This window comes from Acanthopagrus latus, chromosome 16 (genome assembly GCF_904848185.1).
Source record: "Acanthopagrus latus isolate v.2019 chromosome 16, fAcaLat1.1, whole genome shotgun sequence".
Lineage (NCBI taxonomy): Eukaryota > Metazoa > Chordata > Actinopteri > Spariformes > Sparidae > Acanthopagrus > Acanthopagrus latus.
Window position 1 is genome coordinate 15,037,759 of NC_051054.1, and position 71,260 is coordinate 15,109,018.

The 71,260-nt window shown below is 42.9% G+C and overlaps 4 protein-coding genes across 8 annotated transcripts; 2 read left to right on the forward strand and 2 right to left on the reverse strand.

Moving 5' to 3' along the window:
- Positions 1-6,146: 6,146 nt before the first annotated feature.
- On the forward strand, positions 6,147-40,309 carry LOC119004381 (KATNB1-like protein 1). Of its 5 annotated transcripts, none has more exons than XM_037071235.1 (10): positions 6,147-6,283; positions 37,955-38,067; positions 38,164-38,186; positions 38,278-38,554; positions 38,646-38,761; positions 38,860-38,910; positions 38,995-39,084; positions 39,174-39,278; positions 39,781-39,874; positions 39,969-40,309. In XM_037071235.1, the coding sequence occupies exons 2-10, from the start codon at positions 37,960-37,962 to the stop codon at positions 39,999-40,001; spliced, it is 897 nt and encodes a 298-aa protein (XP_036927130.1). In that variant the 5' UTR covers positions 6,147-6,283; positions 37,955-37,959; the 3' UTR covers positions 40,002-40,309. The 5 variants fall into 5 exon arrangements, with proteins under 5 accessions (XP_036927130.1, XP_036927131.1, XP_036927128.1 ...); XM_037071236.1 differs by lacking the exon at positions 6,147-6,283 and adding an exon at positions 36,693-37,309 and having other exon boundaries at positions 38,310-38,554; XM_037071233.1 differs by lacking the exon at positions 6,147-6,283 and adding an exon at positions 36,696-37,309.
- On the reverse strand, positions 23,068-37,656 carry acp7 (acid phosphatase 7, tartrate resistant (putative)). The gene is made up of 15 exons (XM_037071231.1): positions 37,572-37,656; positions 36,626-36,694; positions 36,338-36,468; positions 35,451-35,651; positions 35,186-35,368; positions 33,916-33,941; positions 32,883-32,980; positions 27,017-27,079; positions 26,117-26,231; positions 25,815-25,928; positions 24,740-24,806; positions 24,247-24,314; positions 24,077-24,148; positions 23,567-23,704; positions 23,068-23,463 (listed from the first exon to the last, which is right to left on the reverse strand). Exons 3-15 carry the CDS (start codon positions 36,444-36,446, stop codon positions 23,398-23,400), a joined length of 1,320 nt encoding a protein of 439 aa, XP_036927126.1. The 5' UTR covers positions 36,447-36,468; positions 36,626-36,694; positions 37,572-37,656; the 3' UTR covers positions 23,068-23,397.
- A 145-nt stretch (positions 40,310-40,454) lies between the features above and the next one.
- zgc:194887 (uncharacterized protein LOC571819 homolog) lies at positions 40,455-43,474 on the forward strand. The gene is made up of 3 exons (XM_037071238.1): positions 40,455-40,702; positions 40,848-40,999; positions 41,856-43,474. The coding sequence occupies exons 2-3, from the start codon at positions 40,855-40,857 to the stop codon at positions 42,548-42,550; spliced, it is 840 nt and encodes a 279-aa protein (XP_036927133.1). The 5' UTR covers positions 40,455-40,702; positions 40,848-40,854; the 3' UTR covers positions 42,551-43,474.
- Positions 43,475-44,551: 1,077 nt separating this feature from the next.
- On the reverse strand, positions 44,552-47,410 carry chrm5a (cholinergic receptor, muscarinic 5a). Its single transcript, XM_037071230.1, has one exon. It carries the CDS (start codon positions 46,354-46,356, stop codon positions 44,776-44,778), a length of 1,581 nt encoding a protein of 526 aa, XP_036927125.1. The 5' UTR covers positions 46,357-47,410; the 3' UTR covers positions 44,552-44,775.
- Positions 47,411-71,260: the final 23,850 nt, after the last annotated feature.

Below are 71,260 nucleotides of genomic sequence, written 5' to 3' on the forward strand. Positions count from 1 at the left end.
ACTTCTGAAACTGGTCTAATTAGACGTCTCGAGTTACCATTATATAAGAATTACTATGGACTCGGGGTATTTTTATTGTTATGAGCTGGTAAAGAGCGACTGATGATGACTGCATTGCTAAAAATCAAAAATAGCCGTGGCAGGAAACAATAAATACCTATTTTTAAAACACTTTCACTTGAACATTAATTTTCTCCTGTGTGGAATTATAACCCCCAATTTTACACCGTTTGCTAGTCCGCATAAAACAAATGAGATAATGCAGTAATTAGCCAGTTTTAGTGGTGTTGCCCTTGGACAGAATCATGCTTGTTGTTTCCCCGTCTGGTCCTTGTGAGAAGCTAAGCTAAACCAGGAATATGTTAAAGGTGCCATCATGCTTCTATACAGTTTTATATACATGATACGTTACCCCCTATTGATCTGGAGGATACATTCAACAGGTGGCCAATTCTTACATATCACACCTTTATGTGAAAACATCTATTTCCAGATATGATATATTTTTTTGATAGCTTGCATGAATCAGAAGCATATTTTCTGTATTTATTATACTGTGTGTCTTTGCTCTCTGCGTGTTAAAGTGCAATTTCCCCCTTAATGCTTTGGTAGTCTGTGAGAGAAGATGTTTTAATTACCATTAGTAAAAAATGACAAACTTCAGATCAAAATGATGCAAAGCAGACCTGTATAACGGCAACAAGCACACTGAAGGGGCCGCTGTAATCTCTTTGTATTGCCTAGCGACACAAGCACAACACTGCCTGTCCGCGAGAGGGCGTGAGCTCGATTCAAATATCCACATTCATCACACATGAAATTGGTGCATGTGGTCGCAACGCCGCGGTGATGAATCGTGTCTCTGCCCTCGAGTGCACGACGTGAGTGAGGGGAAGAAATGAAAACGTTCTATTCAATTCCGAATTTGTAACTCGTGGTGATTTTCCTGGAAAATATTTTCTGAACATAAAATAAAAGTGTTCTATTACAGAAATAAAAATGTCACAGAGGCACGTGTTACTCAATACGCCGAATGACATATTGACCCCTCGAAGCCAAAACAAAGTCTGTAATACCTCTTGAAATAACAGTCTATTCAGTAGCAGAGGACGTGATCCCCACCGGACCACAAACTGAATTTTGATACTAATCACAGAATACTGATTCACCCTACTTTCAATAGGTTTTCCAGATCGTTAAATAGCTTGAAAAGTATTCAGTCATTACCTCATTTGTGTGATATTCAGAACAACCTGTGTTCTGTGGAAAAAAGGAAGAAAGGACTTCAGCTGTGAAGGTGAATGCTGCCACCCAAAGGGACAAATGACTCATGTAAAGCTGAGCTGGATCGGAGCACAGAAGCAAGTTTTTAACAACTTAAGGGACAGGAATGTTGGCCTGTTGGTCAGTTGGCCATTTCACTCCAGTCCAGACTGAAATATCACAGCAACTACTGGATGGACTGTCGTTAAAATCCAGTAGAGATATCCGTGGTGACCAAACAATGAATTCTACTGAGTTTTCACCTATAGTACCACAAGGATGTCTCAAAGGGAAATATCTAGACCAATATTACATTGTATTTATTTATTTGTAAGGACAAGGCACATGAATCACCACTCCAGTAAAGATATTCTTTATGTTCCCTTTACATCTTTACGTTGCACAATACGTGAAGACATAATGGTACTCCCATCCCATGTTTGTGCTTCTGTTCAGTTCTGCACATTGTGGCACACAAAAAAGCTAAAATGTGTATAAATATAACCTCTTTATAGCCCCCCTTAAAAAATTCCACAAGAGAACTAAAAAAGTTAGGCTCATGGATACGTAACTTGAACCTGTCAGTGGGTTTGCACAAATATGGCTGACAAATGGGGTTGACAAGCTCTTTTAGTAAAAATAATATGTCAAAATAAAAAAATGTAGTACAATAAAAATAGTGATAAGTTATAGTCAGGAGCAGAAGTAACTAATTACAACTTCTCAAATCACTGTAATTAGTTCATTTCTTCGGGTACTTTTTTGTATGTATTAATTACTGTATCCACGGCTGCTGATAATAAGAGTTGGAGCCCCTGTCTTTGTTGGAGCGATACAGTATGTCCTGTTAAGGGCTGGGGTTTGTTATTTACATGAGAACGCATTGAATCCAACGCAGAGGCAATCTGTCACCTCCGAGGTGGCAAACAGTCATACTGGACTGGCTGACAGTGTCACACAAACTCAACTTACCTCAACTTCAAGTCGGTCCGGACCTACAGAAAAAAACATATGCTTGAGTTCAGGTAGTTACAGCTCTCTTGATCTCGGCTTTCTGCCAACAGTCCACTGCAATGTGTCATGTTTTACAGATAAGAAAATACACAGTTTTTGACACACAGTTGTGTCAGTGATGACACCAAATGATGACGATAAACATGCGTCAGAAATCTGAATTTACCGCTCATGAAGCGTCCATTATTTAGGGAGTGCTGAATGGTCAGACGAGGGAGTGGTACTGGGCAACCCAAGTCATAGCAGGTAGTCACTCATCCAGTCTTTGCTTCTCTTAGTACTTAACTATATTTTTAGAAAACAGAAAGGAGAAGGAATGTTTTCAGACATATAAATTGTGTGAAATAATTTGATAATCAGTTTAATTTGGCCACAAATACCATATTGGCTCTCAGATAGCATATCCTCCTTGACATTTATTAGCGTGCCACACACCAGGAATTAAAAACCGCACCATCTTTAAAAGTCAAGGCGTATCACACCACCAGGATTTATTTTTCCCCAAATGCTCCCTTTATGGAGCCATAATTATAGAATTCTCATTTCCATAAATCTGTCGTAAAACCCAGAGCGAAACTTCCATGTGGAACAAAGGCATTGTGTTCTGATCCTCCCTGTGACCAATCAGGGCTGTGACTATCACTAAGATCTCATCAGCCTTTTGAGTTATTCGTCAGGATTGAGACTTCTGACTTTCCTTCAGTTAAATTTAAGCAGTTTTCAACTTTGCGCCATTTCTTGGGTGGCTGAATGGTATAGTCATCTGGACAAATGGAATAATTATTTGGGTGTCTGTCTGCTCCTGCGGCTTGTTCATATAAGCAGGTATGAGTCAAACGGTATCTGTGGCAGGAATGCTGTGGCTAACCACAGCTATGGATGGAGAGAAGCTCCACATAAACACAGTTGCCTTGTTTTAATCCAGCTTTAGATAATTTAAACAAGACAGCTTTAACACTGTATATATCATGTCAAGTTTCACACTGGGCTTTGAGTCAACTGTCTGACTCTCCAGTGTTTATAGGCGGATCGCCAACTGATGGACAAACAGCGACCTGTTAGTGTTTTCAGCCTCCGGCTTTTTTTTTATGTCTTTGGATTTAACTTTAATTTCTAAAATGATTTTTTCACTCCATCATCATTTGCCGAAACTCAATGTTAAGAACGCTTTGTGACAGCATCAGCGACCGGGCAAAAATCGTCTGGGTGAAAGTAGTACCACCAGCCTTTAAGGACCCACCAGAGAGTAGCAGTGAATTACAGCACTTCTCGCTCATTTATCACGGCCCGGGGTTCAAAACTTCAGCTGGAGGGACCGTTTAGATCACGGCCAGGATTCTTCTCAAGGAGAAAACGTGCTGCCAACAAGAACAGCCACAGCTGGAGAGGAAAATAAAGCCTCTTTCTTCGACATGAAATTGGCTGCCTGGACTTGGTGTAACATTTTGCTGCACCTAGCTCAGCAGTTACCTCTCCAGACTGAATGCACAAAGTCACGTCCCACGTTGAGAGCTTTAGTTTAATAGTACGAATGGGCAATTTACACTAAATTGATTCCTGTGTAAAAACCTGCTAAACAAAGTGTATGTCAAACCACGTTTGTAAGGAGTGAAGTCTGATTTGAGCCCATTATCCCTAATGAGATAAAGAGTACCAACTGAATGTTATGTTGTTACCTATGCATAAGAAGTACAAAGTGTAGTATGGCTGCTCATTGTTTGACTTTGACCAACACTGACTAAACTGGCAGAAAATGGATGGAGTTCCTTCTGAAAGAGGACATGGCAAACAATGTTCCCACAAGTTTTCATTGTGCACCAGATACATTTGAGTTTGCATTAATGTGTAATCAGACAGTATGGTCCACACGGATTACTATCTGGTTTACGCCAAAATCTGAAGTTAGCATGTTAACCATCTTGGCCTGGACCTGAATACCTCTTTCTGTGTAAAGCTCCTGTGCTAGCGGTGTAAGTTTGGCTAGCTCCACGGCTAAGTGAGCTCATGAGTTAACTGAAGTGGTTTGTCTCCTCTCTCAGAACATCTCACATCATATTTCTGGCCAATGTATGTGCAAAAATTCAGTTTGTTTTTGCTTTGTTTTGATCCTTACCAAGGAAAATGTTAGAAATTATGGAAATGTCTGATTCCTTGCTGCTAAATGCTAATACATATTGTAGCTTGCAGCTAAATTTGAATGTTTGTCTTTCAGATCTGGGCAGGTACAGTGGATTTTAAGAGCTATTTTGCTGGAAGAAATTCTAATGAGAGCTGTGAGGGTGAACTAAAACCAAAACAATGAGCTAAAATACATTAAAATGCCAAAGTCTCTGTGGGTTTAAGTGGTTATTTCTTTTGGGATTTTGCAATATTAAAACATGAATTCTAACAAATTTAAGAGGAAAATCTGATAAATTCTCCTTAGCGGACGCAGTGTTGCATATAAATTGATGGGGGAACATCTGTTGTTCAGTTGTCATATCAAGCACGCAAAATAATTTCATTTTTCAAGCTTTTCATCAAAACTCTTGACCGTTCATTCAACCATGCGACGATGACGTTCCCGTCCACGCTGAAGAACACTCTGAACTTTTATTGATCCCTCACGCAGCGGTTTTAGTTAAAGAGACTGGACTTGAAGACAGGCACTTCCAGTAATCGATAAAGTAATGACAAATGGCCGGCCTTGCTCTCCCTTTCATCAAACATTTGCACTTCCTGCGGCAAATTCCAGCACTGTGACTTGTCCAATAAAAAGATGGAACATGTTTTTACTGAAACATGCTGTTGTGAAACACTGCATTCTGAGTGGGAAGGTTGACTTTCCATTACTGCTCTGGGGGATTTTTTTTTTGTCATTTAGTGTCCTTTCCAGCGGCGGACTTCATAAAATAGCCTTTTGTTGTAACTTGGATGTTAGTTTCTTTTCTTGATATAAAAGCAAGATTTTGTAGATAACCCCAGACTGCAGGTCATTGTATGATGCTAACAAATTGAATCTGATGTGACTCTTTATTACTTTTTTGTACATAGATACCTGGGTAGCTGGAAGCAGCTGAGAGCATTTCCCTTAAGTGCTTAGCAACCATGTTTACTCATGCCTATCAACAGACTCCCAAAGGCCTTTCAACACAGTTACAAGGAATCTGTATTGCTCTATTTGGCTGTGGACCTATACAGCTAAGCAGATGCAGATGTATGATAAGAAAATGTAATTTTGTAGCAACAAAATCACACATGCTTGTGCCTGGTACTGAACAGCAACATTTACAAGACACTAAAGTAACAGTATCATAATCTTTCATTGTTGGAATCAACGTCAGCATTGTTTTCCCATCACTTATAAAATGACGAACCGCTCTGTCATTACGGAGATGTTGTTTTCGAAGAGTGCACCAATCAGGCAGAAAAGGATTGACGAGCACCAAATTATATTTAAACATAATGAAAACCGGCCGTTCATTTTGGAAATCCTCTGACTCATGGCGATTTCGGTAAAAGAAAATCGTATAATGAAGGCTTAAAGGGCCTCTTCAGACATTACAGGCAGAGTGGAAAAGTTTGATTGAAGTCCATCCAGTGACGACTGCAGACGTCACATCTTTACAGACTGATTATTGGTATCGGTGTCACATCTGGAATGTTCATATTTGTGTTTGTCTTCTTGTTTGATTTGGTTACACAACCTTCATAATTCACACTGGGCAACAAAAGGAGACTGTTTGTTCTTTCCTGGATTAACAAACAGCAGATCTGTGTGCCGGTGGTACCACCAGTCATACCAGACATTCCAGCCACCTCCGTTGACAAATCCTGCGCGACTCAAGGTTTTATCCTTTAGCATGCACACTCCGTCACTTCCAAGCCTGTTATGTAATTGAAGTCTGCTGTTTCTGAGACTTCAACGGTGGCTGTCCCTCTCAGCGGGGCACAGTACGAGCGAGGACGCCGGCCACCTTATAAGGGCAAGGCTATCCCGAAGAAACACACTCCCCGGACAGAAATGGTATGTACTTTGAAAAAAAAAGACAACTCCCAATTTTCAGCTGTCTGTCATCCGCTGTGTCAATTTGTTTGTCTATTTTGCATCTAGTTTATTGAGTTTCCTGGAGGTGTTTGTCTGAGACTGTGAGAGCTGCGAGCTGTTTATCTCAAGAGGTTCTTTCCAGTGCAGTCACGGCTGATGTCATGAGAGTTTCCCTTCCTGAGCGCACTGATTGATTGCTGCTCAGGTTGAGTCAGATTCACTGCGGCAGCTGAAGACGAGCTAATGAGCCGCAGCAACATGCCATTGTATTATCTAACGATGATTAAGGCAGAGATGCAGTGGGAAGAGTTTAATCAAAAACTATGTGTCTTTTTATTTATAGTTGGGAAACGGTGCGTAGGGGCTGTGAAGTCAAGGCTTTTATCAGTTGGAGTAATCTTCAAAGACACCCACACACACACACTCACCCACCTCCCAGACTCCCTGCGGACAGGAGTTGCCACTTTGGTGCAGTTTCATAAAACATCTGGAACATCATGCTGCTCTGGAAGCAGCGGTAGAGTGGATTGCACAATCGGCTATCAGCGCTGTGTGATACCAAAGAAATCTGAACATATACAGGAGCGTCTGCTCCTTTCCCGGATTTAGTGGGGACAGAGATCTGTGTTAAATTTGTGGTGTCTAACAATGTGTGCGTGTTTGTGTGTGGGCTCTCCGGGGTGTGCCAGAGTTCATGCACTAGATTGGGTTCAGCTGCTGTCAACAAAGCCGTTGTACCAGTGGATCTCGTGTTAACTAACTGAAGTGGAAACTTAGATAACCAGAGGTAAATCTGGGATGGCGTGCCTACAGCGCCAGTTAATTAAAAATGTGCTTGTTGCCGTTGCATTGTGTAACTTTCCAAGGTACTTGTTGGTTTAATTAAGAATGCTGGTGATGGCTGCATTCCACTTATGTGAGCCAGCAGGTTCCTGGTATTGTTCGTGCCAGTTCAATGGAATGAATAACTAGGAGAATATTTTGTTTTTAAAAGCCGTCCTTATTGTTTTGAAGTTACACCTGCACTTTCCAGCTACAAGAAGTCAAAATTAGCCATCTGCTCATCTTCGAACTTTGCTTTAAATGTGCCTATCTATTGACTGATTCTAGTGGGAAACCTTACACAGAAGAGTTAATGTTTAAAAGCAACCCTGAGTGTATAGGTGGTAGAGTGTTCTAATCTGTGTGTGCTCTGGAACTGAGAAATCTGCAATGGCTAATGCTTGGCCACTTGAGAGCCGCACAATAAGAAGCAACAATATTTTTTTACTATCAACTCATAACATTTACATTCATCCTAAGTCTCGTTTGTGTCCACCTGGCATCCAAGTCCAATATTCACTCTCTTTAAGCTCCGTTTTTGTTTTTTACCAAGTCCTGAGGGAAATATTTAACAATTTAGCTGCTAAATGCTCCATCACTGGTGTCCCCATGTTAAACAAAAAAAAAACACAGCAAAAGGGCTCACTTGGAATCTACTATGGTCGATAAAACATGATAAAAATGATTTATTATATAAAAATACTGGTTAGCGCAGCTTTAGGGCAATATAATATTAGTCACAAGTACGTTTTCAAACTTGCAGGACTTCACAATAACTTAAAAAGCATGCAAAATAACCTGGCAGCTACAATATTCCTCACTAGTATTAAAAGGGGCTCTGTGGAAATTCTGTGTTGTGCTGGAAGTAAGGTAAGTAATGTAAGCAACTACTGCAGAAAAAAAAAAAAAGATTGATACGTGTACATTTCAACAGATTTTTACATAACACCTCTTTAAAAGGATTTATTTCACAGCTAACTGCAAAAGAGCTACAACTCTGTTTCACCAGTATTTCAATAAATGTAAGTTAATCTTTTCTCCACCAGTAATTAAACATTCAGTGGAACAGTCTTTCCACCCCTGAATCTAAAGCCCGACCGCCAAGAGTGAGAACCAACGATCCATTTTCATCTGTCAGAGCCTAAAATGATTGCTAATGCCAATATTCAGACACAACGCAGGCTCCCACACATCATTTGTAGAGTGAAACAAGGACAGCGAGAGGGACGAAAAAAAAACAGATATTTGGGTCACCGTCATTTAGCGACAAAGATAGCAACTTTCTGCTTCCATTCTCCCTCTAATTACTGCGACGACCCAAAGGTGAATACTTGTTACCATGACCTTTTCCATCACATCTTGTTTATATACCAAGTGAATACATTGCAACATGATCCGAGCATGGTGCCAACGGAAAAGGAAAGGTACAAACTGATACAGCAGGTCTAATAACTGTTTGGCTGGCTGTATCTGTTCTTTGTCTAGGCGAGAGCTGCTGCTCTCCCATTTCCTTCTCTCCTTCCCTTCTTCTCCCCGCTGAGGTAAAAATGAGTCACTGAGTCAGCAGCTGGTCTCCGTCATCCCCAGTATCGCCCAGGATTCCACAGGAGACCAGCTGCCGGATCGCTGCGCTCTGACGACATCACTTCCCCCTTACCCTTTTATAGACATGTTCCCCGCCGGCAAAAAAAGGGCCTGTAATGATAAAAATCGACGATTATTAGATATCCGTTCATGTAAATCAGTCTTTAACTTGTGTGGTTTTATTTAATGTGTTTTTGTTTAAACAAGCCCTGTGTTCGTCCTTGGGGGGCACGGTGCTACAAATTGACTTTACTGCCTCCTTTCAAGACACTGTTTTCCCTGTGGAAGCACTCGAAGGCGCGCTGTACATAATATACAGTAGATGGGCGCAATCCTTCTCTCCGAGGCCACCTCTGTACATCAGCAGGAAACAGGCCCCGACAGCAGAGCAGGGGTTTAGAATAACACACTGTCTTCAGAGTCTCTGTCGGGATCCCCATTCATTACAGCATCTCTAGTGCCTTTTTGTCTTTAATCAGCCGCGACGTGTCAGCGTCACACTCCAATATCATGAAAAACAAAAGGCTGGCGTCACTTTCATCTGAGGTGGTGGGTGTTTTTTAATATAAAGAGGAAGACTTGCAGAAGTTAAATAAGACTGAGAGTCTCCAGTTATCCCAGCCAGTGCCCTGTGAGGCGGCATTCAGGAGCATTTTGGACTGATAAGTCTCTTTGCTATTCTTTCAATGATATATACTCTCCAGTTCTGATATAACTGATGCTAAAGCAGCAGCTACGCTAAACTCATAGCCGCTATTGTTGTTTTCAAACAGTCGCTTCTTCTGCTGGTCACCACACCCGAACTGCACCCGCGGCTGCCAGTAATTCCTTGCAAGGTTATCCTGGAACGGAGGATGTGGACAACCTGGAACTGCTCAGGTTTATTTTTGTCGTTTCGTCCAAAGAGTTGGAACACAGAGCGAACACTTGTACTTTTGTTACCGCACAGAACAAAAATGAATCACAACAACAAAAGGGAAGGTCTGAGCTTTTGCAAGGCCTGTTGATTACGCTTGAGTGGAATCCATCACTGAAGGTTTGGGTCGAGGTGTTTAGCTTTCCCATTCCACTGGCTGAACGGACAGGCAGGTCTCTGTCTCGCTCCGTCTCATCTTCCTTCCCGTTTTTTTTTTTCCTGTGAAGGGAGGTGTCACGCCGCGTGCTGCTTATTTGAGGAGGCGCTGTGGAATCTCCCGTCCCTCCTATTCTGCCCCGTGCAGACGGTGGGGATGAGAGCTGGCCCCGTCGCTGCCCACTGACAGCTCACTCTCAGACACCCTGCTCCTCGCCCGATGTTTATCCACGCTTGGACTCGGTGGAAAATACAGCCTGAATTTCTTGGCGACGGGGCGAATCTCTCCCCATCCCTTCACCTGTTTTGTTTTCCAGGTGGAGTAGTGTTGGAACCACCTGATGCCCTTTCTTCACTTCTTCTCGGGTAGTTTATCACTCCTCCTCATCTGTTCTCAGTTTTTCAAAGAGAAAGCAAAAACCCAGGACAGAGGGAGATAAAATCTTTAGATTGCGTTTTAATTGTGGTCTGGAACTGATCGAGTAGCTTTAAAAAAAAAAAAAAAAATCCAGCTTTATTGACTTTGGCAGGCTGAAGATTTTTAAGCATCAGAGCACAGTGGCCCATTGTTTTCCAAGCTCAATTGTGGGCGATGTTGCTTGAAGCAAAAGACGCTCACTGATCCAAATGATTAACTCTGGATGACTGGGTACACTTTTCTTCACCGGATCATTCCTTTCTCATTGGAAGAAACTCTAATGACCAAAAGAAAACACAAGTAAATACAGCAGTTAGCTGTAGTCCCTTCCAAAGAAGCTGCATTGTTCTTTATAATGAAAATGTGAATATTTACACTAGTGACCGTAATTAAAGTCATAATCGTTTAGACAACGTTTGTTTCCACTGGCACTGCAGCTGAATGAGCAAAGTAGGTACTGGCACTTACCGGACTGAAATAGTAGAAATAAACTGAACATCATCAAATTAGTATGTAGCCTGTAAACGTTCAGATATCAGAATAAGCTTTACAGTTCACTGATGTGATGACAAGGAACAGGAACGTGATGCATCTAGAGTTTAATGACAGCTAGGCCAATTTATGGATGGACAAATGAGTTAAATGAATAATCTGATAACCCTACAGTGACGACTTTGGGTTCAAAAAGAGTGTTAGCATCACCTGGCTTTCCTCTGGCACAGGCCTGAGTAGATATTGACTGAATTATCATTTTTATGGTCAAAGTTTTCCATTAACTCCTTCAAATCATAATCTTTTTTTCCCTAAAATGCCAAACTATTCCTTTAATCCAATGCAAAATTGATGCTGAATCGTTTCCAGAGAAGAATATTCAGCCATCTCCCGCATTAAAACACACCGGGCCTTGATTGTTAATTGACTATTTATATTGTCTTGCCAGAAGCATTGTTCCTCCTGTCAGTGCGGCTCTTTGGGCTGGACCGGTTACCGACCAAACCCAGAAGAATCTGCACCGAATGTTGCTTAATTGTAGCAGTTTGGACTCTGTATGTATTGCATGATTGTCTGGCTCTGACATACTCTTACTGGGTGCAGATTACTCTCAAATGTAATTGCTGATCCATTAACACAAAATGTTCACTTGTGCTATTCTTGACTCTGGATGGCTGGGTGTGTTGAGCCCTTCATTAACAACAGTAAGTCAAAATCAAGATTTGATTGTTGGGTGTTTACTAGTATTGCACTGTATATATATACAGTATTACGAATGTTAAGGGGACTTTTCTGGTTCTTGTGGGACATACAGAGACTGGACGCCCCTCCCTGTGTGTGAGCAGCACTGTGGTGTTTGGCTCCTGGGCCTACATGACACCATGCCTCTGTAAACTGGCCAGACTGACTTTCCCTCTCATTTGACTTCAGTGACTGCTTTTATTATAGTCTTACATTCAATTTTCTGCAGCTCTGGTGAGAAAGTGGAGAAAACGAGTTCAAAGCTCACGAGGAGAGGAACAGCAAAGCTTTTTACAGCGTCCTCAAGAGAGAACTTTTTTTTTTTTTTGCTGGAAACTATCCGATTAAACTCTCGGTCTCTGGATTTTTGAGGTCATCCGGTTTCAACCTCATCTCACCCTGGGTCCGCTCCGTCCAAGGGATCACTTCACACCCTATTTGAAATCTGCTGCAGTGGCAAGTCCCCTGGGATCAGTAAATAAAGGGAACCGACAAAGCTTCGAGCCGTGGGGTCAACCCTTGCATAATCACCTTCAGTTCGTCGTCAATCCCGATTGAGAGCAACGCAAATTAGCCCTTGGGGCAGCAGAACAAGACAAAACATCTGCAGCTCTGCTCCTCTCTTCCCATCCTCTCAGAAAATACTGGAAACCCCACGGCTGAAAACACCTTCGGCCCCATCATCTGGTCCTCTTTAACACCCGGCAGTAGATCCGCCCGCTTGGGCTCAGTCGTCGTGTGATACTTCAGCTGGACCAGGCAAACTTGTGGGTTTTATTCATTGTTGGACCAATTTGAAGGAATCTTTTTTTTCTTTTCAACTGCCACCTCATGAAAGAGTCAGTTCTTCACTTTCCAAAAGCAACAATCTGCACGTGTTGATTCTCACCAGAGCTGACAGCGTTGAGCCTGTATCAGATTGATTTAGAGCCTCACTTGGTTCGGTATTGATTGAGAGTGTCGGTATGCAGAAAAGGGGGACCGATCCTTTCATTTGGAAAAATGCAAATCACTCCACTTCCTCAGCCATCTGTTTGTCATTTTTGCATGTGTACGCCTCGGAGTGGATGTCCACAAACTGTTGCTATGCAGAAATGTCGTATAAGCGCCTGCAGCTGACCATTTAGGGGAGCATGTCCAAGTTGGACGAGGGTCAAATGGCAAGCCTATGTCCAGGGAGGACAGTGGGAGTGAGGGGAGGACATGAGGAGGCAGGGAAGAGGGCTTTGAGTCACGCAGCACAAAGGAGTGAATCACGCCGGGTGACTGACTTGACTGGTGTTTGGATCGGTCACAGCCGTGGAAATGGCTGGAATCTAAGCCACGGCTGGGAAGGCGCTCCACATGTGTACGCTTGACGGGAGTGTGTGCTGATGAGCCCACACACTCGTTAAGTCAAAAGTCGCACATGTGCTTACACGCAAATACAGAGACACAAGACACATCATAAAGGTCATGCTCATCTTTTGGAAACGTCAAAAATTGTGCAAGAGCATCGAGCAAATAAAATCTGTTCTATCTGGAAATATTTATTCACGCTCCCAAATAATTAGTGATGAACATTTGCAGCTCTGCTCTTGAGCTATTTTGTAAGTAGTTGTTTATCCAAAGGGACACTATGTAGTTTTGGAGACTCCAATATATATGAGGTAATAATACAAACTGAATTTTCCTCGCTGAATAAACAATCTGTTCTCAGAGGAAAATAAGGTCCCCAGAACACAATTTGAAGCTAGATGGCTAGATGATAGGTGGCAGGGTCCGCCACATATAAACAGAGTGAAACAGCAAGAAATTGTGTCGTCCTTTAAAGTCAGTTTGTTTATTCGGTTCATTCAGTCATGAAAACTGAAAAAAAGGAGCGTTTGTTTATTCAGTTTGTTTAGCTCAGAGAAGATCTTTCTCTTCTGATTAAAATTTTGGGAAGAGAGCAAAAACTGGCTCCGTCGGTGACAGTTTACATACCACAGAGGAGACAAATTATGTGGACGCACGGAGAAAAAGACAGGAAGAACTAAACCAAACACAGGAGGAATATCTCACCTTCACGTTAAACCGTAGTTGACCCCGTGCCCATGCGTCGGGTCGGGACGGACGGAGCTAAAGTTAGAAACTGAGGGGATATGAGAGAACTGTGTGAAATGAGAACGACGAGCTGCTGACACTGTTTATTTCTCCCATCACCTCCTGTAGCCTGGGGAAAGTAAGCCCTTTCAGATATATATTGTGTGTTCCACTTTGGCTGTGTTACGCTGTCTGAAGCAGTTGCTTTCTGCGGACTGCTTCCGATCCATCACGAGCATGATATACCGTACCCCTGTTGCTTAAAGGCAGCTGAGGATTCGACCTGTGTCTTCCTTCACAATAACCAGATGCCCAGAAGTGAAGACAGACATCTTATTATTAAACTTCTCATAAGAAGGCTTTTTTTTTTTTTTTTTTTTGCTGTAGCAGTGGTCATGCTGGAGCAGACTGCTGAGTCTGGGAGAAATGCTCATTGACCTTTGGGATAAAGCGAAACAGATTTCCACAAGCACAGAGAAAGAGTTTCATCACAATAACCCTTGTGACTTTCTTTTGAAGGGGAAGCGCACAAACCACAGCAGGAAAGGACCGCCAGCGCCGCTCTCTCTCCAAAAGTATTTAATCTTGTTCTCTTATAGGCTGGAATGCGGAGGATAGCCGTGATTATCCAGTCTCGGATGTCTTAAATCACCAACAGAAGCTTGCTTCTTTTTCTGCAGACTCACGTATTCTCCCCTCTCTCCCATTAGCTTAAGCTCTCTCTCCCATCATGCCTTGGCTTTATAATACACTGTTATGCAAAAAGCAACCATGTGGATGGATCAGATTATGCACATGGAAAAGCAGGGGCGTAAATACAAACGGTGCAATAACAATGCAGGGCTTAGAGAGAGCAGGCCCACCTGCAACGTACTGTGTGGAGAACGGGTAAAAGTGATTTAAATACAAAAGACCTATGTTCAACCTGCCTATGTACCTATGTTCAAAGAGTTAATATGTTTGTGAGTATGCACTCAACAACTAGTTACCAGCATGCCCATCCTAACCACCCTACACCACCGTGTTATAGTTGCTGCTCACAGTGATGAACCCCCAGAGGATTAGCGTCCAACTCTCTGGCGCCTTTCAGCTCATTGTTTTGGTTTTCTGTTTTGGGTCAGTCTAAACGCTGCAAAAGGCAAACAGCAGTTGATGGTGCAAGTGCTCCGGTAACCTGATCAATGCCACCTGCCCGACACCAAACACCAGACAAACAAAGTTAGTGACTCACTAGTGAACATGTTTAAACATTTAACAGTGTAGGAGAGACATAAACAAAGCTAAGGAAAGTAAACATTGGACTTTCAGATTTAGCCACGTCTTCCAGTGAGTGCTATTTCTGGACTGTAGTCACATCAACCTAAAAAGTGAAAATATGTCAAAGTTTTGCTTTTATGAGCATCATGTATAAGTTTTCTTTTTCATGAGTTTTCATGATATCGCCATAGAGCTTTGATTCATCTAACAGTGGGGTCTGCACTTTGTGGCAGATTACCTTTAAACCGACTAGAGAGAAAAAAATATCTTCAAATCATGAAAGTACTTTGTTTCATAATATACTGTGACCCTGTCCACAGAGTACAAAATACAGATGATGAGGATCTTCAGAGCTTTTGGTATCTGGATCCTCTTCTTTGCTTTGGCCTGGTCCAAGTTATGGGGATCAAAACATAGCAGCAGACCAAGTCTCTATCAGATAAAAAGGCCTAAAGGCCTGAGGACATTTCATGCACATGTGGTCTCTGCAGTGCTAAATCCTGGGGAATGGCATGGTGGAAGATAAGAATAACTCAGTGGATCATCATCATAACCTATGAAGAACAGTGTCTGTGATTCTGATATAAAGATATTTAAATATTTTCTGTGGGATATCATGAAGTGAAAACATCAGTTCGATTGCAACACTGTCATCTTTTTATGTCACAGAATGTACAGTACTTTCAATTCTTGAGATTACTTGAACAAAATGTCCAGGAGCTGCTTCTTTGTAACTGCACCGTCTCTCCTCGTACCGTTTTCTCTACATATGCACATCCACTGCTGGTCAGCACGTGTGAAGCACGTGTAAATACCTCATGGGTTTCTGGGAATCAATCAAATCAGCAGAATTTATTCCAAAATATGTCCAACTATATTTAGGATGCTATCCAAACTCACCGCTACCTTTGAAAAAACATAAACCTACTTTTAAGTCTGAGCTGTTCTCTGTCCACATGGTGAGCTTTAATTGAGATGACATCGGGGCGAATGGTAGAACACATCTGAGGTGGCAGGAAAAACACAGCGGGCTGCCATGGGACTGTATATCCTATATTCTGTTGGTTTAGGTTTGGTGGGAGAACAAATATTGAAGTCAGATTTAAAAATGAATCCTGTGCACCTCTTTTCTCTGGAGCCTACATAAAGAGACGGTGACCACAGCATCCCTCCCTTTCTCTCTGCAGCTGTTAGACTCTCTCCCTTTCAGCCAAGGCGCTCCAGCCTCACTAGACATCTCGAATGACTGCTGTCAGCATGGTCATTAAGTCTTTCAGTCTGGGTATGTTTAAACAAGCTCCTCTGGTGGCCAGTGGCCGCACAAAACCAATTCCCAGCCACGGGAGGACTTGCTTGTCTCTGCCCAAATTCATGCCTCGGTCCACTGAATGGCTGGTCAAACATACTTATTGTAAGTTAGAACAAACAATCCGAGTCATGGTTTTGTTAGCTTCCTTGGTTGCTTGCGATGAAAGGGTACAAAAACTAGAACCACCTGTTCCTGTTATCACCTATGCACAATGTAATACTGTCATGTATGGCTTGCATGTCTTTCATGGACTCAAAGGGAAATTAAGATCCTTATATAATTTCTAATGTAACAAGTCTTTGAGTTTGAAGCTGAAGCTATGCTAGGCAAAGTAATGATTTGAGCTACATGCTAATGTGCTCACAGTGATAACGTGCTTCATCTGCTGCACGCCTCTTCTGTCCATGCCTACTGTTTTCTGACATCTATGAAGTCACAGTCTTGGTCAGATCTGCTGTAAATCACCTCCGTATCTTATCTCTTGTTGTCAAACTGCCCTCTGGTGGACTTGGAGGCTGTGTTTACTTCAGGTTCTGTGTCCACCTCAGGCTGTTAATTCCAGTCCAGCTGAGTCCCGTTACCTGTGGTTTTTCTCCAAGTGATCCAATGTCTTGGTCAAGATCTCTAGGGCCACTGGCTTCACGGCTAAATGAGCCATGACCTTATTTGTGAATGGTAACTAGCTACAGCCAAGGATAGCGAGCAAGGTGCAGCAGTTGTTGTGATATGTATTTGGCGTTACCTTTGAATTCTGGCCAAATTCACATTCATCTGGATGATATAAGTAACAAAATGTAAGATATCTTCCCAGATCTAGACAAGGTACATACCTGTCCGTCTGAGTCCAGCAGTCATAAGGCCAGGGACATGAAATGTCCTCTAATGACAAATCCGCCTGCACAGATGCTCTGAATACCTTCTGCTCTGTGATCTGAGACATCTGTATTTTTGTAGTGAGCCAGTCAGTCAGTTACTAACCAATAGGCTGGTAAGGAGAGGATTTTTTTTTTTTTCAGGGTACACTGGAGATCTACATTGCCCATTAAGTTGGATCGCTCCATAAACATTGAAAACCGCTTCACCATCAATAAGACGGTCTAGTATGATCGCACTATTTCAAAAACAACACTGGATACCATCTCCCTGGGATGATTACCTTTACAGCCTGAACTGTGGCTTTTAGGACAGAGACAGCTTTCAGCGTGGCCCATAAATGTGCCTATTTGATCCCTTGCTCAGTTACAAGCAACAATCTTCCCAGTGCACACACACACACACACACACACACTTACGTTCCTGACCCATTTTTGGCCATCACTAGGGGCCACGTAGGGTACTCCTGAGTGCTTCTGAGTTCACTGCCGCCCTCCAACCCAGGGGAGGTCTACTTTGTTGACCCACGAACAGTGTTAAACACCAGACTTACCTCAGGTGAAGAAAAAGCAGCTTCGGCATTTCTGTCTTTTTGCTGAGTGCTGAAAGATCCCTCAGTGCTCGCCTACACACCAGTAGCAATGTGGATACCGCTGCAGTTCAGAAAGATCCTGCATCGAGCTCCCATGGGAAATAAGGTGTTGAAATATTGTCTTATGTCTAGAGCTAGGTTATGCCCTTGTCATAACATTCTTACAGAGCTAAATGATTTCCTTTGGGCACTGCTGGGATTGCTCACCACTGGGTGATTGTCACGTCAAATAGTAGGAGCTGGCATGCTCAAAACGGCTTGCGGTTTCCTCCTTTCTATTTGTTTCCTGATGTCAGACGTGTGAAGTACGGCCTCTGCACGTGCCTGGAACATTGAGAGCACTTGAAGAGTCCTCAGGCTCTCTTTGTGACATTTTTAAGAGGGCAAGAGTTTAGAGTGCAAAAACCATTACTGTTAATCACCACCATTCCTGTAAAAAATCTGGACATTGTAAACCTCTCACTGACCTTTCCTTAGCGATCAGATCTCAAGTGCTGAAAAAGTGATTGCTTTGTACCCGAGACAACAAAGGTATGCTATTCATCTCAACAGTGCTAGGTATCAGACAGTGGATATGGATCGACAAGAAAATGACATTGTCAGCAAAACTTCCAACAACGGCGGGTCCCACTGATATTCGGAGCCAAGTCTGAGAACGTAGCAGTGACCAAAATTAAAGGCTGAGACAGACTGCCCGGCATGCGCAACATTTAGGACACAGGATAGGCAATAATGAGCCTGGCATTGTTCTCAACAGCATGCTGCCTTCTGTGAGAGCATTTGGTCAGCACTGCCAGCCTGTGAGAGAAAACAGCTCTGCCGCGCAATTTGTCTTAACCAGGCAGGCGTGACGAGCCTCGAGTGCATGTGCGGTAGCTAAATGAGTCAGATCCTTGTGGCTATTGGATATGGGTAATTGTCATCGGCAGCGGTGGCCCTCGACAATAGGCTAGGTGCGATCACAAGACAGGTTGATGTTGTGACAGCTTGGGGATAAGGAAGTCCATCAAGACATGTTTCCATTCCAAAATCAGACCCCTTTGGGAAGTATACGGATGCATGCCACAATGTGTAATCTGCATAGCAAGGCTTTCTTCAAAGTCAGTCAGTGGCAAGAATTCCGATGTCATCTTGTCAACAGACCGGGCTTAGCAAATTTAGTTTTCCCACACACGGCTGCTGAATGAGAATATTTTGTCGACTTAACAGACCCGAACACGGACTTCTTCAACCGAGTGACATGCCCCAGCTCTGCCTGCCAGCAGCAGCCGATGTGGTAGCATACCCCTGTTGTCGCTCAGCTCTCAAGGCCCCTCGAGTGTTGAGGCTCGGAGTTAATGAGTTGAATCTCTGCCCTCTGGCACGAGGAGGCACTTCCTGCAGACTGAGAGGAGTCTCAGGTTGACCGGCTGCAGCTTTCAAGAACAACCGTGTCAGTATGTAGAGCAACATGACCTCTGTGTCCTGAGGTTCTTCTGCTCAGCGGGGAAGACTGATGACTTGAAAATGAGCAGACAGGAGGACACGAAGAATTAGAGGCCCTTTCACTGTTAAATTGCGGGATGATGATGATGATGATGAGTCCTTTAATGGGTCCTCCTTGCTTGACCCAAGGAGAGTAGTTAACCTAATGTCTTCTTGAGAAGTTACAGCATTACTAATCAGGATGGATGACTGCATAAAAACTGTCGCTGATGTGAGCTCCATCGCTGAGTTACCTGTTCAGCGCTTGTGGTCAGAACTACATGGAAACTTTTCCATCTGTAAATTAAAGACATTTTACTTTGAGGGGTGAAGGTTGAATCGTGCATCTGTTCAGACTGATCCTTCACATCAGCGGTTCCCAGCCTTCTTTGTCTGATGTTTCCCTGCATCTGAAATGAGTTCCGTTTCTTCAAAACTGATTTCAAACGGCATGTTATGGATGAATGCATATTGTTAATGTTTTTTTCACACGATTGAACTGTTGGTTGGATCAAGCTTGCAGTGTAGTTCAACTCGACTATCATCTGTTTCAACCGTTTCTCTATTATTTCACTATTTCAACAATTTTTGTAATGCTTTATTTTAAGGTCCCTGTAATAAGTATCTGTTAACAGGTAATAAGGCCCTCATGAGTTCTTATAAGCTGTTAACATTAGTGAGATAATTGTAAGTGTTTCTAAAAGCTTTATTAACACATTCATTGTTAGATTATAAGACATTCACTTTCACAATCAGGTCAGTGATTTAGTTTGAGACAATAAAGTTTATTGTTAAACTGTAAAAAATCTTGCCTCCATTATAGATATTTTCGTTTGAAAGTGTTTGATAACCACATTTAAGGGATTACGGCTAAAAAATGAGCACATGATAAATATATCTGGGGATTTTTCCTCCTTAATATCATATGGTTGGGTTCTATATCTCTGTACTGCTGAAGTCTCTTCTGGGGCACAAGTACACCTGGTTTGTAATTGTTATCTGAAGCTGAATGTTAACAGTAAAGTCCAACTGTGGGATTCAGTTAACATAGAAATCTGAAGATCATCTGCTACACTGAGTCCTACTAATTGTTACTGTGTGTTTAAGGTATTCAATGAAAATGAAACTGCACATTTTTGAAGGTGGACATGTGTTTGCTTATGTAAGTGTGCTGTGTGGAGAGAGGACACGTGCTGTCTGACTCCCGACAGTGGTTTATCACTGAGGATTCTCCGACTTCACTTTGGTGTTATTTCGACCCAGGCGGTCTGTCTCCCATATCTCCAGAAATAATATACTGCTTTCATCAAACCCCCAGCCTGATCTATGTTGGTTTATGTTTTTCTAATGGAGAAAACGTGTTTTTTTTTTTTATTTTTTTTTTTTTATGCTTCTTATGCTCTGTGCGAGTACAAAAACAAACCCCAGTTTCACTGTGGGCCCTATCATGTTTACCTCAGATTTACTGTGGCAATATAGTGTGTTCCCAGCGTTCCCAGTTCACATGCTGTGTTCCTGTTGATGGCATATTCAGAAGCCCTGTAAGTCATTGTGGTGTTGATGTTGAGAGTGGAATTATGGCAAGAATGTGCCGAGATGTTCCTGGGCAGACTGTCGTTGGCTGTTTGTCTCGGTGTTGGTCTGAGGCTTGCCTAATAGTGGCGCTTTGGTTATGGAAGAACACTGAGCTTCTGGATTGATGAAATATCCCGGAGATCCAGCATCTGAGGGCCTTGAATTCATTACACATGTCCCCAGTCTCCACGGTTTAACCCCTCTGATCAAGTGGCGGCTCCAGCTCACCCATGGAGAGAAATACCGCACAGAAGCCGAATCATGTCTCCAGAGGGAGTTTGTTGTCGAGTGTGAGAGCTACTAGAGACTCTTCAAAATAGATAAATAACATTGGTAAGCCACAGAGTTGAACTGAAGGGCGCTCTGAGAGGTCTTATAGAGATGCTTCACTGCTGCTTGGTGTTGAGAAAGAGACATCTGCTTCCCAATTTCCCATGTGGTCTGAACAGAGTTCATTACTTTAATGGTTTATAGAGCCGTGAGCTTGGGAAGAATAAATAGCTGTTGATGTGTGATTACAAATTAGCCTGCTGCAATGAAGCTAGCTGAAGTGGGGAGGCTGTGTGGTCATGTGAAGCTTCTTAATTTTAAGTCCAAGCAGACACCAGCTCCTGGTTTACTGGATCACCAACCAGCGATGAATTACAGTAACTAACTAGGGGCAAATTATAGTCAAATAGCAGATTAAACTGCCAACACCATCGGTTGCAATAAACCTACTGTTGCGCATGTTCGGTGAGAAGCAGGGTATTTAAAATGTCTGACAGCATGAGAAATACGTTTTGTTGAACAAATCTGACTTCTGACCTGCCAAAGCCTGCAAAGCTTCGAGGGGCATAAATCGTCGAACGCGGAGTAGACGAGGAAGTGCGAGAAAATCCGTTGCCCCGTTAAAGGCAGGAATCAATTTCTGTCAACAAAAACTCCCATAACCACACTACCACAGACCTGCTGTTCCTCAATTATAGCAGTAATAAGCACATCGTATTTCAGCATCGGCCGTGCGATCTGAGGTGACATGTTATTTTCTCCTTGCTCTCTTTTTCCTGGATGGAGATCAATGTTTTTTTTTTCTCTCTTTCAAGATTTTAGGCAATCACATGAGCTGAATGATGGGGAACGTGCACGCCATGTGACGTGCTTATTAAATCGTTGTACATAGGTGACTAACTGGAAAACAACCAACTTTTATTGGACCATAAATGCGTTTGTTCACGACTGTAAACAAATGGAATGATTCAATCTACACTACTTTCTGGCAGCCAATGCTCTCCGGCCCCCCCGTCTGCTCTTTGCAGTCCGCACATAGTGTCCCTCACTCAGTGGGACACGTGATACGCAGAGTACAGCATGGTCAAAGGTTAGGAACCCAGTGCAGCGGGGCCTTCTCCACACAGATACTTTTACGGTCGTAAGTCAGTGTGTGAGTGACGGTTAGCGGTGGGCAGGCACCACCAAGAGCATGTGAGTGTGAGGTGTGATCGCTGTACGCATGTGTGTCTCGCTCCTGCCAGACACCACCGAACAGCAGGGTATCGACATCAGAGAGAAGTTCAACAAATCCACGGTCAGATTTAAAGACATGCCGCTGACGCCTGACTGCATTTGTACTTTCTACAAGAACTCTCAGCTTCTCACGGCTAACTTGTTGTGACACATCCCAACCGAGCGTAACCTTAAGGTTTCTCCAGCAAAAAAAAAACAACGCCGTTTTCCCTGCAGAGTTTCCATCACTGATTAACATGTGTGCGTCCTCTCACAGCATTACATTGGCTTCGGATAGTAACACTTGCTGAATAACGTGCTGCACGTTAACTCATGTGTGCAGTGTCAACACATCGTTTGATTTTGTATATGTCGACTATGTTGCGCCAACAGAATTACGGAGACATGATTACACTACGGCGCAAACATACTGCTTGACAACTCGAAACACAGACCCATGCAGATTCGCGCTGGTTGTCAGCCAGAATTCATCAGAAGCAGCACGCTGTTATTAGGGACTAATGCCAACAAAGTGGTGAGAGTCATGGTGCGAGCGAAAGCCCTCTGGGGAAAGAACCCTCTCCCTCTCTGCGTGTGCCAAAGCCACAAGTATCCCTGAGTTACATAACAGTTCTTTCGTGCAGGCGTGGACTTCCATGTGTCTTTTTGTCTTTTTGTCCCAAAGGCCACACATACGGACAATGGGTTCCAATATCCTGATAGGACAAGCCAAGGGAGAATCTGTCGTCTAGATAGAGTGATAGAAAGGAGATGTGATCTGTGTAAGTGCATTTCCAGGTTTTTTTAAATGAAAAATAGGCTCAGAAGGGAATGAGGCCCGGTGTCTGCCAGACTGTCAGCTGACAGCTGTCTATGTATATTGTCAATGGATTATTCAGGCAGAGAGGAATGTACCTTAATCTACCTGTGGATGAAAAGTAAAATTAAACAAACTGAGGTCCAACTTCAGTGATGGACTGCAGTGATGCTTTTGGAGGAAGGACCAAACCAGAGATCCGAGTAAAAAGCTGAATTTATTAAAAAAATGAAACAGTTTTTGATGCCCTTTACAAAACATTGTGGAGCAGAGCACCTCACAGCAAAATCATAGCTACATTATATACATTCACAGTAGGTGATCATTATAAAGAGGTTATCTCATTGGACTAACCAAAGCGGAAAAGAGTTTGAGATTAAATGAGTGATTCACAACTTCTTAATTTTAAAGGCCGAGTGGCCAGGATGGTAACTTGGGTAGTTTATATCATCGGTGCATGATTGAAAATGTGCTTGTTTTAAGTTTAAAGTGCATTCCTGAGCAGTATTTTTGAAAGGATGGCAGTCCTCAGAACCAGGCAGAGAAGCCATGCTTATCCTTCACCACCCATATGCTGTCAATCACCTTGCCATACTGCAACACACAGACAAGCATTTATCATTCAGCAATACTCTGAGCGTTAAATGTGTCCTCTCACCTTTGCCATGCTTGTGCATGTTCTTCCATGAGTCCTCACCTGGTCATCAGACACCTGCTCCAAGTAAAGATGGCTGGCGTTGACCACTTGCATGCGGGTGTAGCCGTAGTCTGTGCTGCGGAAGGCGCTCCAGTCTTTGGGGTTTGGATTGAACTTGTCAGTCCTCTCTCTGCAGCCCTGCGGAGGATTCAACAGCGTTTTTAACCAAACCTGTTAGTGATGAGCCACATGCCTTTCTCCAGCTCCGTCCACAAAGCCCTGTGTGACATTTACAACTGTGGCTGAGCCTCGGTGTGAGCCTGGCCGCATTTTGATATGCCAGTGACTAACCCCTCTGTGGTCGGATGACGAAGCATGCCCTGCGCTGCTCACCACCACATCAGAAAACACTTAACCAGAGGAACAGCTGGTGCTAAACTCATGCGGCAGAGCAACTGCTGCACAGGCAGGACAGTGAACAAAGCCTAACATTGTTTTTGTTGATGCCGCTGTCAGTTTGTGGAATGATCTACAATGGAAAAATGTTAGCAGCGATGTGAAAGCACTTACAGCAGAGCCTGTGATAATGTGTACAGGAGCTTTTGGGTTCACATAAGGCTGCTCTTTGCTTCCATTGCACACCTGAGGAGAAAAACACAAAAAGTCTCTTTCACTGACTGTAAAACACTTGGTGCAAATACGATGTAAGAACGTGGTTAATTGATAATGCAGGAGCTGACCTTGTCACCGTACACAGGCCAAAGCCTCTCATACGTGTGCTCATGCGCCCACAACTCCAAATCCACTCCTGTGAAAGACATCGGATGACAGTCAGCAACCTTCCACAGAAAACACAACTGCACAAACAGCCCAATTAAACACGTTTTGCTGTGTAATCTGAATGCTTCTCAGATCCTCTGCCCATTTAATTTTGAGATTTCTCGGCGATCAACAAAAGCTTAACATCAGAGCAACCAAAACTTTCAAAAGTTCCACCACAAGTTAAATAATTAAATGCCACAAACAAACGCCTCAGAAATGTAATACAGGAAAAACATTTACAAACGGGCTGTTGGGATGTCAGCCAGACCAAGCGCCTGCTTTTTTAATAAAGGATGTTTGGATTGTGCTGCTCTCTGCAACTGTGAGGACATTAGCCTGTCTGAGCGTGCAAATTTGTGATCTTAAACACCCATTAGCGGCGCACAGCTGGTTGTCAAAAAGAGTTCATACCATAGCGGTAAAATAGATCCTCTAGACCGGGAGCTGGAGGTTTGGTTTCGTTCCGTCCCAGTCGGACCTGAGATATAACAGAGAAGAATAACGACAGCATGAACTGGCATTCACGTGCGAAAACACTACCTGCAGCACGAAACCCTACCTGGTGGAGCCCCATCGTGCCCGTGCCAGCCTCCCTCCAAACAGAGCCAAGTGCTGAGAGAAGTCAGACTAAGTGGAAACTATTTGGTTCCAAATTACAGTGATTATGACAGCAGACTGTACTGAATGTGCTTATGGGCTGCAATGTGGACTGGCCAACTTGCAACCAGCGTGACACGTCTGCTACCAGGAGTAATTAAAGTGTCAGGCAACGCGGCGGAGAGTGAACCCTACAAATACCTTCATGTGATGAACCTAAAACAATACAGATGTCCGACAAACTGCAACACAAACAATGAGGCCCTTTGTAGGCAATTCAGAAAATGTTGTATGGTAACGATAATGATTTCTTTTGCTTAGCAGAATCACATGAAATGAATCACTAAAGGGTTACGAAAGCACTGATGATTATGCTTTGCTATTAAGATGGCTGCCATCAGGAGAGCAGCTAAGCCATCACAACAAGATTTTCCACACTTGAGACTAAACAGATGTGTGAGTGGCATTATCCTCCTTCACTGAGCCAGACTTTAAAGCTTCTTGTTCTGTGCACATTCGACCTGTTCAACTGGCGGTCTGCAGTCCACATGAATGTGTCAGGTATGTCTCACAAACATATGATTATAGGTGTGGTGTACATAGTCACCACATATTTGTATCATCCATTTTGATTATTAACAATTCAGAATTTTTAAATTTATTAGAGCTACAAAAAAAAGACATGTCTGTGGCGTTAACATTTCCTGGTTTTAAACTCTGCTCCAATCGAATTTGTAATGACATAGCCCTGAGTCCATGCATCTCATAAAACTACATGTTATTTGCATGAGCTTGATCACCAATACTCTCTGTGGCAGTGTAGTTTAGGGTGCCGTGTGCATTAGATAAAGTGTATGAATGAACGGAGAGGATTCTGTGGTTTACACACTTTGGAGTCAAACGTGGTGCAGTCGTCCTGGTCGTCATCGGAGCAGTACATGGGCCTGTGTCCCATTGTGATGATCCATGGTCGCACTGCTCGGTTCTCTGGCTTGTTGGCCTCCTGGTTCAGGAGAAGACATGCACATTGTAAGAATGTGTCAGACAGACAGAGAGAGCGAGATTCTATTTCTAACAGAATGAGAATCTATAGATTGTACATTTAATAATCTCTGAAAGTGCTTAAGTGGAAAAAAAGAGAGTACAAGCACTTAGCCATCATCAACACGTGCAACCAGTGCAGTCATTAACCTCCAGGTCTTTCCTCAGCCACTCATACTGCTCGAAGAGGAGCTCCAGGCCGAACTCGAGGTAGAAATAAACCTCGGTGGAGAGAGAGATGATGTGCGCTGACCCCAGGTTCCAGCTGCGGACACACATCATTAAAATGATACACGGCTCAGATCCAGCTGAGGAAGCATGCTGAAAGCCAGCAGAAAAGCAACAACAGGCCTCTCTTTAAACCACACATCGTGTGAGAAATACTCCAAAATCCAGGCGACGCTGTAGTCCCCGACATTTTGCTGTTAGGTGCAGTGCCAGGTCCACTTTAGCAAATAAACTATGCGGGGTTAATGGAAAAGCATGTGTTCTGTACATGTGTACTGCATGTTCTGAACACTTTCCAGTAGCAGTTGCAGGATTTCAGATTGCCTCTCTAGTGTCAGACCCCTCTTGTTTCCTAACCATGCACATAAGAAAAAGGGCTCTCAGCCAGCAGGCCTGTCTGCGTCTCGGCCTGCGAAGTGGGCAGCTGGCCTGTGGTCTAGCAAGGTATTATCTTACTGTCTGAGAGGAGGAGGCCTGTAATGGGCGATGAGTCACCCCGTCAGATGTATAGCTCCTTTGTGTAGTCACCATGTCCCTTAGATAGGAGGCAAACCAAACTAAGGGAAGGGAGCTCATTAATGCTCACTGAAATACAGTAGGAGGTTCAGAAAACCTGCACATGATACTTCACACGGGGCTCCTTGTTGGAAAAGAAATGATTTCTTTTCCTGGCTCTGTGTGCGTGTGTGCAGCTAGCAGCCACTTTGGGTTCACCAAAAACTGCATGTGGTTCTTTCACCAGCTTAAGCACGTCATTACTAAAGCAACAACTTTCGAACTTATTCAAAGAAGCTGACATATTTTTCCCGCTCCCTCTCTCACCTGTACCACAGGCTCTCAGTTTTGCCCGGCATGCTGAAGCGATTCCTGTAGTTTGAGAAGTTGCTGTGCACAAACAAGAAGAGAAAGGGCAGTTAGACAGATGCATCATGCAATCTACGTTCTTTGAATGTCTAAGAAATGGCATTTAACTCTTCAAGCTTCTGTGCTCTCTTATTTTGTGGTGTCTGCACCAGATCTCAAACAACAGCTCGACTGCAGTCTTTTTCACAATATGCCGAAGATAATTCTCAGCTGAGCTATAAACCAGCAATCTCAAAATAACCCCCTAGTTTTTGGTGGATTCCTTTTGTTTCAGGTCACTATTCGGGTCTCCTTTTAACCTGGCAGGGAACTCCGGGTGGTATATCATCGGATAAAGATGACCATCAAACTGTGGTGGTGACATCTGCCCCGAAGTTTAGAGAGAGAGAAGGAGAGAGCGCCAGTTTTAGATGTTCTGAGAAACAGTACACTTTGCTCCAGCAAGGAGCAAGAGGCTGCATCTCCAAATTAAAGGCTGCAGAAAAACATGGATGTAGCCTCGGTGACATCGCCCTTTCTGATGGGATGTTTTGAAGCTTTACATCATGGTCAGTTTCTGGAGCTGCATAATCAAAAAGAATTTGGGCCGGTGCGGGGGAGCCTGGGTGGAGCCGAGACGGGGTGAGCGAGTAGGAGCCAGCGAGGCCGAGCATACTACACCTGTCAATCAAGAAAACAGGCAGCTAAATATACACCCTTCTTAAAAACCATGACATCTTTAGAGAGCACTGTAATTTTACATCCAACTTCCAGCAGAGCATCACATTAGAGGCTACTCCGCAGCTGTTTCAGCACCGAGTTGTCGTGGTTTCTTACTTGATCCAGATATAGCAGGGTGCTTGTAGTGATCGATCCACGGCTACCACAATGCCACTAATTTCTTTACTCTTTGCACCACATCAAACTACACGATCAATCACTAGAGCAGCGGTGTTTCAAGAAAATTAGTTGCAAGCTTCACTGCTTTCTTATTTATGAAAGTGAATGAAGAGTCTTTGGGTTGCAGACTATATGCTGCTGCAGGACTGAGTCCTAAAACCCCAAAATGTACTTCTTTCTCTCAAGTTCAGTGGGTCTTCTGAATGGGCTTTGGGTTTGATGCCTGAAATAAATGTTCATGTTTTGTTCTAGGACATAAAAAAAGGGTCAGTAATCACCCAACTTGTGAACTGGGAAGCTTTAACGTGTCTTAAAAAAGGCAGTTTGGGAGATTGAATGTCTTCAGAGACTCATCCACTCAATAGTCCATCTTTGGAGTCGGACTTTAGTGCAAACTTTTCTAATTCAAACTTTCCAACTTGTAGGTTTCTTCACATTTTTTTCAACGTTGATTCATTCTGAAAGTAAGAGAAGACTGTTAAGACACTCACCTACCCTCCCTTCCTTTCTGCTCAGTGCGTAGTATTAAATAAAAAGATTGCAGTGGAAAATAATGAAAAACAAAAGATGAAAAGTAATAATGGACTGTCACTACACAAGGTGTGTCCACTATGAGTTATTTCTTAAGTAACAGATGAGGGGCAGTGGGGTCTTGTTAAAATTCTGACTCTCTATTTTTCAGAGAGAATTGCATTTTCTTGAGGTGAAGGGTACTGGTCATTTTACTGAGCCACGTTTTAAAAGTGGGAGCATCGTTCTTCCATCATCGTCCATCTTAAACCAGTGCACCTCAAATATTACAATGGGTGCACCATGCAGAAGGGAAAAACCCTTTCATGGAAAGCTCTTGCTGACGCCAACCCGCCAGTCTCTTTTCACAGTTTTTCATTCCAGCGTGAAGGCAGGAGCCAATCTTCTCAACGGTCCATTAACTAAGCGAGGTGATTGGGACGACTGTTTTCTTATCTGACATAACGAAGAGAGAAAAGGGTTGTATTCTTTAAATATATTCTACACTGACTGGCTTAATGTAGGGTTAGGGAAAACTAGAAACCAGGAGGTCAGAGGTCAAAGGGCAGGAGCTGGGACAGAAAAGGAGGATCAGAGAGATGTTTGCTTTAGCTGAATACGTCTAAGAGTCTACTGAGACTTGCTGACTTGAGTGTTGTGATCACTCAGCATGAAGAAAAATCCTGTGTTTTTTAAATTGTAAAGTGTCTTTACTGCTGTCATCTCCCCAAAATACTTCTTGACAATAAAACTTCTAATATTGAAACACTTAACTCCTGACTTTTAGGAAATGTATTTTTATACAAGCACCACATCATTTATTACAATGCACCATCTGAAAATGGTAGTATATCCTGATCCAACCATACACCTAATGTAAGCTAAAAAGGGTGACATCTGTGCCTGTGGAAATGAGTTACTATCTGGAGTTGTCAGTCATGGCACTGAACCAGGAGCGGTCGTGAGATGAGTTCATACTCCCATCTTGTGGCTAGGAACGGTACCAGAAAGCATGCAGAGGGGTCTGGGAAGGCACCATCCACTAAATAGCAATAAACAATCAATTTTCTATGCCCTGAAATAATACACATGCTCTCCACGGATCCAAACAGAGTGATATAACTGGGCATGCTCTCAAGGAAAGGCTTAGTCTGGAGAAATAAAGCCAAATGCGGGCTTTAATGTCTCTCCTTTTGTGGTGCAAAGACGATAAGCTTATATTTGTTTCATTAATCTGCACGCTGGGAGACCAACATGTGAGTCGCCCTCCGCGTCCCGAATTAAGCTTGTTTCCATGTGTGTTTGCTTTCCATTAAAAGAAGACCGAGTTAAAAATCTGGTGGCTGTCAAATCCAATGTGAACAAGCAGACTCTTAAGCTGACCCAACAAAACTTTCCCTCCTCATCATGTCTTCCCCTTTCATCATCTGATGAGCTTAATCCAGTCGTTAGGAAGCCGTCGTAGTCTTCAGGAAGCATGCCGCAGACTCTCATCACAAGACTTTGTTTCAAACAGCAACTCGCTGTCCCTCCGAGGGCCTGACGTGCCACATTGTGCATGGTGAACAAAGGCAGTCTTGATTGGGGCATCTTTAGGGGGATCCACTGTTCTCATCCTGCTGGAATGCTGACCGTAAAACGATTGCGGTCGGCCCCTGTTTCGATTGCCTTTCACCCATAAGGTTTTGAGGTTGGAAAGAGAGAGGAACAGAGAAGTGTAGTGAGAGGAGAGGACAACAGGGCGCAAGGCAGAAAAAGCACGAGGCCAGATGCTGGGAATATCACCGCAGAACAAAATACACATTTAGGTATAGGAGGAGGGAGAGCAGAGCTGGGCTTCTGGTTATGTAATGCAGTGAGCAGAAACGGTTCTTGATATCAGGTTCTTATGTCAGGATGCGGCGCCAAGGAAAAGAGACTACTGTGTGCAGCTCCTTAATAAAGACCAGGCTGCAGATGCGCTTCACATGGCAAGGCCAGGCGGGAGATGTCCCAGTCGGTATAGCGGCAGCAAGTAAATATTATGGTGCAAGATGAGGCTTCTCTAAACGTTACGTCCAACCCCAGCAAATGAGCTTGAAATTTAGCAAAACATTAGCTGCTGATCTGATGAATTTAAGGCATCTGTTGGACGTCTTTAATCATTGTCAACAAAATACTAATGAACTAAACCCGAAAATTTAGAGTGAAATGGATTAAAAATATTTGACTCACAAGGCAGAGTATTATAATTTATCAAATGACATCATTGGTGGGACATTTTCATTGATCAAAACCACTCTGATTAATAAACTGCAAAAGCTGAAACCAAGCTCATATTAAATCAAAAACTCATTAAATAGCAAGGCTTTACAATATCAGTGTACAACTCGCTACAAGTAGAGAAGCACTGCAGGCTGCTGCCCCGTTTAGGGTTGCAACAAATGACTATGATCAACATAGCTTCAATCAGCACACTGAGATTTAAACTCTACACACTTAAATGCTGGCTTTTCTGCACTGTTGCAGATGCAGATTAGGCTGCACTAATATTATGAGCTTCACACTATTTGTAGAGTCAGATTTCAGGGTTGGCTGCGGAGGATCATTTCCAACTCATTTATCTAAAAAGAGATAGATGTATTCATTTCCAAATCCAACAACATGTTTTTATCTAACAAAATGTTCTGCTTCATTACCTCAGCCAAGGAGGCTGTGTTTTCACATACGTTTGTTTGTTGGTTTGTCAGCAGGCTACACAAAAACTACTGAAAGCATTTCCATAAAAATTGGATGGAGGAAGGGTCTCAGGACAAAACAATCCCCATGAACTTGCATGCATATCCAGATGGACAAGGGATGGATCCAAAAGTGTTTTCTCACTTTCTTTAACATTGCATGATTGGGCATTTTCAGATCATGGTGAAAAGATAAAGGTATATTAATGTGGCTGCTATCTATGAGTGAGTATAAAGGGGGGCTGGGACATTTGAAGGCTATTTCAAGTCTATATTTTTTGGCATTCGTCCTTTTTTCACTATGGTCAAAACTGTTTCCTTTTCCACCTGCCACTTACAAAAGTAGCCATACACTTATTTTTGGGGTCAATCTAACAGCAATATAAATCAATTTATACTAAAATAAGTGTAAATCTAATTCGGCTCAATTCGAAAACCTAATTAAAAGAATGTAAAAAATGACACTAGGTGCAGCCTGGTTAACAAATAATATGCAGATCATTTTCCAATTATTCAATTCAACATTTTGTTTGATAAAATATGCACCATAATTTCTCAGATGGCAAACTCATACTATGTGTTCTGACAGACATTCCTAAACTGAAAGAAATTCAATGAACTGGCATGTAAGACAAAGAAAAGCAACAAATCCTCACATCTGAGACGCTGGAACCGGCAGAATTTTAGGATTTTCGCTTGAAAAATGACTATTAATCAGTGAGTCGCTGCGTTGTTCCTTCCTCACTGCCCTGTGCATAAGACCAGGACACTTCCCAGACTTAATGTGAACAACACATTCAGTGGAGATGAGTCAAAACACAGACAGACTTCCCACCACCACCACGGGCCGTCTGTGGGAACTGAAAAACAGATAGTGAGAGCTGATGATTCCCAGTCAGATAAATATTTGTTTTGGAGAGCGTTGCCTTGTTTAGATGTTGGTGGTTCCTGACGCCGTTCCAGCCTTTGGAGACCAAAATAGCTCCCATGTGTTCTGAAGGTACAGTCAAGAGTTTTCGGCAGACCAAAGTTTGTTCCTTACGGTGGAAAAACTGTGGCCGACCCCCCCCCCAAAAAAAAACACATGCGAGCACACACACACTATATATTTACAGTAGTCAGTTCTGAATGCAATTTGTCAGGAGGTGTCTGGAAAGTCTTGCTCCCCAATATGGAAAACAGAATGTTCTGCTGTTATTGCCCAAAACCCATTGATTATAACTCTGCCCCAGAACAGAATGTGGCACAAAAATGTAAATAAAAAGAAAACAGTCAGACAGCTTCCATGCTGACTCACTAGCCATGAATTTTTCTTGAAGCAGTCGCTATCAAGAAACAGTTTTTCAACAAATATGAATATGAACCCCCACAAACGTGAATCTGTCCAACAGTTATACTTCTTCTTGCTATAGGCCACAATCACTGCCCAAGCCCCTTTTAGCCAGTTGACATGAACAGTTAATCAGCCGTCCTTTAGTTTGCGATCAACCTGTCCACTCAATCTTGTGCAAGTCTGTTAATAAATATAAAGAATATGTGCCTTTTTGCAACAGGCCCCCTCCCGGCCAAATTTTTGTTTCCTAGGAAGAAAACTGTTGCCGCCAAAGGGAGAGGAAATTTTCGTGGACTGTCCGACTGACTAAGCAACCTATATAGCTGCCGGACAAACGTCAGAACAAATGTCAAACAGAATGACAGGAAATTAAAATTCCACCTACTATGTGGCCTCATGGTTGCCTGGACAGGTCATGTAGGGCACGTAGGCTGCAATGGACTGGATCTGCCTCATGAACTCATCACCAATCCTGGCATTGTCCTGGAACAATTTCATTCAGCCGTTAAACACGAAGCCAACATTTCCCGCTAGACAACAATGTTTCATTTTTCTCCATCTGCGATATTCAGCCAAATTAGCTTTGAGAACTATGCAAGTCCATTTTCCAGACGGTTTGAGGAATGCATCATCAGCCTACCAAACAAACCTCACTGAAACCAGAGAGTTTTTTTTTCCCCTTTTTTTTCTACACGGCTTTTGAAAACACTGCGGTTCATGTCTGCACTGATGGCTTTTACCTGCCACAGCCATTTATGACCTTTCAGACGAAACGTTCTGTTTTTCTATTTATAATATCAGTGAAGCCGCAGGATGTACTAGCACATTCCAGCAAAAGACGCAGCCCGGATAAATTATGGTTATTAATTTTCGCAGCAGTCTGCTGATTGCATTTAGCATTTCTCTATATATCGAAAAAAATAAAAAAGTTTGAATAATACAAGGCTACCATTCAGGACAAATGATATTAGTGTCCAAGACAAGGATACCAGTGTGTCCACTAGGTATGAAAGATGACAGCTGGGAGGTTTTTCAGATGAGCGAAAATGTTATTGGGACTTGTGATTTGTGGTTTTAAATGGTGCTTTTTTCATTCAAGAAATACTTGAGCGACATGAGCCCAACTCTCGTCTTTCACCGCAGGATTAAGGCATTTTGCAGTAATGCTAATCATAAGCTGTGTGTCTCAACCACAGCTGAGAGCCTTTTTGTGCACTGATAATAAATAGTGGTGAGTCTGAGGGCAGGCGCAGTGGAGAAAGGTAGAGTGGCTTTTCTCATCTGTCGCTGTGGAATTAGTGGAATATTTTCAGTGGTTTTAAGAATATATGCTACTGATGAAAGAGATGTGCTGTCAGTGACCTTGACTGAGCGCAAGTGTGATCGGAGTTCATTGTATTGTAAAGAAAGAAGAGTACCTCATGCATATCGTAGGCAAAGTCCCCTGTAAAACAAAAAGAAAGCCTGGAGATTAGAACAGATGTGTTTTTGAATATGAGTTTGACTCTCATGCAGCATAGGTACAACAACAATATATCGTTGGTGCACTGTGCCAAAATATCCCCGATAATACTTGGACATTTGTTTCTCAGTTTGTTAATAGTTTGTCAATACACTCATATCATATTATAGTGATAAGGCTAATGTAATGGTCAAACATTTGGGGAAATACACTTCAAAAATCACTTTCTTACTCAGAGTTAGATGAGAAGATGCATTTACATATTTAGCACACAGTCATGAGAGTAGTATCAATCTTCTGATCTACCTCACATCACAGAAGTCAATTAAGTATATTTCAAACTATTCCTTTAATAAATGACTAGTGCAGGCCTATTACACCACTTTTTTCCAAAGGGCCAGATTTGAAAGAAACAAAGTGCAAAGGGGCAAGACTTTTGTATTCCCTGTGTTTTTTCAATTGCTTGTTTATCAGTTTTCACCATTATTAATCTCATTAGTAGGATGTCAGTTTGATTTCCATCAATTCCCTCTGCTTAAGGGAAATTCCCACTGAAATAAGAGTATCTGTGTACTTCGCAACAGACGGAACTAATAAATGGGCTAATAAGCCTACTAACAAAATGATCAAAGGGCCAGAATGAGGTTGTTAAATGGGCCAAGTTCGGCCCTCCGTCCCAGCTGAATAGCTGAATAGGTCCGGGCTAGTGGACTACGAAAGTTTGATCTTACTTTATGAGGCAAACAAATAATTCTACTCTCCCTAACCTTGTAAATTAGCTGTGAAATACTGTTTAAGTCTGTGTTTCATTTGACAAGCCACTACAAGGAGAAGAAAAATGATCTGTTTCTTATTACTCCCTGGCGAGAAATTGAGACACGGGGCGAAAGCAAGAGAGTCAGAGATTAAGTCAGATTTTTTTTCCCATACTTTGTTTAGATTCTACTGCCCACCTATTCACATCGTCAACTGTGAAGTGACGGAGCAAGCAGGTGACCGGTATCTAACCCACACCGTCAAGAACATACATGCAAATGATAAATAGGTATCATTATGCTGATTACAGTTATTACCATCATGATGTATTACCTCTTTATTACACATTTGTGTTGTGCCAGGTATCTGTGGATGACTAACGCCTTAGACAACAGCTTATAACGCTTAATGCCTCTTTACTGCTTTTACGGGAAAAATGGTTGTAACCTTTCGATCCATGCGGAGCTCACCTATGTGCAGGATGACATCATACATGCCAAGCTGCGTCTCCTTTTGCAGCCGAGCCAGAGACTGTGGGTTCTCGTTGCCCAGGTCTCCGTACAGAGCAATCCTGGGACTGAAACTGGTGCTGTCGTTCAGGGCAGTGAAGAAGAACACATCGCTCCAGCCCACGTCACTCCCACAGTGGTACGCTGAAATCATATAGAGGAAAAACTACGTTTACGTGGAGCCACAATCTGACAAAGTGGGACTAATACCAAAAGCTCCCCTCACCATACGAAGCAGCCGGTTTGAGGCCTGTGAGAGCAACTCTGTGGATAAACATCTTCCTCTTCTCCTCTCCCGAGTCCACAAACAGAGTGGCGTCACCCTTGGCGCTCATCTCAAAGAGCCGACCCCCCAGAAGGCCGTACTCCACTTTGCTCTCCGTCTTATTGAAGGTGGTCCAGGTCACGACCATGGAACCTGGCACTCCTGTGTAGAAAAAGCCCGCTCTTTGGGATCGTGATGCTGACTGATCTGACAGAACAACTGGATTCACTTATCGACGTGTTTATCAAAGCCAAGAGATGCTTATGAAAAGGCTGACGTTGCACAAGAGTGGTGCTTTTGATCTTGCTGCTGGCAAGATAAGCTGACGACTGGCCAGGTACTCATTTCTCCAAGACATCAACTCATTTAATGACTACCATGTTTCACCTTCACGGGGAATGAAACGAAAAAAAAAAGTTTATGCTGCACAGACTCGGTGCGCGCTGAGGGTACAGTAACATCAGCAAAACGTATGGAAGTTGAGGCAATTATCTGGTGTATTCAACGTGACTTATAGCGTGCACTGAGACATGTTGCTTTTGCGGAAATTATCATCAGTGCCTTACACGAAACACACTGGCTTTATTGAACATCACGATAACTGAAAGTGACTCTGAGCTTCAGTGAGACTTCCTGCAGAGCTTCAGAGGGGTTACAAAACGTTCAGCTCTCTAAATACACCAGTGCTTTCAATCATTGTATTATTGAGTTATTTGTTCAAAACATCTGTGAATTTTAAAGTCATATGACCTGGATACTGGTTTGTATTACAGAGGAGGGGGGAGGGGGGGGGAATGTGTCCATAAATGAAAACACATGAGGCAGAGGGAGAAGGTTCAAACACTTACCTGGATAAGAGAGGTGCACCTGCTCCGGCTGGGTCCAGATGGGAGGAACACTGAGCACTAACAAGGGTGCGAGGCTTAACAAAGCACAGGCAGCATGGACAGGCACCATTTTAACGACTGTGCTGCAGGAGCTGAGGCAACACACAACCAGAGAATAAATCAGTTTAGTCACATGATGGGACTTGTGCTTTCATGCAAAACATCACGTGACTGAGTCTATTGATATAAAACCAAGGGCCTATCTAGCAATGAAAAAAAAAAAAAACGTACAGCCATAAAATCTCCTACCTGACCTCAACGCCAGTCTTCACAGTCCCACACACACACAGTCTGTCCCTCGGCCTCTGATGAGGACCTCTACATCGGGTGAAAGTGCAGAACCAAAAACAGCAGAGTCAGCGGGAGCAAAGCGGAAAGAGATGATGTGTTGATAAAAGCAGCTGATGTTGTTTTCCATTGTGCATTCAGGGAAGTGGCTGCTGTCAAAGAGAGCCCAAGTGCAGCAGGGATTAGCCCACAAGCCACAGCCTGCCTCAGGTCAATAAAGTGCAAAGGCAAACAGCTGATATGCCTCACTGGCCCGGATAAAGGCACTGTCAGGGGCCATAGCTCATGAGGAGCAAAAAGCAAAGTCTGATTAGAGCCCAAACAGGAAACCAGCTGATCCATCAGTTCTGGTAACCGCCTCTCTGATTAAATGTGTCTTGATCAGCTGACTGGGAGCATGTTTAAAACCACAAATGTTGTACACTGCGTTAACGAGGTGTTTGGTTTGAAATGCGCACCGTTTAATATGTCAACAGCCGCTAGAGGTCGCACACCACACAGACAGGGTTATGAATAGGATGCTTTATTCTCTCATTCTGGGCGGTATTATCAGTTTAAATTGGACGTAAGCTTGTTAGCGGGTCGCCTGAAAGAATCACGGGGAACGTTTAACTCTATTGTCGCTCATTAGGAATGGAAAACTAGGTGAGTACACCACTTAGGACATGTCATTTGTTTCACCTGAAGTGTGGTCACGCAGTTATACACTGCTGCAACATGCTAGAGAAACGGTTGTGACTGTAAACGCAGCTAACGCGTTACGAGCAGTAAAAATCTCCCTCATTTTGTCTCCGAGCGAAACTTAACAGTTTCAAGAAAACGAATGAAGCTGTGCAAAAGCTTCAAACACATTCTGGACCGAATAAGTTCGCTGCATTTTTTGAAATTAGTCGCTGACAACACTCACAACAAAACTCAGCTGCGGATCCGGGGGCAGTTCCTGCCTACGTCACGCCCACGTGGATTGTGGGAAATTGTGTTTTTGTTTGTTAACCTTGGAAAGCCTGTCAGACTGCAGGATAAAAACTGTATTCTTTTTTAAACAACCTCTCCCGTTATTTATGAGTTACTGCTTTACTGGCTTAACATATTTTTGCCACCTAAATATAATTTTTTTTGCTGAAATGCTTTGAATAATAACTGTACTTAGATACATAAACCATATTGTAGTTATCTTATTATGCAGACTTGACCACATAGGTAACTGGTTGCAGGTTTTTTTTTTTCACATGTTGTTTTTAGGTTTAAAAATGTACTATAACTGATGAAGAGGGGCTTCTCTGTCTCTAGGTGTAATGGACTCCAACAGTGAAGACGGTGACTACCCAAACCTCGCAAATGCCTTCCAGCAGGATGCATCTCAGTACAGGGTGACCTATACTCATGGGAGAAACACGAAAGAGGTGAGACGGGTGACACCTTCTAACACACACATTTCTATATGCTGGATATCCTTACCGTTTTATTAATCACCGTGTGAAATGTATGTTTAAATGCAGGTGGAGGACTTCAACAAAAAGAGGTAGGCCTTCCAATTTCTGCCGTTACATAGCATTCAGTCCATGACACGTTTTGGCTTTCAACATGACACTTGAACGTTGCGCACTGCCAAGGTTTCCTGTAAGTCGCTCTTGCCACAACCCAGGCAGAGTGAAGCGGGTTGTGTCATGTAAGAGGAAGACCCACCACTTGGCTGTGGCCCGGAGGAAGCAACCCGGGACCGGGAGGCCCTGTGATGCTGCAAACAAGGAGAACGAGATGAAGTGCGCACAGGACGTGCAACAGGAGATATTTGACATGGACCCTTGGGAGTTTCCGCTTAATGTCAATAACAACCACAGGACTGGTAGAACTGGTCCTGAACAAGCCGACTACTGTACGCTCACTGAGGTCAGACATACTGTCCCAGCTCAGACTGTGTTTCTAGTGTTACTTTGTTATTAAAATGCAGATGAGATATGAGCCCAACAATGTTTTTCAGCTCACAAGGGATCACAGCACAATGACTGACGTGCTCTTTGGAAGACATCTGAGACTGAAAGTGTCTTTAACACTCTGGCAGAGAAACATAGGAGAGCTGCTAACATACTTCCTGAGGTACGTACTGTATGTAGTGTGTAGTTGGTTTTCAAAGATTTATCATGCAATATGTTTACTGGAATTTTAAATGTTGTTACTTCACTGTCTTTATACAGGATCCAAGATATTGGTGTGTTTGTCGATTTCCTCCCACTGATAAGCAAAAGGTGAGCGCCCTAAATTTTGTAAGAGTTTGAGCAGCGCTGACTACAAGTGGACTAAATGTTATTTGAATCGACTTTTCTCTGTAGCATAGATGAAGATTCTTCCAGGATCACCATTGGCTGTTGTGTTGACCTCTTTCCTTTAGTGAAGAAAGTCCTCACAAATCCATATGAAGAGTGAGTAATCCTGCTCTCACTGAAAAAATCAAACATACGATTACTATATGGTTCTGCAAATTGCTAAATGTTGTCCTTGATTCTCACAGGTATCTCATCGTAGGTTTAACGTGGATAAATTCAGTTTTGAAAAACTGGGGCGAGGAACTGAGAGCAAGTGGTTACCATGGATCAACTAAACTGCCATCAGATAAGTAAGTGTTGTGTTTTATGAGCTGTGATGTACTTTAATGGTGCAAAATGTAAGTTGAATTGAGATTACAACATTCAAATATTAACTTAAACTACAACAGAATGTGAAGCAATAACTTTTTTACATTATGTCAGAGATATCTGATTAAGTTAGCATGCTAATCAGGTAGCCCTGGCTCATCCTGTTGCATGTTACTACCCCAAGATCCATGTCCGAATCAGTATCTGCATGGTGACATACTGCCCCTCATTTGTTTTGAGAGTGAATATGACAATTTGTACATATTGCACCTTCTAGAGAATTAAAAACAGCTGTGTATGTCCTCCATATTCTTAGGAAACAGTAAACAAAGTAACATAAAAATGCATAAATAGACATAGAGCTGTAATCACCCCCACCCTCTGTCCCTTGACCTTTTGAAAACAATATATACATAATAGTAACCAAACCACCTATGCATCATCACCACCACAAAACTGTGAGGATTTGCCACTTTGTTGCAGGAACTTCCAGGTCTTTAATCAGCAGTTATTGGAGTTATGGCATCAGGAACCTTTGCTGAAAACTGTTCCAGGGACTGCAGGAGACTTGGCAAAGGTCAGAGCTGCATGTTAAATCAAATCATCACCACTGTTGGTAACAAATGGCTTTGAGTTTTCTTTTACTAAATAAGATTATCTTTTTTCCTCAGGTCATTGATTTCTTCCTATCTCAACTTACTTGACGGCAAAGAAGAACCATAACATATTTTTTCTTTTGTAGCAGCCCCACAAAAACTCAAGAATCTTTAGTCCAATCATTAGACTGGAGCTTTACATATTTATTGCCTTACAGGACAACTTGATCAGAGGCACCACAACTGTGCAATATATTTTAAATTCAATCATTGACCAAGTAGGGTGTTGTAATTATGATCAAGACATTTTTTTTTATTTTTTTTTTTAGGAAAATGTGAGTTTGATGGATATGTTGTGAGTGTCTATTCCCTTTGATTGCTCAGTCTATGGTGAATAAAGTTTGTATTTAAAATTCTGAATGTCTGTGTGTAACTGCTGTCTGTGGTATGTCTCTGTTTTGTCAAATGTCAAATTCAGTTAAACAATTCAGTCTCATGTGGACTTCAACCTCAGTCAGTCCTGAAGTGATTTAAGTAAGTCAGAGATGTGGGTTTGCCCAGAGCTCATATCTCTCCATTTACATGTGGGTTTATCTCACTTGACACAGATAAGTGGAGGGCTGGTGTCATTGTGATGTGAACCCGAGGTTGAAGTCCAGCAGTGACTGGGACACCGAGGGGGGATTTTGAGTGAACTTTGAATCTGAACTCGGCAGTTGACGGCGACAACTACAGCAGGAGTGTGGGGAACAAATTGGGGCCAGAGAACAACATATATCCGTCAGCGTATACATGTGGCACTACTGAAGGTAAAGACGCTGCTTTACGTTTCAAAGATATGTTCCATTTATTTTCTTCAGCAGAGGTTTGTTGTGTTTTCTTTATTAAGTTCACTGAATTTAATAAAGAAGCTTGGCACACTGTATATTTGACTAAACACTGTTGGTTTGGCAGCTGAAGGATGAAGTGTTTGAGCGACTGGCTGCCAGCGGCGGCCCTGCTGCTGCTCAGCGTGGCTGCAGCTGACACGAAGCATCTCCAGGCTGAGAACCTGAATATGATTCATCCAGATGAACACCAGTTGGTCCTCAACCGAGGAATGAGAGGTACTTATCTGTGCACGCTTTCACTTTCGGACTTCTCTTTTTTGGCTTTGCTTGCAGTTCTCTTGAGGAATGAAATGCACATGACTTGTGTTGGATCCCCTGACCTCAGCCCAGTGATTGCTTTAAAATGCTGAATTGTCTTTATCTCATGATATGTTATGGAATGTGGGTCAGATTCCAGGCTGTGGACTCAAATTGCTCAGTGACTCATCAGTGATAAGCGCTTTGACTGAGGTGATTTGTGTGTCTTAGTGAGATCTTGTCAGACAAACAGTTGTAAGCATTTGGCAGTTGATCAAGATTTGACGATGTTTACCTGAGGCACTGAAAAACACTGCTGATCACCAACACACCAATTCTGATTAAATTAAATTGATAGATAAACTTATCAACAAATGCAATTTGATTTCTTAATTCACTTTGGACATAATAAGGCTGATTATATCTATCTTTTTCCAGTCTTTGTGCTAAGCTGTCAGTAAAGCAGTAGCCAGCAGTAAACAGCAAACACACAGGAGATTAGTGTCAGTTAGAGCTGCTTGTTGAGTATCGGCTACAAATCAAGTCATAATCTTTATTTATTTATTTCAATATCTGTTGAAATGATTGCAATATGCTTTTTGCCTTTGCTTTGCCTCATTCAGCCTCTATCCTTCTTTTCTTTTTCATTTCCCAAAATGTCAAACTGTTCATTTTGATAAAAAAAGGGAGAAGAACAAGAAAACACAGTGGTATGTAAACCCTCATTTTACTGCTATGTCAAGTTTTCTAAGTTTTCTCCCAAAGACATGCTAAAGGAAGTGAGTATTATTTAACCTTTACTTATTGAAGGCTGATATATTAATTTGATCAACAGCGCTGCCCAGAGACTGCCATGAAATGCTGATGACGTCTTCAGGCCAGGCCAGAGACGGGGTGTACCTGATCCAGCCGAGCAACTCCCCCATCGTGGCCTACTGTGCCATGCAGGAGGGAGGCTGGACCGTGGTGCAGCACATCACCGTCAACAGCAGCGTGAACTTCGATCGTACCTGGGTGGAGTACAAGCTCGGTTTCGGGCATGTAACCGGCGATCACTGGCTTGGGAACGAATACCTTCATCAGCTCACCCGTGGCCCTGGGCGCTATAAACTTGGAGTGAAACTGGTGGACCGAGACGCCATCACCAAGATGGGGGAGTATGATCCAGTCCTGGTGGAGGATGAGTCGTCTGCATACAGACTGAGGCTGGGGTTGTTCCAGGGTACGGCCGTGGACGCTCTGACGCTGGACACGGAGAACTACCTGCACGACAACCAGAGATTCACCACTAAAGACAGAGACAACGACAACTACTTCCAAAATTGTGCGAAGCTGGAATTTCAAGGGGTGCCGGGAGGAGGGTGGTGGTATGACGCCTGCGCCGGCGCCAACCTCAATCGCAGGAACGTCATCTACTGGCAGAAGGACTGCAACAAGGAGCGGCTGTGCAAGTACGCATGGATGATGGTGAGACCTGCGGACACATTCAAACTGATTCAGAGTGGAGACTGCAAGAAGGACGAGCTATGAGGAGGACAGTCTCAGGATTTGTGGTGATAAATGTCACTGGGTTTGGCAGCTACTGAGGGCCAAGAGTTTGGTTTCTTTAGATTTTTCTTTGCAACAAACTGGACGTCAAATTCACCACATTTTATTCAGAAATGCATGGACATGATCACAAAATACTGAAAAGAACAAATAAATGAATCACAAACTTGGAACACGGTATAAAAATGCAGTATGGTTTTAGCTCTAGCTTTGTTTCCATCACACACTAACATGAAGCAAAGGGGCTCTTTCATTCCCCAAGTTGCGAGTGCAGATTTCTGGTTCGTCACAGTTACAAAAAAAAAAAAAAAAAGTTTCATGACATTTTAATCTCGTGACACGTGTAAAATATCTGGTGCATTTCATCTCCCATCCCCAGCTAGCTTACAACATTGCACGAACAACATTTTATTTTTTGCCACAGTACAATACAAGTTTGCCAGAAATACAATGAAGACATGATGATATATTGATCTAGCAACAGTAAATTCAGAGAAAACAAATACTGTATATCGATACTCGAAGAAAAACAAAATATCCTGAGGATGAAGAGTAATAACCAGATGAATAATAAATCACGTGTGCTCTTGAATCCCCCACAATTGTCCTGTTGTAAACATCGTTGAGCGACTTTGTCATGTAGTGTTGATAAAATGGCTGACAAGTCATTTTGAGCCTCATTTCTGTAATCTATGGTGTCATTACTCTGGGCAGAAAATGTAGAACATGTGATGTGAAAAACAATGAAGCTGAATCGATATTCACTCATCTGACAAATGACATTGGCACATGTGAAAAGGCTTTGATTATCATCGAGTTACAATCTTGACTTAGCAAGCAGATTCTGACATCAGGACGACGCGTATTAGCCCTTTAAAAAAAAAAATAGCAGTTACAAAGTATGCATCCTCAATACAAACACAACACCTACATTTTGGGTGTAAGAGCATCAAGTTGGGAGGAGGATGCGTTTTTTTTGTTTGTTTGTTTGTTTGTTTTTTTTAAAGGTCCCATATTGTAGAATGTGAGATTTCCAGTCTTTGCGCCTTCCAACCAGCCGACACGATAGATTGCATGATTGATGTCATAACTGTACAGAGACCGCTCTCAACAATAGACCTTAATCACACTGTGGCCAATTCCCTCCAACATCACACTCCCAAGCTCAAAGTTCAATGTTGTATTACTGTGTTTCATATCTGACAATACTGTAAACGGTAATGTTAGCTGAGAAGTGATTAAATGCTAATGTCAGCTGAAATTTGGCTCAGTGTTTCAGTATCCATTCTCTGTACAGTTGATGATCAAAGGGAATCGGGAAGCAGTGGCATGATATCAATTTATCGGATTCCCTACATTTACACAACTTGCAATGTGGGAAAAAAAAGCAGTGTAGCATTATCCCAGAATTTGCTACCTTGAGCATGACATCAGGGCAAAATAGACGGCGTATGAATATGGTCTATGCCCTCAGAACAGCCTGTGTTTCATAAACACCTGCAGAACTGATGCAGGGACATGGTGGGCGGTGCCTGCTCAGGCCTGTGAGAGCTGACAAATCAGAGCAGACAGGTATTTTTGGCGGGGGGCCCTTAACGTACCCTTTCAGACAGAGGGCGAGTAGAGATGCTGCAATGGCCAGTTTGAGAACATTTTTGTTTGTTTTTTTTTATCAATTAAAGTATGTAAGACTTACTAGTAGACACCAAAAATTAAAGTATGAACCTGGAAATCAGTATAATATGGGACCTTTGATACTATTCAACCAATTAGACCGGGGCAATTTTATCATGGCATCAGAAATATCAAATTGTGCATCTTGAATACAAATACAATACAATATGAAATACTCTGTGTGTTTATTAATGGCATCTCCTGCGTAAGAGTATCAGGGAAAAATACAGGTATTTTCTTTTTTTTAATGTTTAAGAAAACTATTTACAGTGTCACTGATTATACTGGGACAGTTTTATAACATTGTTTCATTTCTAAAGTTGGAGCAGTAATTAACAGACACTATAGCAGACCTACTGATTAATGAGCAACACTATAAATCGTACCAGCTCCTCGATATAGTATTTTTTTCTATTTTGATATCATCTAATATGAAGAGTTCAGGTTCATAAAGCCAAGATCATTAATACAAACATATAATTTACAGCCATAATCATACACCATCTTAAAAAACAAAAAAACAAAACAATAGTTCATGTCAGTTTGGAGCTGACCACTGGGTTTTGTCCATACCAGTATAGTTTCTCCTCGATCCTTTTCTTCTTCCACTGGCAAAGTAAGAGCATGCGGAAGGTCTTCTGGAAAGTCTTGTTGCAAAGGGCGTAGCACATGGGATTGACGGTGCTGTTGACGTAGCACAGCCAGTAGCCCAGATGCCAGAGTGAGAGGGGAATGCAGTCTGAGCAGAAGGTGGAAATGAGCACCATGATGTTATAAGGCGTCCATGTTAGGATGAAGGCCAGCAAGATGGCGCTGAGCGTCTGAGCTGCCTTCCTCTCCTTGATCAGCACCATCCTCTTCCTCTTTGTGATCTGGCTCTTCAGCGTGGCATCTATGGGCTTGGACGTCGACGAGGTGGACGGGACGCTCATGGACTCGGCCGAGGAGAACGTCGAGGACGCCATCTTGGTGTCTCCATTTTTGCTGTGGTGCTCCACGTGAGCGTCTTTGGCCACAGGCTTGAACTTGTAGGACACACACTTGCTGCTCTTCTGGGAGTTGCTCTTGGGTGGTGTCTGGAAGAAGCTGTCCTCGTCGTAGCTGCTGAGCTGCTCGCTCTCACTGCCCACTCCACTCTTGATGATGGTCTCACAGGCCTGGTTCCTGAAGGAGGGCTGGAAGCCTCCAGGAGACACGGGTCTGTCCTCATCCTCGGAGGAGGCGTAACTGTTGAAGGTGGTCAGCTGACCAGCTTTGGACCACTCGTCATTGGTGTTGGCTGCTGATTTGGCAGCGTTGCTTCTGCTGGAGGAGGACCAAGAGGCTTGATTCCTGTCATGTGAAGTCGACCTTAACTTACAGCTAAAACAGGATCTGATGATGGTCTTCTGAGGCTGGGTGACCCCAGTGTCTGAGGGACAGTTAATACCCTGCAGCTCAGCCAGATCTTTGGTCCTCTTCTCCGTCTCCTTGTAGATCCGACAGTATAGGATTGTCATGACTGAAACAGGGATGTAAAAGGCAGCAATCGCTGTCCCAAATGTTATCACAGGCTCAGAGAAAAACTGGATCTGGCATTGCCTCTCGGGGACAGTCCTTTTCCCCACCAAGTACTGCCAGCAGAGAATAGGTGGTGCCCACAGGATGAGTGACACCAGCCAGGCCAAACCTATCATGATCCCAGCCCGTCTGGGAGTCCGTTTGGCCCTGTACGTGAGAGGTCTGGTGATGGAAAAATATCTGTCAAAACTGATCACCAGCAGGTTCATGACTGAAGCGTTACTGGCGACATAGTCCAACGCCAGCCACAGGTCACAGGCGAGGTTCCCTAAGGCCCAGTAGCCCATCAGAATATAAGAGGTATACAGGTTCATGGAGAAAACACCGATGATGAGGTCAGCAGCCGCCAGACTCAGCAGGTAGTAATTATTCACTGTCTTCAGCTGGCTGTTAACTTTGAAGGAGAGCATCACCAAGACATTCCCCACAATGGTGATGAGGCTGACGATAGCCGACACGGTCGCAATGGTGATCACCTCCCAGAGGCTGTGAGTGACCAGGTGGATGCCCATTGTAGTGTTTACACTGGAGTTCAGTACACTGTCTCCTTCCATGGTCGTCTTGTGTTTAGTGTCCAACCATGACGAGAGTGCTCAGGTTTGTCATTTTTCAGGATGATCTCCTGGGGAGGAAAAAAGAAGGGAAGAAAAATATTATTCCAGTTCCATCTATAGCCACTGGATGGCATCAATTCAGCATGGCTCATTGTTATGCTCCTTAATGCTAAATGTAAAACCTGCCCTGGTCAGACATCTTTAACATTATTATTCACTTCAGCAAATTCTATACAAAATTGGTATTGAAGGCATCTGCTTTTATCTATAATTTTATCATTTGTATCCAGTGGAGAAAATCCATTAAGCTCTTTTCTTCATGCAGTTCACACAATTAGCGTAAGCTCAAGTGAGTGTGCCCATATGGAGTGTTTTAGGCAATCTCTGCAAACATCTGTGGCACATTTCAAAAATCCAGGTCATTACATCATTTTTATTCCTTGCTCTAAATCCACGATGTCATATTAATAGCACATGAACTCAGTTCATAATTCACGAGGAAGGGCCATTTCTCTGTGAACATACTGTATAAGAGAAACTATGGTATATAATTCTGGTGTGTGACGAAAATAAAATCGCTGAGGTGCTGTGGTCGTACAGCTTTATGTCCTTAATGCTTAATATATTTACACCTTGTGGGGCTCTAGAAACTCAGTGTGTGGGGGTTATCAATTACTCTATTCAGACATGGTTCAACTTTGAGGGCACTTTTTGTCTATTCTCTGAGGAAACTTGCATGCACTGGGGGAAAAATACCCTGAAGAAGCTGCCAGCCTTTAGCAGGGTTAACACGAAGACAGAGAAGCACAGTCACCCCCACAGAGAAGGGACAACATCCAGTTAACCTGAGCCTCGGGGACTGTGGGAAGGAAATGAATACCTTGGAAGATGAGGAGATCAAAGTGAGTATCCCTGACAGCTCATTTTAGTCACTACATCATTTTAAACAGTTGCACTCAGCCAGTCAATCAATCTCCTTGTATCAAGTCAATCAGTGCAAACATTTCTATCTCCTGATCACTCAAATCTCAACCTTGGTGCACTCTAAGGGAGCCAGTACTGCACATTCAGCCATGATGAAATTTGTTGAAAGTGTGTAAAATGATAGATGCAGTCTGTTCAAAACCGAGAGGCTGCTGAGTGCCCACATGTCAAATTCCCTGCCAGCTAATTCGTCAGCCATGCATCAAATCAACATTTCTGCAGATTGATGTGGCTAAAATAATCAAAAAGGCAAACATTTTCTGTGTGGATGGTCTGTGTAGTTTTGTAGTCCTGCACTCTTGTACTTTTCAGCAGCACTTTAGCCCAGGGCCGTCGGTCCGATGGCCCAGCACAAGGTTCAGTTTAGGCCTGCCAGATGTTCAGAGTAAAATAAAAAAACACATTATAATTAATAATATTGTTTATGCTGTTTTTATTTTTCACAAGTTAAAAAGCTTTTTGAATATGAAGGATCCCTTATCATTCAACATATTTTTGAAATCAAGTCAGTCAATTAAGGGAACTTTCAGCTCCTAGTACTTCTTGGCACCTTAATAATAATTAAACAATAAATATTTATATAACAGCCCATTTCAGCCAATTAAAGATACAAAAAAAGATGCAAACCAAGTGAAAAAAATAATCTGTGAATGTAAAATATTCCCATGATAAGTCATAATTATGAGATAAAAGGTCAACAATTAGCTCATAATTATGACCATTTTCTTTCATTTCTTTTCTTTATTTTGTGGAAATGGGTTTCCATATGTTTGCTTGTGCCCATGGCCTGCCATTAAGTTTCAGTAGACAACCTTTCTTTTGTCTATGGGATCACTATAGAATGAGGTCAGTAAGCAGAAGTGCTTGTGTGGTCATTTTCCGCTTCAACATCTCTCAGGTTGTCCTCTCCCCTCAGCTTATGTTTAAAGTACATCTAGTCATATTTTCTGTTCTTTCCTTGATAAGGTTTGGACTTGTTGTTTTTGTGTGTAACTAAGTCACATCCATGCAAATCACGAGTGTCCAGTTTCTTATGTGTAAAGCACCATCAGCGAGATGCAGTTCTCACTCGTAACTACACACAGTACACCAGCAGAGGGCAGCACACATCCTTCCTCACACATGGTTCCTTCCCTCTCAGGTTAGAGCAGTGGTGTGTGTGCACCTCTCATCCCTGTGTGCTGCCTGAAACACTGATCGATCGAGGCCATGGGGCTACTAATGCCAACCTGGATGTGTGCGTTCGAAACGAGCCCCACTGGGAATCTCTATGGTTTGATGCCTCGGCTTTCATGACCTACAAATGCATAACAGTGCCATGTGGTCTTGCTCGTTCTTGCCTTGAAGGTTTGCATGTAATGTGTGGAAGCAGCATTCAGTCCCATGGGTTTAGGTAGATTTGTATATGCAGATGGACGATGATAATCTGCGGGGGGAAATCACAGGTTTGGACCGATTTGAACTACAGTACTCGAGCATGAGGCTAATTGAGATATTATGTTCTCTGTAGCTCCAGCAGGATACAACTGGACTCTGTGGCATCAGTATTTTGAGCCATGGCACTTGCTCTGCTTAAAATTAGGGAATTTTAGTGCCATAGCATCTGCGTCCTGTGTTCGACCTTCCAAGTCCTGAATGTCCGTGTCCTTGAGAATCATAACTTATTGAAAACGTCCCAAACAGCAGCAGTGACATAAATCCACCATTAGGGAAGCATTGATGTCTGAGGCTCTCAGTGTGGAGAAACCAAAAAAAAAAAAAAATGCGGGTATTAGCAATTAAACCTTCAAACCAGCCGAGAAATTTGGAAAAATGGTGTGGATGCACAAATTTAGGCAGAGAATGGTGCCCATTCTCACCCTGAATCAGTCTAATCCCTCAAAACATGCCCAAAGAGAAGCGAGCAGTCAACACACTTATGAGTTTGCATAGGCTCTCAAAGACACAATAATTCAGACCAAAGCTGCCGCTCCCACTTAAAGTGGAGACCTAGAGTGGCATCGAAGGACAGCAAAGGGGATATTGTTGTGTGTATCTGGACAGCACAGCCAGCTTCAGAAAACAAAACAAAAAACTTAAGTGCAATCACAGCAAGATGAATAAACTCTCTCTTTGATTGCTGAGATACCAAACAAGAACTTAAGGTTGCTCGGTGTAACCCTGGCTCTGCGAGTGAGCGATGAAGCATTTCATCCTGCAGTTTCCTCCCTGCACTGGGTATGAAATGAGCCTGTCTAAAGATGAACGCACACTTTTAGTTACTTTATTCTATCCAGGCCCAAACTGCCGGATTTGTCAATAAATGTTCTTCCCAACTGTGATAAGTTGTGTATTCTGCTCCTTTCTTTCACATGATCTCTCTTGTCTCTAATGTGAAAAAAAGATCTCTCTCACCGCTGGATAGGTCCTCCTATGATGTATCGCAATTTCTGACCACAATGCAGTGCTCTGAATGCGATCACTTCCCCGTATTTGAGAAATACCTTCCTCACTCATTGGCATTCTTTTGACATTGCCAGGTTAGCAGGAGTGCCAGCAGCAGCCTGAGGCCCTCACAAATAACATTCCAGTCACTGCGGGGGTCCTCCCGCAGGACTCGGATTGTCCCTCATCTTGTTATAGAATGGCATTTCATATCACATCACTCAAATCCCCACATCATTAAGACTCTATAGCATTGGGAGGTGCCATGAATCTTACCACACTGGCTGCTGTTTCCTGGTGTGCCCAATCTGAGCAGTGTGCCAGGTATTGTTCACCTTACCTTACCTTCACCAGTAAAAAAAAAAAAAAAAAAAAAAAGGTTTCAGAACCTAACTTTTGTTTCCTGAATGATTGTGTCAAAGCCTTTAAACACTTTTAGCCCCATAGTTTAGCCGCAAGGCCTTAGGAAATGTTGTTTGGAGGCCCTGATTTGACTATCTGAACAACAACTGGATGGATTGCCATCAACTTTGGTCCAGCTATTCATGTCACCCTGAATTTCATTACATTTGGTAATGCATTGTCTTATCATCTTGCACCATCATCTCTTCAAAATTTGTCTCATACTTTAGGCAATAGCCAATAACCTGTAAAACTGGAATGGCTCACATACCTCGCATACCTCCACCAAGCCCAACAGTCTTGATAGAGGCACTTTAATGTACCAGATTCTTTTCATCAACATCCACACATCATTCCTGAGAAATCCAATCCAATCAGTAGTTTTCTGCAAACAAACCAGCCAACCGACAAACAGATATGGGTGGAAACATGACCTCGTTAGGGTAGGTAACTAATGACACCACCATTAGCCTAAGCTGTACTTTGTGTTTGCTGTCAGCCACAACAGCAAAGGCTGTTATTGTGTTCACCCTGTAAGTCTGTCTGTGTCGTCGTGGCGATGTATGGGTTGGAGACGCCTATTGTAGCTTGAAGTGTCTAGCATTTTTTTCCACCTAAATGGAACACAGCCACCATTAATGGAATAAATTCCCCCCGTGCTTTTTCTTGCTTTGACAATTCAAAATACCTTCTGTGAAAATGGTCTATTCAACCTGAAATACACCAGCTGTCATAAAAAATAGTCTTCGGAGCATTTTGTTTTTTAAAAAGCGGACAGGCTGAACCGTCAGTGATTACGCTCACGAAAAAAGAATTAATTAATGATGACAGGTGTGGCGTTCGAGAAATGAGGATATTCCTGACTCAGTGATGACTGGCATGTCGGAGAGTTTACACACACGCACACACACACACAAAGAAAGATGGACTCGTTCTACCTCTTGACCTAAACCGGTGGGACAAGTCAAGCTTGCTAACAGCTTCTAAATCGAAGCAGGAAGCATTTTTAATGGTACACTCAGAGCTCAGAGTGTGGGCTAAACATGGACTCTGCATCACTATAAATAGTGAATATGGCCTGTTGTGGCCTGTTTTTTGGACTTTTTTTATGGATGCAGTTTGGTATCAAATGTGATGCACCATACTTAGCTTATAGACGCCGTCTGGTCAATTGAAAAAAAGAAACATGCTGCCAAAATTTCTTGTAGCATACTGTGTTCGTGACTTGGTCATACAGTGCATGAGAATAAAAATATTATAGCCTATGCAGAGGCAATTAGCATGAATCGGTGCCAAGATGTCTTTGCTCTCACTCTTGCCAAGAAAACTTCCTCATTACAAATACATCTGAAGAGTATCCGACTGCCTCCTGAAATATCGTGTTCAGCTCCGTATGCATAAGTAATGGTCATTGATCCAGTGATTAACAGTGCCCAGTCTCTGATGAGGACAGACTAGGTCGCACAAATCCGTCCTGAGGGGTAGAGGCGGACATGTCGAAGGGTGGCTTCCTGCAGGTCCTCTGGCACCTGGCCACCAGAACTCCTGTGCAGTGGCTCCATGCACTGGCCCCTGACAGACCTCGCAGTCATGCATAACCTTTCTCGACACACTCCTTTGGCTGCAGCAGCTGCTCTGTACAGCAGAAACATAAAAAGCAAATGGTGCACGCGCGTGTGTGTGTGTGAGCGTGTGAGAAAGCGCACGCACGTGTCTGTGTGTGTGGCATTTGAGAAAGAAAGGGAAAGAAGATGAGAAAGACCCAAAAGAAGAAGAAGAAGAAGAGGAAGGCAAAACAGGCGAGTCAAAGCAAAGGAGGCGAAGGACACCACGCGTGTGTGTGTGTGCGTGGTGACTATGTAGGATGTGCAAATCAGCCCAGAGCTTTTTGGCACAATGGTTCGCGCATCCTGTAGTCAGCCCACTGACCCATGGTTAAGATTCCTGCATATGTGAGGACCTAGAAATGCTTGAATCATTTCTTGTTTATCAGGCTTTGGAGGAAAGAAAAGAGGATTACAAATGTTCTCATGTAAGATCTGACCATGAAACGTGTAATCTGAAATATTCATCAGCATGTCTGTGCTGGAATACAGCCCCATCAGTCAAAGAGGCATGCATTAGGATGGGTCGCGTCAGGTGTAAAATACGTAGCCTGCCATGCAAAGTATACCTCTCTGCATTGTGTTTATCTGCTGCCAAAATCTCAGCTCCCCTGTGGTTTTGAAACAAGTACAAACTTGAATTACATCTCTCCGCCAATGAGAATATGATGAATATGATCATTAGATGAATATTATGATCTGTTTATGGACACCCCAGTGGCTTTGGCAGCTGCTGAAGGGAATAAAACCGTAACGCTTAATGCCTCTGGGCGTTCGTTTTTATGAGCGACAAACAACATTTCATTAATGCCCCATCATTTGGATAATGATCTCGCTTTAAACTCATTCATGCTCCCGTATGAAGAATTCTCTGAGCCTGTGTCTGAGGCTGCTGTTTGTGACTCTAGGTTGCCTGATGTTCATTCCAAACTCATAACACGGCCAATTCTCTCTACGCTGGTATTACATTTGTCTGCAAAAGCAAAGGTATTTCAAGTGTAATTTTTCATTTTGAGATTGCACAAAAGCAGGAACTGTGAAACATCTGCATGTGTCTCCATCTGAAGCAATTATTTCAGTTTGTTAATGAGCTTAAAATTGAGCTCCCTGGCATGCTATATATGAGATTAGGGCCAAATGAATGCAGGTCCGATGCAGTGGTATATTCCCCCCTGGAAAACTCGGCAGCCACAATTTACAATCACAAAGAATGCAACTTAAAGTCAAATTTGCTGCAAAAACAAACCAATAAACCAATAAAAAAAAAAAAACAGTCAGGTGTGGTCTACAAGCTGGTCACGATTTCTTCTAAACCCACCAAGCCCTTATTGTTTCATGGCAGCTACTTCCCGCGGTGGCACCGGCACATTCTCTACAATCGTCGAAACGCCTCACAAAGATCTGTGGGGACTGGACAGACTCGTTAAAATCACGCTTCACTGCTTAATCCTTCCTTGTTTTGTCATTTTCACTTAATCAGAGTGGGGGGGGGCTCAAGGAGGTGAGAGCCGCGTGCTGGAGCTTTTGAAGAAAAATATTGATTGGTGTTTTGGGTGAGAAATGAAAAAAAAAACTCAACATTCCAATTCCAGATTTTAAGACCAGGCAGTTGAAATAAGGTTACCATTTTTGAATTATGAATGCTATTAATTTAAAGATAAGTATGTAAAAGGAGACAGAAAGAGGGGAAACAAGGTGTGTAAAAATGTATGATTGTGTCGTAGAACTGGGTGTATGTGAAACATACATGAGGGTTTGTGAGACAAAGACTCACGACAGACTTGAGAATGAGGTGTTTGAAACTGATATGACACCATGTGAGAGGCAAGATGTTCGACTGACTTGCAGCCTTTCACAAACTCATCCCTTTAAGGCACTCAACAACAACGACTATCGGGCTATGCCCAATATGTGACCAAATAAAAACATATCCAGTCCAATGTATTCTCTTTTCTATGTGTAAAGTCTTCCAAAGGAATCACTCACATCTCTCCGGCAGCACATCCTCCGCTGCGCTCATTAAAGTAAAAGGCTACATTAAAAATACATGCTGAGACCTCTCAGACATGCACTTGTGCACACATGACTCTATTTCCCCTTAAATCCAGGTCATGCCTTCTAAAAAGTGCCCATTCAATCACTCACACATTCTCTAGAGACTGTGAAAACGCAAGCCCAAAAAAAAAAAAGAAAAAGAAAGAAAAGGACAAACATACTCACAGTTGACTTTCATCAGATCTCACAGTCCTCTGTATAATGGCAGAATGTGTCTCCTGGCGAGAGCAAAGTTCATGGTTTAATCCCTTTGTTTTGCCTGGGAAGCCTTCAGGTCAAGTGCGGTGCTGAGGAACAGGATCACAACACAGTCGGAGGGAGGATGGTGGCGGATGAGAAATCCTGCTGACTTTGACCCTCGCATGCCAGAGGGGAGCAGGGAGGCAGAGGGGAAAGAGGACGGAGAGTAGGAGGAGACGTGGACACCGGGAGGCTGCAGTCATCCCTGCTCGAGAGGCGCGGAGCTCAGCATCACGTCCCCCCCCTCCAATCAGCCGCTCAGTGCGTCCACCTTGTGTCCAGATGAGAAAAGTATCCTCAAGTTGCAGGGCATCCTTCCTCAGTCATTCATGAATGAGTTAGAATCTGCTCAGGGAGCTGAAGAGAAAGAGAGAGAACTTTTCCTCCCACTGTGAGCCGAGCTGGAGGAAGTGTGCCGCCTCTCAGCCAAGTTGAAGCAGAATGTCAGTGAGAGGCTGCCTGACGCCTGAGCCAAGTCACTGCCGCTGCCACTCTGCTGCTGCCACTGCTGCCGTTGCATCCACTCTGGCTGACAGACACAGATGTAGCTGACGCTGGCTTGCTGGGAGGAGAAATTCCCAAAGGGCTGAATGGTTCATCATGTTTCGGGACAGTGAGCATGCAGCTCAGACCACAGAGTGTGTGAGGGAGGAAGGAGATGTTTAATGGGGTTAGGGGGGAGGGAGGAGAGGAGGTGGCCGGGTGGCTTCAAGGGGTGCGTTTTGGAAGGTGTTGGGGCAGGAGGGTGTGTGTTGTAGTCAGACCCAGTTGAGCCAAATCCTGCTTTTGTGCATGTCACATAAACTATTAATCACCTCCAATGGCATGTCTTTTGTCTGTCTTTTAGAGGGAAGCAAAAGGAGACAGCTATCACCACTCTCAGCTCCCTGGCTGTTTGAACTGAAGCAGTGCGGCTATCAGCAAACCCATCTGCAGAGCATAAAACGCCACCGCTGCCTTTGTGCCCACACGGGGGGGAGCGCTGACATGGCTCGGCCAGATAAGCAGACCACTGAAGTGACAGATGTTTTTCCACGGGGCCCCTTTGTGTGTGTGTGTGTGTGTGCGCGCGTGCATGCGTGCGTATACAACATGCATGTCATTGTGCTGATTGGGGAATTATTCGCTGGGCATTAGGCGGCTGGCCTGGATGGACGGGTGTAAAGTCCTTATGTGTTTTAATCCGGATGATGGTGGCGCTGATCTGTCCCAATGAGCTCCCGTCAAATCAGCAGCCAGATACGCTAATAGATCCAGTTGCTGCCAATGTATCACTTTCTGCTGGAGGTATTTTCCACACATTTACGATCCCGAGGGACTGGACCCCACCAAAGGATTGCAAGAAAATTCCAGAGCCAGGAAAAAAAACGATTTAAAACATGTCCCCTGCATTCTTTATTTTATCTAATTTTCTCTTATTGATTCATGTGGAATACTGGATAGTTTCACATTTTCAGGCCTCTAAAAACAATTTCAGGTTGAATGACTGAGTGACTGTGGACAGAGCAACCTATCTGCACAGGGGAACACATGATGAACACATGAATACATGGTGTAACTGTACAATTAAAGACAAGTAATGTTTCCATTTAGTATAAATAAGTAGTATAAGTTATGAATAGAAAAGTCTGGCAGAATTCATTTTTGGTGCCCTGCCTAGTAAACTATTGTCCCCCCTGACGTAAATAATCTGGATCCGCCCCTGCTGGTAAGTTAATTAAAAGTATTTTTGTGTCGCTTTTAGAGACAAGGTGTCACAAATTGCTAAAAAATAAATGAAAAGGGAAAGAGACGAAATGTAAAAAAAAAAAAAAAAAAAAAAAATAGAGAGAGAAGTAATGAATGAATTAAAGACAGATCAAATTGAAATTTTAAGATGGAGTTCAGTGATAATAAGATTCCTATGAGTGGGAAAGAAGCTTTCCTTTGCCCTGTGGAGCAGAGGACTTTTGCGAACTGGTCAGGGCTGTATGCTGATGCTGTCGTGATTGATGCCGTTCATGAAAATCCAGCCACATCTGTTTCACGAAGCACGCCGTATATATCCCACCTGCTCGCCCCTCCACCTTCCACATCGCCTGACACTCTAATCTAATGCCATTTCCAGGCAGCTGGCCAAAGGACAGGCACCTGGCTCATCATTACAGCTGAATTGCTGACGGACACAAAGTTTAGAGCGTGGTCATATTTTTTTTTATCTGCTACATTCACATCTCAACACAACAGTGTGCACGCCACTGTGCCACTGTCTTACAAGCCAGTTCATATTGATTATATTTGCAGGTTACATCTTATTGATTAAATCTCAAGTCAATTAGGAGTAATGTCAAATCTATGCATTATTAACTTTCTAATTAAATATGCAGCTAAAAACTGAGAGCTGCTCAGTAACTGAAATGAAGGATGTGACCTTTCAACACTTAAGCCAAAAAATAATGGTTTTCCAATACCCCTCACTGAACCAGAAGTGCCCTCTCCAGATATCTCTTAGATTTTTATAATCTATGCTTTAACCATTAAAAATAAAACACTATCCAAGGCTTCTAATGACAGCAAATGGTGGCAGGTGTCAGGGATCATTCAGGTATCCTCCCCAATGCTCACCTGAATCCTAAAGGCATGGCTGTTGTTTTCCACAGGCCAGTGTCTGATCCCCACATGCCCATGAGAGAGGCGAGATGGGGGAGGACATCAACACAGCCAGAGATAGATTACATCTGTCCACAGTCCACAGGGGCTTGCTTATCTCCTGACCCAATTGTGCACCCATATGCTGGCAATAATAATACAAAAAAAAAAAAAAAAAAAAGATCAGCCACTACATGATGCAATTCTGTTATCTTTCTCCTCTCTTTTCACCCCCTTTCGGTCCATGGTCAATCTGACACAATCTGTGGTTGGAGCGCAGGTTGTTTCCTGCTAAATCAGCTTCATTTACACTTTGTCAATCAGCAGCCCATTTGTCTTCATTAGAATCTTCCCTTCCATTTTTTTTTCTCCAAATCCAAAATATGCCTAAAGTGCGTTGAACAATTTTACGTTTTTGAGTTAAAGCAGACCAGGAAGTAAGCATAAACACAAACTAGCTAATGGAACGTAAATCGCAAGTTTCATCACAACATGATATTATATGGATTCTCTGGACAACGATACAATCATTTGCCGATATCACAAAGTCTGCCATGATACGATTATTTTTCATAAAAAGAGGCTGCTGTTTAGTTGCTCACATGGATGGAAACAGTGACATGGACTCTGCCACTGGAATTTCAAAATAAACCCTGCCGGCGATATGAATCTATGTTTTCGCTTTGCATCAATGCTATTTTAAATCGCTGATCACTGAATCGATATAATCGATCCGGATCAATGTATCGTTATACCCCTACTACCCAACAGTGAGATGAAGCAATACAGCCCTATTTATGTTAGCAGGTAATTCATCTTGTAAAATGATCATTTCACAAAACTGGTCACACGCCTGGCACAGCTGGACAGCAGTAAGTGGAAAGGAGGCGTTAGATGACCGCTGCTCTTACACTTTGTTGTTGTTATGTCATTATCTTAATTAGATCCCCAACCACTATGAAAAAAAAAAAAAAATCCAGCAGAATGACCCAGCTGACATGATCAATGGCTCACTTTGGAGCCCCTTTTAATCTAGTTGATCCCAGGCACACACGTCTCTCCATGCTGGCTGACTGAATCGACTCCTCTGATGTCCCTCTCCCTTCAAGGCTTTCATGTGCAACACCGTTTCCCTCCGGCCCTGAGCAGCAACTCCCGTTTGACATAGTGATTTGCCAATACCTTGCGCTGTTTCAGTAGATTTACACGTCCCCCCTAATGTGGAGCTCGCTGTTATCCCTGTGCAGAGAGCCCTGGTTTGTTTTGAGCCTTCAGATGATAGAAGACACAGAGTTTTCCCAAGCTCGAGCAATTCGCTGCACATCCCTTGTTTGAAACCTTTTGATGATGGTTTTGGTTTTTAAGAAACTTGTCCAATATTCGATCAAAGCTACCGAATGAAAGCTCTGTTTAGGCTCATGAAATCAAGAATCAAGAAGCAGTATCCCTGTCCCCTAACGAACAGTGAGCGAGTGAACCGCCAGCTCCGTACACCTCCTCCATGTACCAGTCGGCTGTGTCTGGGTGGCACATGAGCTCTCCCTCTCTACAATGCAACTTTAATGTTGCCTAGACAGAGGAGATTAGGTGGTGGGCAGCTTTGATTGAGCTGTTATTGTGGACCCGTGGTTCGCATTCCCTTAAGGACACCCAACACCGACTGCTCGGACACTCCTGCGTCAACAATGGTGACCTTGTCTGGACGAGACCTGTGCACGCGTGTGATTTGTACCTGTATAAGACTGTGTGTCAGGAATAAGGAATGAGCCCTGTCAGTAAAGCTTTAGACAAATGCAGCACATGACAGTTTAATTACTTAGTGCATAATACATGTCCTCTCGTGTAATCGGATTACAGTTAAGGAGCCAAACACATTTTCGTCCAGAAAGAAACAAAATTTCAACAACAGACATGATATAGAATGGTGTGGTCGCTACTCGTCATACTCAAATTGCATTTCCATTTGTATTTTATTGATTTAGAAGATCATGCATGAGTTATGTCATCTCATTTAATGGCTGTTTCTCTTTTGTAGCAGTCGAATACCATCAGGATGTTAAGAATGTGTTGTCTCTTAAAGGATGGGTCAAAAAATGTGGTATGTATCCTTATTATCTCATGCTGTGAATACGATGACCAGATTGGTGCCACTTTTCATGTCTGTCCGCTCAATAGGAAGCAAGTGCAAGAAGTTGAAGGTGAGTTTTTGAAATGCCTTTTTGTTTTTTTTTATTACCTTTGGACAGAGAAAGGCTGGCTGTTTCCATTTGTTCGCAGTCTTTATGCTCAGATAGAAGATATGGCCCCAGCTGCATATTTATGAGAATCTTCTGATCTAATTCACGGGAAGAAATCAAATATTTATAAGTGTTGAACAGTTCCTTTAAATTAAATGCGAGCTGTCAGAAGTAATATATTATCTTGTGGTAGTTGCCATGAAATTTAAGTCAGAGGCCACAATCTAAAGCTTGTTTGGGGAAATGGCTTTCACAATAATTACATTTTATTTACAGCGTACAAGGTGTAAAAAAAAAATTCCTGCACACAAACAGTCTGGAGCTTTACCTCTCCGCATGTACTTTAAATCCATGGCAAACAGCCACTTACCCAAGCTCAGTAGCATGGGCTCTACAAGTAGCTAGCATCTTCAAACCCAGAATGCAACGCTGGCCATGAAGATGCTCCCTGACTACTGATTTGACAGGTAGTCTGCTGGGATGTACAATATAATTCCAGTGTCGTTTGTGGGCTGCAACGCCATGTTTATCTACATCTGAAGAATTTAATTAAAGAACAGAAAGAAGGAAAAGAAAACAGACAAGGAAATTGTTGTGTATCTGCAGAAAGGAAATCTTTATTAAAATTTTCCTTCAATTTCCCGTTAGCGACGTCGCTGAGTCACCCCTGTCCCTGTTTATGCAGATGTGTGATATGCAAACGTGATCATGTGCATACTGACGCAGATCCTGTTGTGGACACCGCATACGAGATGTCCGGACGCCCTCCCTATCAGGTCGTCCAGTCACCATCTGTCTGAATTCTTAGTTGCCTAAAAAGGGCGTCAAGGTTTCAAATGAGCTCGGCCGATGCCGCGCGGGGGGAATCTTATCAGCAGCTGCCAAATTTTCACTGTGAGAGGGGAGAAAGGACTTCAAATACCTTCAGCGAAGCTTGCCCCAGTCTGACCCCAGAAACAAAAAGAGTGGGAGAGAAAAGAAACAGAAAAAAAATAAATGATAAAATGCGTCCAATTTCTGATCACTCACGCCTTCTGACTCTGCTCGTCTGTCTGGGCACTGCCCTGCTCTCGTGTTGGGCTGGCTCCGCGGGGCTGTCTGTGTCTTTTTAATTACTGCAATTCAGGACCACCTGCAGAATGCCTCCATCTGCCTCTGTCTGAGGTGAGAGGTGGAAAAATCCTCAGAGCGGCACGGTCCTGCCTCCCTAACCGCAGTGAGAGGGATCCATACTGTTATAAATCACCCTCTGTGGACAAGGAAACGTCTAGCACTTTCAAATCTCCTTCATTTTCCATTCTTCAGAGAAAACTTGCGCTCACAGTTCATGCCAGTAACTCTAAGATGACACAGTTCGTTGATGAGATGGTGTTCATCCCCAGGACATTGTTCTAATCTGCTTTATTCCCATGCGATGTTAACCCTAATAACAGGGATGCTCTCATGCAATATCCCGAGGTATAGTATTTTCTCAGTGAAACACGCCAGGGTGGATGAATCCAGTGTTTCTCAAAGTGGAAAATCTATAAGCCACAAGCCACAGTTTCTGCTAATGCTGCTTTATGGGAGCTGACGGTTTTATCCACGAGGGACGAATCACGTCCTCTGCACGGTCAGTGGCGGAGAAAGAGATGTATCGTTTACATCCTTTAGAGGAACAGAATGCATACAATCATGACAATATCATAATATAACATTCAATAGTTGTCTCCTTGCATTTTCAAAACCACAAGTGTGATTTTTTTTTGTTTATTGATGGTGTAATCATAATGCCTTCGCCTGCAAAACACATTTCTTAATATTAAATCTATATACACTGAGTACTGTGTGTGCATCTATAAACAGTATTTATGCACAGAGATTCCTTGCAAATGTCTTTTTGAAAGTCACTGATAGTCACAAGAACCTTGTCGTACAAATGCAAGACAACAAGCAATGTATACTAGTCTTGCACTATAACCATATGTGGCATATAACCAGGCAATTGTCATTGTGTATATTTGAGTATGGTCCAATAAAAACAGAATTGCTGTTAATATGTTCTTATTTCAGTCTTATCTAAGTTGCATGTTGTTGTTTTGTGACTTGTGTGCTGCTGTAACTATAATACTATAATTTCCCTTTTATTAATAAAGCACTCTTTCTATCCATCTCTATCTCTGGTATTTTGACTTTTTGGCAAATATGCATATTCATGTTTCATACATTTTCTCATACTTTTTTTTTTTTTTTCTAGAGTGAGATGAGAAGATGACGATGCCATGTATTATGGGGCTACAGTTCATCCAGGAGACAGTTAGCTGTGCTTTCTCTATAGGTATAAATGAATAAAGCTTGCTATTTATTTAACTGCTCGCAGACCTCAGTGTAACAACCAGTGAAGTCATGGCGTCCAACCAGAAATTTAGTGCAGCACAAAACCCTTTGTAAAACCATAACTTGTGATCTAACAGTTTTTTTTTTTGTTGTGTTTTTAAATAAACAAATTAGATGATGACGTGATTATCAATGAGCTTTAAAGGTATTCGTATGGATTTTGTAAGATTTTCATAGAGTTGTTTCCGGTATAAATGCAAGGTTAAGCTAACTCTCTACCTTCGTCAGATTTATTTTGAAAGAACTGATGTGGTGGACCTGGTATCAGATCTCATTTTAGCTAAAAATGTGTGGTCTGGGGTCGCCCTTTAGCATAGGTAGTAGAGCAGGCGTCCCATTTACAGAGGCTTTGTCCTCGCTGCAGTGGACCTGGGTTCCATTCTCAGCCTGGGGACCATTTGCTGTGTGTCACTCTCCCTCTCTCTCATCCTGTTTCCTGTCAACTTCTTCAGCTGTGCATCCAAGGAAGGCCAAAAAAAAGTCTAAAAAATGCGTGGCCTGGTTCCACAAAGATGCCTCAGAAACGTCCCAACACCTCACTGCAAGTACTGTGTATTATTGCTGCCCAGATGGCTGCTGAAAGTCTCCACCATCAGAAATATTACCCAGTTTTGTTGGTTGGAACGGGGGTCCTGAAGAGGTCTCTCAGGAGCCATTTCATTTAAAATTCCCAGTTTGGTCCGACAAAGAAAACTCATAAATGTTCCAGTGTCTTGCCAAAAAATACCAGATTTTGTTGTCACAAAGAAAGCTTTAAAATGTCCTCATGGTTGCTGCCACTTTTGTTGGTTGAGACAGGAAGTGAATGCAGATCTCTAATCTACCATTATTAATGTGGACATGTTATGATGCCTATTGAAGAAATATTTAACATATCTGCGCTTTGCAGACAATGCCAACATTTTAGCTGCCAACTGGGCTGAAATACACTCATTCTATGCATTTTCTTTCGAGACTAGGCCCTAAACTGTTATTTTTCACCCACCATGTATTTAAAATATAATTTAACACAGTCTCAGCTCACTATTACATCTAGAGTATATCTTCTAACACAACTTTTCTGCTCCTGTTTTAACAGCGTCTATACTCATGCTTTTTTTTTTAACTCCACAACAGCGTAAGCAAAACCTCGCATGTCTACTTCAAAAAGAAGCCGCACTCCAAACAAACACAAATGGTCTGCCAATGTTTTTCGGCTACAATTGTATAAATAATTGCTTCAAAGACGGAGCCCGTTCTGGCTCCGAAGTAAGAGGACGCACGTCACATCAAAGCACCTCTACATTTGCAACGTGTTACCAAATCAAAGACCTCTTTTCAACTGATGTTGAACAGAGAGATTTCTCACACAGCAGCGTCTTGTGTCTCGTAGATAAAACTTTTTAAATCGAACGTTCACCCGCAAAATTGTAGACGCTGTTAGATCTTGCAACCAAAAACAGCCCTGCCCCAGTTTAAGAGAGCGCGTTTGAACATCTGACATGGAGTTTTCTGCCTTTAACAATGAGAACGCCTGCTGACCCACAGGCCAAGTTCAGCATGAAGACACTTAACATCGCTCTGATGCTTCTACACAGTCGTTCACATGAGAAATCTGCCTATATATCCCACTGGTACATGAGCGGAGAGACTGACCTGTGATGGTTTTGTGTCACCTGGTGTGACAGTCAAGGAGAAACAAGTAAAAAGAGATGATCTGGCCTCGCAGATGAATGGTACCACTCCATTAACCAGCCATAATTTTTGTTCCGACACAGCTCCGACATAAAGAGGGATGCTCTTCCTCATACGTGTTCACCGTGCTGTGCCGATGGACTGCTGCGCCAGCCGGATTCTCAATGATAGAGTCAGGCGAAGGGCAGGCAGGAAGTGCATGACAATCAGGTGGCACACTGACACCTGAATGAGAATGTCCCTGTAGATTTAGAAGACAAAAGATGATGGGGCAGGGCATAGCATAACTTTTTTTCTTTTTTTTTTTGATCAGCACCCATTTGTCAGAGAATCTTCCCACATTCTTTTTATTTATGTTTTTTTTTGTTTAATGCCCCACACTGTTCCTCAATTTGAACAAGGTATTGCTCATTCTATATATTTCAGTTTTAACACATCATTGCTGTTACCTCCCTCATTCAAGTCCACCCACCGCCTGCTGGTGCTTGCACTGGAATGCATTTATTTCAACATTAATGCATGTTGACTTAATCATGGTATGTTGAATTGAAACATTCAACCTCTTCCCTTTAGTCTGCTGAATTTGAAACTTTTTTAAAGGAGACCTGTTATGCTTTTTTTCCCCTTTCCTTCACTGTGTTGTAAAGGTTCTTGTGCATAGGAAAAAAGTCTATACCTCCTTGAAACACCTCTTCAGTAACCCCACCTTCATCTTTGTGACGTCACACTGTCACACATTTGCATGATTTATGCCCTTGCGTGTAGCTCGTCACATGGGAATTTATTTAGCACAGCTGCTCTGTTGCTTTTAGCGGTGCTGGCTCAGGTGTGTGTGAGGTAACCAATCAGAGCAGGCGGGGGCTTTTTAAAGAAATGGGAGCTAAAACACAGCCTTTCAAACAGAGGGGGGAACACAGTAACCCAAATTAACTTGAAGATAAGCATTATATGTGTCCTGTAAATCTCTTAAGTGACATCTGCTTAAAAAACAGAATATTTAGCGATAGAGGATCAATGCCACTCTCATTTGTGCCCCTTAAAGAAGAAGCTACCATCAGCAGCTGTTCAGCTAAGCTTAGCATACAGACAGCCTGGTGCAAGTGGATAGTACAGTATATGAAGTCTCAAATGGCAACAAATGGTTGAACACATTTATTCGGTAGAGTTGCTTTTTCTCTTAGACACTCTAAGCATATAATACACTGAGGTGTCAACCCTCCACAAAATGGGCTATACAGAACAAACCCCACCTGACTCATATTCTATGTTATAAACTTCACACATAAAAATGGTAAATGCCCTCACCAGGTATGGTGATAAGAAGGAGGTTGATAGAGGGAGTAGTAAATGACAACAGTAACAGCAACATGTAGCAGGTAAAACAAACAAGCAGCAGAAACATAATGACCAGGGTGGCGGTGGGAGGTTGTCGCACTGCAAAGAACTGTTCCATTATCTTGATTCAATGTGATCGGTAATCCCAGAGTCAGCTGAGACTGAACTGCAGTGCAGGAGCTAATAAGATTCTTCATTCGTCAGTTGTCATTTGAAATCAATGGTAATAAACGGCGTCTATTTGGAGGCCTTTAACACGGGTCAAATCAATTGTGTAGGTCCATCACAGTTGAACCAGAGTTTGTTCCTTCCGGTATATTTCTGTCACATTTATCGATGTTGCGGATCAAGGCAAGCATCTCACAACAACAACAAGGAGAAGAATGCAAGAGAAGAGCAGCCAATTGCATCTGATGTCTAAAGCCATTTAAAAGTGAATACCCTTTTATGGTAAATGCATCTTTGAATTTCACTTGAAATCGCTGCAGTGGATTGGAGCCAGGATTGCTTTTCGCTGAGAGTACAGCCCTCGGGAGGTTTCAGTCTTTTCAAATGGCCTGCCAGAGGATTTAAATAAGAGGGCACTTTTCGCTAAAATATTTTTCACTCGGAGCAAATGCATATCGATCAGCAGGAAAGAAAGTTCAAGCCTCCAGATCACTGTGTTGTTGCCGTACATTGCCGCTGAGTGTACTGAATTAAAACAGTGTTTTAATTGATATTTTGTGCCAGATCCAAAAAGTTACTTTCACGAAAAAAAAAAAAAAAAAAAAAAAACCCTGCTGGCTCTTATTGGCTCCAATTACGTTTGTTATACGTTGTAATTCTTCTTCTCATTTTTTTTTTTATCTGTCAAATTATCCTTCTAATTCAATTCCATCTGCTGCTTCTGGTCTTGGAACCACATAAACTCTTATTTTTTTCCTCCCTAATTTCCTCATTATGTGTCTTTTGAATTAACAATTGAATTCAGTATATTTAAACATATTGAAATTATTGGATGCTTAATGGGTGAAAAGTTCATACACCATACTGACATTCTGACAATGCGTGCCAAATCTTGTTCACCTGACATGTTTATAACCGGACTTTCATATCATTAGGTGGAGTGGGTGTTGGTGGAGTTACGGATGAGATGACTGCCAAAAAAGTGTGAATGTGACACTGGTGGGTATTTTTAAGACCTTGCTTGGAGGGCAAAAAAAAGATATCCATGACAGGAACATTGGACCTTTTCAGAAATATCTTTTTCTATACCCTGACCCGAACACTCACGAGTCTAAAGTTTACTCAGACATAAGCAAGTGATCCTTAGGGGTAGGAAAAATATATGTAGTCACAGCATTTTGCCTAATGAACTGAAACTAGAGTGTAGAAATGCACAGTGACTTGATGCTGCACACCCAGCTGGGCACTGTGAGGCTGTGTTTGTTTCCTGTGTTTGTTAGGTAACAAAAAAGCGGCAAGTCTTCTATATTTCATTTTAGGCTCCTTGTTTGTGCTTTTACCAAAAAGGCAAAACAAGGACGTACTCGATTTCAGCTTACTGAACAAGAGGAAAAGGGCCGTAGAGAACAGCCGCTGAGCTCAGCGTGCAGCAGCTGAGGAAAATTGCGGGGCACGGTCAGCCATGACTGCTTTAAAGGCTCGGATCCACCTTCAGGCGATGGGTTTCCCCCCCCACAGCTGAACATCGTTATTCATTCAACCTGTGGAGACAACACAACAGCGTGGGGAAGAAGAGAGAAGGAAAAATACAAGGCCCATAGGCATCATAAGATGAGTGTCTGAACCATACTGGATATATGTGTTTATTGTGTTTTGACCAGACAATTACATGAAACCTTCAAAGGAAAACCGGGAAAAAAAAATCAATCACATTGGACTAGTGCAGACAGTATCTTGTTTGGAGCTAGACCAACATGCTTGTTGGATTTTTTTTTTCTTTTGTTGTTTTTTTAAAATGTCAAAAACAGCAAAGAAACTAGTTGGATTTCCTTTTATTTACCGAGAAAGAAAGGTAGTGTTGTTGGTAAGCCAGAAATGGCCCAGAGCATGCCAAATCCTGTCACAGTGGTGGATATTGAGCTAAGGCAGCAGTCAGCCGAATACTCCGCCATGCTTTTTGCCGAATACCCAACCACGAGCCACAGGGAGGCTTATCATACTGCTGCACCCGGGGCTCCGTCCAATGCCCTCTTGGGCTCACCAGATCGGAAATTTTCCAAAGAAGTCACGTCCAGATTCATCTTTCCAAATGAATTGACAACTTCCCCGATGTGGCTTTTCCAGCAGAATATTTGACCTGTCTCGCGGCAAACCTCATACGACATTGTGACTGAAGGAAAAAAAAAAAAAAAAAAGTCAAAAACAGCGTTGTACATTAATCCACTGTGACTCATGCCCGTGAGAACAAAAGAATATGTTTTGTGTTCTGCGTGGTGACTCATTCACTTTTCCCGCCTCCTCTCCTCCGTTCTGTCACTTCGCGTCTGCATCTCTCTCCCTCTCTCCGTATCTCTGTCCACATTCCCTGGAAAGTATTTCATGCCTGAGCAAAGTGCATCTGCTTATCTCCATCCATACCCCATTGCCCTCCTTATGGCCTCAGGTCCACAAGCTTTGAATTTTTCCGGTGACGGACCCCACCGAGGCTTACCTCGGCTCACACCGACGCACCTGGGGACTCATGTGTCGATGGCTGGACGCTCAAAGCGCCTCCGTGCAGAGACAATGACCAGAGAAACTTCTCATAAATTCCAGCTTCCCCCGAAGCCCTGAATATCCTGCTGATATTCATGCATGCTATTTATACTGTTAGAAATGTACACAACTGTCAGAACCAAAAGACAGATGACAGACGTCTACGCTCTCAAAGCCATTACACACAGACCAGACAGACTCCTGCTCTTGTCACTTTGTACATATGCTGTCTGGCTCCTGACATTTGCTGTCCAGCAGTGGCGGAGCGGAGCTGTCAGAGCGCATCTCATCTGCTTCCTGTCGCACTCGCACAGCATCAACCCTCCTGCGACTCCGCTCAGCTCAATGGCAAAAAAAAAAAAAAAAATGCCTGTGGAGGGAAGGGGCGCGGCGAGTAATTCTTTAATGGCTTAGTCAAAGGCGGCGTGATTTTTTTTTTTTTTCCAAGATTTTTTGCTTAAAGTTTTAGATGAACGCAGCCCACTGTGTGATTGATCTGATCCCTTGAGAGAAGGACACCGCACGGCCCTGACCCCGAACCACCAAAAGGCATGGCATGCTTTCACGTGATTGGTGGCGATGTTGCATCTCCTGATCCGTTCATGGCAACCCTGTGTTATAGAAAAACATGAAAGGTCCTCGCCAACATATGTGAATTTGGCATTTTTCTGTCTGAATCCAACTGAGGGAATATTTTGTGGAGCCCGACCTGAATTCAAAAGGTGTTCTAGTTTTCTTACCTCTGAACCTGACTCTCGCCCAACACAGTTAGCGTAAGCCGAGAGTTTGTTCACAGTAGATCAATACGGGGAAACCATACACTGGGTTTTTGCATTTTTAACAGCCACCGTCAGGGAGGGTGAGAAACCAAACCACTAAATGCTTCTGAATCCTTGACTCTGGACTTTAAAGTTCACTGATAAAGTTGATTCTCACATGTCCCCTTCCAAAAATAAGTAAAAAATAGAAATTCAAAAAAACCTCTTGTCTAGAACTTTAGATGCTATAATTAATGACAAAACAAATCATTTTATTGATAACAAAGACATTTTTGACGGCTTACCTGTATGGGAGTGGAAAAGTTTCCTACACTGATGGTGAAGGATGTCAAGGGCCAACCTGCTCATGGGGAGAGATACAGCATCTCATTTACAAGGTAGTCCACCGTATATCAAGGCGCGGCCATTCACACGTACGCTGCTACACAGATGGAGCAGCCATTCATGGGCAATTTAGAGGTTCAGTATCTTGCCCAAGGACACTTCAACATGACGCTTTGATTTGTGGACAACCTGCTGTCCTTCCTGAGCCACAGCTGCCCTAAATGTACAGGCCTGTAGTTTGCTGAGAGAACTGTGCAATTTAGCACTAATTCCCACCCCCCACCCCCAACCCCCCCAAAAAAAATCTCTTTTCAAAAATATTCTTTACTTTTTCATTCAATCATTAGCAATGAAATGTCACATTTCTTCATAGCGAGCTGACCTGCTGTGCAGAGACTAAGAGACTATTATTTAGCCTAGCAGTTAATTCAAATGACATAACCGACTTTTACTCATTGAACAGAAACAGTAGAAAGGTTCATAGCTCTCTCCGGGATAAATCCACGCTGTGGGGGGGTTGTCTGCGAATCAGCCACAATGTAGAATTACTGTTCGATTAGAATGAACTTTACTGGCTGAGCACATGTGACACATACAGGGGACCTGACCTTGTTTTTGTCTCTCTCGATGAATTTACCAGACATACAGCAGCGGTCCACCACAGGCTCATTGCTGATACCAATCTTCAGGCGACTGTCTTTGCACCGTGTGACGAAGCTGTCCTCCGTCCCGCTGCGCTCCAAGTGAAGACCGCATGTTTTCTCACATACTTGATGCTTACTACCTTCCATTAAATCCCTTCGCCACTTATATTATATGAGTCTGGACGGACATGGATTTAAACCGCAGCATGGCTTGTGTGCAGAGAGCCATACAACCGTGAGGCAGAGATTCTAGGGTTGTTTTTTTTTTTTTTGGAACATATGAAAGACTGATTAATTATTTTTCCAGAAGGAAATGTACAGCAGCCTTCAGATGCCAGGCGACAGCTAAAGAGAGCGGCTGCAGCGGCGGGGAGGTCTTTTGTGTGGCTTTCATACTGTGGCATTAGTGCCGTGGTCAAAAGCATGTGTGCAGGGGCGAAGTAAAGGCAGCGTGGAGGCTTTTGATGTCGGTTTCTTTTGTGTGCAAGCCTCATGGCTTTTAATGAGGCAACCTGCCTCATTATCAGAGCTCCACGAGGCCCCGACGCAGCCACATGGTGGGACCGCCTCTTGTCACTGTTCCGAAGCCACAAATTGCAGCAGCTTAGCCCCTCACTGGGACCAGAGGCCAGCCCAGCCGCCCTTTTCTAATGGCACCCACGGGACACAGAATTGTACATACACATGAGTTTGACCGAAAACCAGATTCATGGGCGAGTCCTTTGTCAGTCCAGTTAGACGGAAACTTTGAGACGTGAGGCGTGAATTTGGCGATGTTGTCCCCATCGACTGTGCGGAAATATGGAGTGAGTTGTGGCTCGAAAGGAGGCAGTTTTTTTTTTTTTCTTTCAGCACAGCCTCTGTTGTGACTTGTCTCTCATTTTGTTTGGCAGTCATTTGCCGGCACAGTTAGCTGGAAATAAAGGTTTCTCCCCAGTCATGCCAAGACTGTGTCCGAACTTTAATGTCACCTGGGGGGGACGGTTTAAAAACAGCACAGCCCAGTGGGGATGGAAACATCATCACCAGAATCAAATTAATATGCTTCACACTGTGTTAAATTCAGATTAACAATATTTCATTACCCATTCTGCAGCTTTTCTTCAATTACTTTAATTGACTTTAAAAAAAAAAAAATTTGGATGACCTTTAATATGTAAATGTTAGCACTGTTCTTCAAACTAGATTATTTTCCTGAAACTCTTCACGCAGACACCTTAATTAACCTCGCCATTATTTGGTTTCCAATAATGAATTCAGTTGGAATTCAATTTTTCTTTATCAAAACCTATTAATGAAGGAATTACGCGTGTTTTTCTGCAATCCAACAGCCCTCTTTTATGTGTCTCTCTTTCATTTTTACTTCCCATTTCTTTTGAACATTCACGCTTTTGCACTATTAAATAGAGCGATAACAAAAGACAGAAGTAATGATGGAGGAAACAGATTAAATAGTTTCCGTGTTTGGGGACATTGAGCCGGGGGAACCTGGGAGAAATTTGTGAACAATATAACCAGAGCTGTGCTGCTTGTGTTACAGCAAATATCAGTGGATACTTTGGGAGGAGCCGCTGACACATTTTCCGACATTCTCATTTTCTGGCTTACGTAGAATCTGCATTTTATCCAATCCATTAACAGTATACAGCAGCTTCCAATAACCTCGGTCTATCAGTGGTTAGACATGTTTTATTCATTTATCTACTTTTTTTTTTTTTTTTTCAAAACACATGCTTATGAAGTCAATACGGCAAACTTCATTAATGTAAGTCCAACATCTATTCTTTCCCTTTTTTTTAAAAAAAAATGTTTTAGCTCTGTTTTGGATTTCATCGACTCCTGAGGGAAATATCGGACTGTTAAAGCAGTTAAAGCCTCCTCTGTGTTCACCAGCAAGTCACTAACTATGTCTGTCTGTCTGTTTGATGTTGGGCATGGAGCATACAGCAGGCTTCTCAGAGCTTATTAGCTGAAAACAAAATAAAAAAAAAAACTGAGTGCGTCTAGAAAAAAAAAGTTCAAATAGATGAATGACGGTGAACCGAATAGGAAAGTGGAAGATGCTGTAAGAGCTCTGTGAAACTGAGGGGAGCTGCAGAGTCAGGTGATCGCTCTCTAAAAGGTTTGTCACACCTTTCGAGTGACACATCCTATACACGCGCCTTTTCATAGCCGTCAGAGGCTCGAAAAGCTGCGAGAACCGCTGCCAAGCACACCTGAGGAGACCTGTCCTCGACACTTTGGCAGTGGCCCGTTAAAAGCCCCTGTCCTCCTCCTCGCGCACCAACAGGCCCTTAAAAGACTTTGACGAGACTTGAGCCTCCTTGGGTGTAATCCATCGTGAATACTGTCATTGTTAGTGAAAGCGATTGTACTGGAGAAGACAACTGTTTGGCTGGATCTCCTTTCCAATGTTCACCCCTTGTTTTTGAGGGCCTCCTTGCCCCCCCAGATAACATATGCTCTTGCACAGCTGTGGCAGTCTTGGTTTTTAT

Excerpts from the sequence above, each read along its gene's own strand:
- acp7 (XM_037071231.1), bottom strand. The coding sequence starts at position 36,446 with ATGGTGCCTGTCCATGCTGCCTGTGCTTTGTTAAGCCTCGCACCCTTG. Across the intron at positions 24,149-24,246 it reads GGCCTGTGTACGGTGACAAG|GTGTGCAATGGAAGCAAAGA; the intron begins GTCAGCTCCTGC and ends TTTTCTCCTCAG. Across the intron at positions 23,705-24,076 it reads ACATTATCACAGGCTCTGCT|GGCTGCAGAGAGAGGACTGA; the intron begins GTAAGTGCTTTC and ends AATCCTCCGCAG.
- LOC119004381 (XM_037071235.1), top strand. The coding sequence starts at position 37,960 with ATGGACTCCAACAGTGAAGACGGTGACTACCCAAACCTCGCAAATGCC. Across the intron at positions 38,068-38,163 it reads ATGGGAGAAACACGAAAGAG|GTGGAGGACTTCAACAAAAA; the intron begins GTGAGACGGGTG and ends GTTTAAATGCAG. Across the intron at positions 39,875-39,968 it reads CTGCAGGAGACTTGGCAAAG|GTCATTGATTTCTTCCTATC; the intron begins GTCAGAGCTGCA and ends TTTTTTCCTCAG.
- zgc:194887 (XM_037071238.1), top strand. The coding sequence starts at position 40,855 with ATGAAGTGTTTGAGCGACTGGCTGCCAGCGGCGGCCCTGCTGCTGCTC. Across the intron at positions 41,000-41,855 it reads CCTCAACCGAGGAATGAGAG|CGCTGCCCAGAGACTGCCAT; the intron begins GTACTTATCTGT and ends TTTGATCAACAG.
- chrm5a (XM_037071230.1), bottom strand. The coding sequence starts at position 46,356 with ATGGAAGGAGACAGTGTACTGAACTCCAGTGTAAACACTACAATGGGC.